Raw genomic sequence first — 72,089 nt, 5'->3', positions numbered from 1 at the left:
TGGTGTTCTTATCTTATTATAGATTACACAGTTCGCTAGTGAAAAATTCACAACTCGCCTATATTTGTTGTGGAAAAAATGTTGTGGCCCATATCAGATATACTTGAGGTAAGTTTAAAGTATGCATCTCAACTTACTCAAACAGACTGATGATGCCAGAAATATTGATTAATCTAGAGAGGTCTACATGTTACCATTTTTCAAGCTGACCTTGATATTACTGCTTTTTGTTTTTTCGTCCATACACAGACTAAGGCTAAGCTAATTTTGTGGACAGATATTCTTTGAATCCTAAGCAGACAACCTTCCTCCAGACTTCTACAGTTGTATTTCATCACTTCTCAATGTACTGTCTCTCTAGTGGCCCAATTCCCTTTAGACCAGCCACTCTCAGTAAGACACTGTTAAGTTTTTCTATCTCCTCTCAAGATCTGCACTCTTTCCCTGAAGGTTCCATGCATTTTCCCCCTCTTCTTCCCTCGGCGGGGGTGTGTGTGACAGGGTGGGACGGGCGCAGGGGTGGTGGTGGTGATTTATGACCTTCTTTTGTAATGCAACACCTTTCCCTGGATCATTCGCCCCAGATTTTATTTTATTTATTATATTTTATTTTTATTTTTTGCGGTATGCAGGCCTCTCACTGCTGTGGCCTCTCCCACTGCGGAGCACAGGCTCCGGACGCACAGGCTCAGCGGCCATGGCTCACGGGCCCAGTCGCTCCGCGGCATGTGGGGTCCTCCCGGACCGGGGCACAAACCCGTGTCCCCTGCGTCGGCAGGCGGACTCTCAACCACTGCGCCACCAGGGAAGCTCCCCCCCGACCCAGATTTTATTTTTAACCAGTGCTCCTAAAACTGATGTCAGTGCACTCAAATTCTCTGAGAATCTGCAAAAGTGGATTTTAATATTGATGATAATTGACAGAAATCAATACAAACATATTTCAACTCACTATGCCATCTCCCTGTGAAGTAAGTGATGTTACTAAAATTTTACAGATGAAAACAAAGTTAAGATTCAGGGAAATTAAGCAAATTTTATAAATTCACACGCTACTAGGTAGTAGAGCCAGATTCAAAACCCAGGTATTTTGGGTTTCTCAGAGAGAAGAAGCAGATTTGAAGACTGCAGTTGCCCTCCTACAGTGATGACCCTGGGGACAGCTAAGTTATACAGGGCTGTTTGTTTCTGTAACGAAGTGTTCCCCACATTGATAGCTTTTTGTGCATTTTATGTTGTCAGTTTGCCCATCCTGGAAACAATCTTGCCTCATGGTTCCTGAGACAGAAGGAAAACTGAAGAGTCCCAGACCAAATCAGATAGACGAGGCTGCTTAATTACTAAACCGAATTTTATTCTCAAGGTTAAGTCAATGGGTACTGGCCTGAGGCTGACTGCTCTTCACCTGGGAGAGTAAAAGGGAAGGGCTTTAGCACACTGATTCTGTAAGAGCTGCAGCATTGCTGCTTGGAATGGAACTTTCAACTGGTTTCTGAATCGTTAGGTTGGGCAAAATGAGTTGCAGTTGAGGGACAATGTAACGGAACACATAATTTGCACTGAGTTTTTCCAGGCTTGTTTATGTGCATACCTCTTAGTCATTACGAAACCTTAAGAGCCATCTGTCACTCTTGCAATAAGGATGTAAACTCTTCACATAATTACCATGGCACTCTTTATTTGAAGCAATCGTGTTTCTTCTTGTCTTCGTGGCACTTATTACTACTTGATTATTTTTCCTGTTTCCTTGATTATTATTTTCTCTCTCTCCTGGAATGTAAATTCCAATGAAGCAACTATAATCTGTTCTGTTCACCACAGTATCTTTAGGCCCACACCCATGTCTGAAACATAGTAGGTATACAGTAAATATTTGTGGAATAGATAAAGCATGTACTAGAGATGATTTGGATGGATGGACTAGATAGCGCAGATTCCTTCCGACCAAAGTGTTTATGATTTCATAATTTCAGTGTTTTAAGATGATTTTTTTGACATAAAATTAAAGGCCATTGGTAGAGGAGTTACATTTTAAAATCAGGGTTTTAAGAAGATCGATATGGCAGAATATGCTGTGTGGATGATGAAGGGAAGAAGCTGTAGAGAATTTTACTACTTAGAAGGAAAATAATCTAGTTGAGAATGATGAAGGTCTATACAAGGGTAATTGTAGGACAGATGAAGAAGAGAAAAATATGAGAAACATACATGTAGATATTGATTATAAAGCAAACCAATTTTTAACTAAATAAAATAGATATATGGTAAATCAATATAACTGGTTGGAGATTTTCATTTACCACCTCAGGGAAACTTCTAAACTGCCCATGGATTGTGGACTTGAGCTTACAAAATTGCATCACGAACGTGCAGATGAACGTTTATATTAACCCAATAAGTAAAAAGTCCTTATTTATTTATACCTTTTGAGTGATTGATGACATGTACATTTGAAGGTTGAATCTACTTAGCTGATTATAAAATAAGTATTTCAGAGGGTATATTCCGTGAATTAATGAGTCACCTCAACTCTTTTAGCTTAATAAATTCTAACTGGATTCCAGAGTGTTAAGTCATACCTTTTATTAAGGTTTTGATGGTTACTTTAGATGATGATTACTTTAGCAGTAGAAATGAACTTATTATCACTTATACCTAATGTATGAGGACTCAGCTTATTCTATAAAAGTAGATTTTCTTGATAAATTGAAAATTTATCTGAAAGATTTCTTGGGAAGACAAATGTTATTGATTTTTTTATTGTTTTTTTATTGACTTTTATAAAGGATAAAATATGTCAATAATAATTACAGAAGATGCTTTTCTTTTTCTGGATAGTTTCCAATATGTGATAGAAATACATCTTTATTAAAATAGTATGTCCTATAATTTGATTTTACTCTATTAATCTCAATAATATTCAAAGCAAACTAAAGCCCTGAGATGAGAGGCAGAAATGGATCAGCAATCACATTATGAAAAGAAGCAAAAGAGAGAGTTCTCCAGCAGGAAGAGAAGCTGTTGTCTGGTTTCGTTGTATCGTTCAGATACAGAAGGGGCTATCAAATCAGAAGTTTCAATTGTGGTTAATTTTTTTTTTAACCACTTACCCATGGACATTTATGTTATGAATCATACATTTTACAAAGTAATTATAGATAACTTGAGGAATGTGAGGTTTTATCTGTTGAAAGCCATGTTGCATTTTTTACAAAGAATTTGGGGGAAAAGTCCTTGTACTTTATAAAATCAGAACATTAAAATACACAAACAAGTCAGATGATCTCACCCTATGGGTGAAGGAGTAAGTCTTGTGACTGAATTAGGAAAACTTGGGATAACCTATGATATTACCTTTTTCCTCTAAAAGAACAGTTGAAAAGTCTGTAGGAGCAGATCATGAAGTTTGGAACCAGAAGTTTGGAGACTCAAGGAAGGCTTGGAACTGGGCTTCAAACTGGAAAAGTATTCTCTGCTGTTAAAATTTAAGATCACTTAAGGCCATTTGGCTACAGAGTGAGAAGTCCTATGTTTGTATTTCACACTTGCATGTGAACTTGCATCTGAGAACAAACTTGAACTGAGGGAGCCAAGAGTGAGTAGCAATGAGAGTGCTATTCTAGACATAGGTTGGAAAGCTTGCCCTACTCATGCTTCCCTCTGAGGGATAGGTCCAAACTCACAGGCTCTGATCTCCAAAATTCCAGCATTTGGTCACACATGACCTCACTTCTTCGTCCACCTCTGGTCATAATCAATCTGGATCTAGGAATAGCCAGCCTATGGTTTATCTGGAATTAAAATCTATGTCCTGGCTCTAAAGGTAGGATATAATCACAAAGTTTAGAGTTTTGTATAGATTGAAGTTGTGCAGGAACAGAAACAAATATTAAGTGAAGGAAGCTAGTAGACAGAGGGGAACGGAGTTCATATAAGGAAAAAGGAAAGACACCATTAAAGAGACACGGGAAGTATCTGGTGGCTGGCTGGATGTTAACTAGAATGATTATGAAGATCACTTTGCAATACATACAAATATCGAGTCATTATGTTGTACACCTGAAATGATATATTGTTACATATCAGTTATACCTCAATAAAAAACAAAAACAAAAAACTGACTGGTGGTGGTTCCTGTGAGGCTTTATTAAGCTTTCCCTGCATTCAATGCTAGTGTGTTCTCTCAATAAAGTCCTTTTTCTGGCATGATCTGGGTGGATAGGGTGACCAACCATCCCAGTTTTCATGGAAACTTCCTGGTCTTAGCAGAAAACATCTTGATTCCCAGTAAACTAGGACAGTTGGTCACCTTGTCAGAGTCTCTATTTCTTGCAACCAAAACAATCCTGACTAGAACAAATCTCACTTATAGAAGAAAGATAAAGGCAATAAATAGACTGATATAAATTAAAAGACAAGACTCGCAATGATATAGCTACAAATTTGTGAGTTTGAAAAAATTCTTAGAGAATAATTCGTTATAAAAACCACAAAAGTTAGAGGAACACCACATTTTCCAGTTCACCTAATTTTAAATTATAGCTTTTTTCCACATGAAAAAATGAGGTCCAGAAGGGTTGATTTGCTTCAGCTACGGCAAAGTTATACTAGAAACCAGGTCTTATATAGCTGAATTCCTCGATATTTTACTATTTCACACTGCCTTTAAAGTTTGTTGTTGCTACTTTTCAGACATTATTCTATTTTGTGTAATTTATCAGTTTTGTAAGGAAAATTAAATAAGCCAACTGGTAGTACAGTATTTTTAAGCTCTATTTTAATTTAATTAAATATGTTATTTATATAGTTTATATGTAATATATCTTAAACTACATTAGAGGTACTTTATTATATATTATACATATCATATACTGTGTGTGTGCATGAGTGCTTTAAGTCAGGGCCTCTCCCACTTTATTCTGCATATGAATCACTTCATCTGCGATCTTATTAAAATACAGATTCTGATTCAGTAGCTCCGGAGTGGGGCCTGAGATTCTGCATTTCTAACCAGCTCTCAGGAGATGCTTATGCTGTGAAGCTTTTTGTGAGATCATACTTGGTTTTCTAATTGTCCTCATCTGCACTAAATTTAACCTCCATATCTGAGCTACCGCCAGGTTTGAAGAGTAGAGAAACAGGGTCAGCCAAGTTGGGTTGGGATATGGGACAAGTCAGCAAGAAGGAAGCTAAACAAGCTAGTCAATGCTCCAGTTACATACAGGACAGATATAAAGCAAAGGTTACATACAGTTACATACAGGACAGATATAAAGCAAAGGTTCTAGGACCCTGAGAGTCAGGACGGTCAAAGTCTAATACAGGCACACCTTGGAGATACTGTGGGTTTTGTTCCAGACCACCATGATAAAGCAAACATTGCAATAAAGCGAGTCATGACTTTTTAGTTTCCCAGTACCTATAAAAGTTATGCTTGGGCTTCCCTGGTGGCGCAGTGGTTGGGAGTCCGCCTGCCGATGCAGGGGACACGGGTTCGTGCCCCGGTCTGGGAGGATCCCGCGTGCCGCAGAGTGGCTGGGCCCGTGGGCCATGGCCGCTGGGCCTGTGCGTCCGGAGCCTGTGCTCCGCAACGGGAGAGGCCACAGCAGTGAAACGCCCGCGTAACGCAAAAAAAAAAAAAAAAAAAAAAAAAAGGTTATGCTTGTACTATACCGTAGTCTGTTAAGTGTGCCATAGCATTATGTCTAAAAATTGTACACAGCTTAATTAACACTTTATTGTTAACAAAGTGATGCTCGTCACCTGAGCCTTCACTGAGTTGTAATCGTTTTGCTGCTGGACGGTCATGCCTCAGTGTTGACGGCTGCTGACTGATCGGGGTGGTAGTTTCTGAAAGCTGGGGTGGCCGTGGGAATTTCTTAAAATAAGGCAACAATGAAGTCTGCTGCATTGATTGACTCTTCCTGTAACAAACAATTTCTCTGTGGCATGTGATGCTGTTTGATAGCATTTTACCTGCAGTAGAACTCCTTTCAAAATTGGAGTCAATCCTCTCAAAAGCTGCCACTGCTTTATCACTAAGTTTATGTAATATTCTAAACCTTTTGTTGTCATTTCGATAATCACAGCAAAATTATAAAGGGCGAAGCCACCAAATTAAATAGTACCTGGTGCGACTGAGGTCCAGTAAGCAGATTGAATCAGAGTCCCTGGGGACAGGAATATGAGCTGAGATCCAGGACGTCTCAGAGTGCCCATGTACCAGGCTGTGTAGGTGAGCCTTGATATCCAAGGAATTGCATATGAGGCATAGGAATCATGCACCACGGGGAGTGTAACAATATCTTATGAGGCTAGGGACACAGGTACAGGACACAGGTACAGTTAGAGTAAGGGCAGGACTGGAGCCCAAGTCCAGGCAAATAAGTATGCCTGATGGGCAGAAACCAGGCACCATGCATGAACCAAACAGCAAGAACAATTCATTGATGTAAAACAAGAGAAATCATTAAATGCGGAAGAGCAGCTAATACAAGAAAAGGGCAAATCTAAAACAAGAAGCCAAGAGAAGTAAATCTCCTTGCTTTCTTCATTCCTCTCACAATCTACCCTCTAGACCACAACTCATGTTCCAGATTATAGCCAAAAGCAACATATATCATTGCTTCCTTGAGGAGATGGTGTTTAACTGGGAAAATGCGGCACTAAATATGTACCATCTGTATCAAGACACTCACAGCAGGATATGACCTTATCCTTCAAGGCAGTAATAAATGTAGAATATCAAGTTGCTTTATTTAATAATATTGTATATTTGTGTAGTACTTTTGAAGCTGAAAGTACTTTCACAAATACTATCTCATTTAATCTTCACAGCAACACCATAAAAATTATACAGCTGGCATACCCAAGTCATGAATAAGGAAACTAAACTATGGAGAGATTAATTTGCCAAAGACCAAGTAGCTTCTAAGTGGCTGCACTGAAGTTTCTGATTTCAGATCAGTGCTCCTCTAATTTGACAAAATGTAAAATATTTTGTCCAATTTCAGATTTCTTTGCACAGAAGTTCTTGTTTCTAAAACCGCAAGTGGGTGGGGCAGAGCCTGTAGCTAAAATATTTGGAGAATAGAATAGATGGTAAGGAAAATCAGAGCAGATATAAGAGGAAAACAAGTAGATTAGAATACACTTAATCAACATTACCATCATGAGTATCTTTGGGTATCAAAGAATACAAATAATTCTCAGGCAATTAAAAGCAAAGCTAACTGATTTACAATAGAATGAATGAAGCTTGGGATATGAATGACAAAAAAATGTAGCACATGACTTGTTCCAGAAGAGAGAAAAAAAGTCATTTCAAGACAGCTGGGGAAAGGGAGATAAGACTTAGCCCAAGTTTCAAGGGACAAGTGAGTGAAGCCCAAGTTTCAAGGGACAAGTGAGTGAATAAAGCTGACAGTAACTATCTTACCTGCAGTCAATAGGAACACATGACTCACTGCAAGAGGCTATTTTTCTCCTCAGGACCAGAACATAAGAACAGAGACAGCTCTCATGGGGCTGTCTCGTAGCACCATTTTATCATCAGAAGAACTCCACTGGTGGAGGAGAGACAGAAGTTAAAATTGAACCAAAGAACTAGAAAACATTGAAAGGAACGTAGCAAAGTTTGGCTCTAACCTTGATTTTTAATATGGATCCTAGATATGTTAGCAAGTGAAGCAGTAACTACCAAGAAACATTTCTTTACAAATCCACACACTGAAGAACAGGAGACGTAGACCAGAGATTGCAAATGTGCTATCATGTGCTGAAGATAGGCAGCAGACATATTCTGATGGCTTAAAATGTGTTTTACAAAGTCAGAAAATGTTGCCAATCCAGTAATTTCGTGTAAAAATGTAAGATAAATCTTCCCATAAAAAAATAAATTCAGGGCTTCCCTGGTGGCGCAGTGGTTGAGAGTCCACCTGCCGATGCAGGGGACACGGGATCGTGCCCTGGTCCGGGAAGATCCCACATGCCGCGGAGCGGCTGGGCCCGTGAGCCATGGCCGCTGAGCCTGCGCGTCCGGAGCCTGTGCTCTGCAACAGGAGAGGCCACAGCAGTGAGAGGCCCGCGAACCGCAATAAATAAATAAATAAATAAATAAATTCAGATCCGGCATTACCACAGGGCTACAATGAGCCAGACCGAATAGCCATCTTTTCTTAGGGCTCACCAGGCACCCCTCTGACCAGCGCTGCCTGACTCTTATAGAGATTTCAATTTGCTCCATGCCTCTCTCCTCCCCACCTTGGCAAGTATGCTTGTTCTAGGCTAGAATGACAGAAAGGAAGCTAGTGACCCAAGCTGTGAAGGCAAACCCTGTCTTTGATCTTGAATCCACTCAACATATATTAATTAAACAGCTAGGGTACGCCAGGGACTCTGCCAGGTCCTAGAGAGATAGACTAGAATAAGTTGTAGTCCTTGCTCTCGTGGGGCTTACAATCTAAAGGGAAGGACAGACATCATGTGAATAATGATAAACATGGTTAATATTAAGTTGGAGAAATGGCAAGTGCTTGGGGACTGTGAATACGGTGATCCAACCTGGTGGGGCATCATGGGAGATTCCTGAAGAAATGTAAGCTGAGCCTCCAGGTCTCCCCAGGATTGTCTAAGTTTGGCCTTGGACATGATTTAGGGCTAACAGTTAATCACAGAGTATTTATAAAACGGTTCATGCTACTGGGATGCTGCATAGCAAGAAGAATGTCCTGAAGAATTGGAACAACTAATTCTCTCTCAAAGTGTTAGTGATTTAGTCCTACCTCAGTGATGCTGCAAAATAGTTGTACAACCCACCATTCTTTTACCCAAGAGCAAGGACTCTGTTGGGCAGAACATAGCATTTATAAAATTAATATCTTTCCACTAAAAAGAATAAATTAAAAATTATTCTAATGGCTAAAACAGTTATCTAACAAGTTAGAAAGACAAAGAAAAATTTTTTGTTGTTGTAGGAATGACAAACATTCATGGGTAGCAACAATGGTATTGACTGAAACTAAATCTTGGAAAGAAACGCAGTCTGGAAAAGGAAGTCAATGTTATTTGATCTTTACTATCTCCATCAAAGGCTCTCGTAATTCAGTCTGACAGCATTTTCTGAGCAGCCTCAACCATTTTACAAGGCTGTAATTTACCTTAAGAAGAAAATGACAATTAACAAGGTGCATCACATAAAGATAATTGTGAACTGAAAGAAATGAAACAAAATGATGAAATCCTAAGACTGAGTTTTATAAGTCAAAATTTCAGTTTACAAATGGACACCGCTTTAATATTGGTTTTTGTTTGTTTTTGGTTCTTCAGAAAAGAGAGTAGTGTTTGAATGTATGGACACACATACAGACAAGCCAGGTGAAATATGCATGGCACATACTCTGTACCCAAACCTCTATAAACTGTTTTGCATGGTTTACTGTATAAGCACACACATAATAATGGTCAGATTAGGAGTTTAATTCCTGGCATAATCATTTACTCTAGTTTATAGAGACAAAGCTATTATTACCAACTAGGAGTCTTGCTTTGGTTGAGAGGAAAAATTCTGCTGAAAGTGGATTAGAACACACACTTTAAAATTTTAGACGAAGAAAAAATGAATGCCTAGAGATTTCTTGACCCAGAATGAGACAGGGCTTCATAGTATTAAAGCAAGTATTGCTCACAGAAGAATCATTTAACTTATGGTGATTCTGACCAGCTGTTTCCCTTCTTCATCTACTAAGCGGCCTCACTGAAAGCTCAACACTCCTTTGAAATGTTGTTTTATCCAAAAATTAATTTAAAATTTACAGTCATTCCATTATACATTGTGTTTATTTTAGTATAAAACGTAATGCTAGAATTCCTTGTAAAATGGGGTGGATGACTTAGCCCCATTTCCCTGTTTGGTAGTTCAGGGAAGCCCAGAGTCCTCTCCTGCAAATGATATATGTAAAGCACTTAGCATAGTGCCGAAGACTTTATTCAACAAATGTTAGCAGTTCACTAATTTAATAAAGTATGTAATTTTAATAAATTTGATTAGTGGTTCACTTCAAATGAAAGTACAATCAAAACTTCTTTCTTTTTTTTTTTTTTTTTCTGTTTCGGTACTTCATCTCTATGAATATTTAGCAAGGATTTCTACTCATGTTTATAGAATGGTAAAAAGGATACTATAAGTTTTAACAAAGAGACATCTACTTTAATTACTGTTTGTTACAACACTTCCAGTATAATTCATTGGGACAAATTTCAATTATACTAGAAAGCCAAAGCATAAACCAGTTTAGAGACACTTGCAAGTGACACTTGATCTTTATTTCAACCAGTTACAGTTTAAATAATTCATTTTATCATGTTGACCAAAGGGTCAGAACCACCAGTTATGCAAGAGGTGAGTTGTAGTTTAAATGAAACATTCATACAAAAATTCAAACAAATCTAATAAAGTTGTCCCTTGGTGTCCATGGAGGATTGGTTCCAGGAGCCCCGAAAATACCAAACTCTATGCTCAGATCCCTTATATGATATGGTGTAGTATTTTCACATAACCTACACACATCCTCCTGTATACTTCACTTCATCTCTAGATTACTTATATTACTCAACAGAACGTAAATGCTATGTAAATAGTTGCCAGCATGTGGCAAATTCAAGTTTTGCTTTTTGGAAATTTCTGGAATTTTTTTCCCAAATATTTTCGATCTGTGGTTGATTGAATCCACAGATGTGGAAGCCACCCATAAGGAGGGCCAACTATATTTATAATTTTCTATTACCTTGACTTCAGTAGGTTTTTAATGTCTGTTTATCTGTCTCTCAATTATCGATCTAGCTAGCTTCTTCCTAGGATTAAGTTGGCCATGTTTCTCATATTTATCCAAGAAAGTGTGGAAAGGTATATAGAACAGTATCTTTCATTCTGGGCCATCTCGCAAGAGAAACTTGATTCTTCAGTGAAATATAGGAAGGATCTGCTTGAAGAAGCATAATGATGTCTCACAAGCTGCAATAGCAACATTTAGTAGGGGAAGGGAAGAATTTATTTTTCAGTTGAAACTCTCTGGAGAATTTTTAGGTAGAAAAGGGAGGGTATAATTATGTGGTTTGGAATTTGGCCAGGGCACTGGAATTCATACCTCTTCACTTTCAAGATGTGTCACAGACCCTTTAATTACCCGAAGTGGATCTGGACCTCTGTTTTCTGTCTATCCCATCAAAAAGACAACACACTTTGTTACACATTTACCCAGTGTATCTTTGAATTTTAAATTTTATTGAGCAACACGCAGAAATAATCTTAATCTCTCCTATTGAAATATTTTGGGGTTTTTTTGGAAATCCTGACTTACACGGATGGCAAAGTAGAAGCCATTCATAAGAGGATAACCACAGGTGTCCATGGGGTTCTTAGGCAAAAGCCTGAGGCTACTACCTACTAGGAATCAGACTCCCTGGCTTAACATTGATCTTGGCTACTTACTACCTGTAAAATCTTGTATGTATTAGTTAACCTTTAGTTGAGCTTCAGTTTCCAAATCTATAAAGCAACCAATATTCTTTTTTTATATATATATAAGTAAGATAGTGTTCAAAAGTTCTTAACCTTAAGCTTGGAAATAGCAAACAGTAAGTAATAACGAATGTTAAGTATTATGATTATTATTTCCATGGCCTTCTCTATGTCTTAAATGCAGCACATAGTAAGCTATGCCTTGTGGAGAAGTGGTAAAGGCCCAGCTAAGAAATATAAATTACAGTCCGACTGTGAAGAGCTTTGAACATCAGGCTAAGAGGTTTAGATTATTATCCTTCAGGCAAAGGGAACCTTTGAAGGGTTCTAATCAGGGAAATGACAGGATGACATTTGTGTCTTAGAAATGGGGCTCTGGTTGCAGGGTGGAGGAGGGATTTGGGCTGGAAACAGTCTCAAACACATTGCAAACTCATCTGTGTCTTCAAAGAGAGAATGAACCTAATTTAATCTCAGTTATTGAATTGCCCTGCAATGCTTTGATGCCTTCATTGTCTTTTGAGAAACATAATAGATTATTTCATCTTCATATAAAATGACCCCCAACTTCTATCCACTTTTTTCTGCATCCCTTCCCCCAGGCCAGGCTGTTTCAGCTGCCTGCTTCCACATTTCAACATGCTTATTTGTTATACTGTTTCCACTTCCTATTTGTTACTTCTAAACTATTAATGAGGATTCAAATAGCCAAACTTGTTAGGACTGTGGCTAAAACAATATTCGCATGGCTAATAGAAATACAGTTTCAATATAGACGTATTTCTACTTACCAAAATTCAGTTTATACATTTTTATAGAGATAAAACAAAACAAGCTACAGATGAGGGCAAAAGTGTTCCAACTCTGGCCATCAGCAATAATGTACAAATAGTGATCTGTAATACTCTCTGTAATAGTGATCTGTAATACTCTCACAGGGATGTGGGGAAAGTGGAATAATGCTGCTCCCATTTCCATAAATTGTTGCCCTGCTCTGAAAAAGAGAATCAGGGATCAAGTCTTTGTCTTGCCTCTGAATCACATTTTTCTCCACTGTAAACCATTTCCTTTCTAGCAATGGCTCTTTGTACCTACATGCAGTATAGAAAGAGACAAAAAAATTTTTCAGACCCATCATTTGTTTATGGCAAAACACCATTGATTTCCTGGAAATAAGCATGATACTGTGTTGGAGGTCAGCACTGAAGCATTATCACATGAAAATATTAAAAATATCAGGTCATTGATTTAGCTGGCCTAATGTGAACTATGTGGATTAGAGGGCAAGGAGTCAACCCTAATAGTGCTAGTAACAGGGAAAATGGAATAGAAATGGAAGTTGTCAAGCCTGAGACAAGGCTCAGATACTGATAGCCAAGTGTAACTCCAGGGCTGAGATGTCAAGTCCAGATGTTGGCTTAAGGCCGTGGAACAGGAACCAAAAGACAAGAAAAGAAGAGACAAATGAAAATATCCAATGTGGCCAGAGATAAGGAAAGAGGACAGACAGGAAACAGAAGCCACAAACACTAGTGGCCCGAAGTTCAAGGGAACAGTAGAAACCTAGAGAAAATACAGGAGTAAAAAGAAGAAGGAAAACACACAGAGAACAAATTTGGGGTGCCAGGGCCTAGCTCCCAATAAGTAAGGCCCGTTTCTGTCTCATTCCTGTAATCTCTCTAAGCTTTACTGCTGTGGCAGGAACCAGCGAGATTGTGACCCTCCTGGACACTCTCTATCAGTGTCGCCAGTACATTTCACTGCAGAAGTCAAGAGTGGCCTGTAGCAACTACGGAAAACAGTATGGAGGTTACTCAAAAAACTAAAAATAGAGCTGCAACATGATCCAGCAATCCCACTCCTGGCCATATATCCAGACAAAACTAAAATTCAAAAAGATACATGCACCCCAATGTTCATTGCAGCACTATTCACAATAGCCAAGACATGGAAAACCTAAATGCTCATCAACAGATGAATGGATAAAGATGATGTGGTGTGTATGTGTGTGTGTGTGTGTGTATATATATGTGTGTGTGTGTGTGTATATATATATATATATATATAATGAAATATTACTCAGCAATAAAGAAGAATGACATAATGCCATTTGCAGCAACATGGATGGACCTAAAGATCATCATACTAAGTGAAGTAAGTCAGACAGAGGAATACAAGTATCATATGATATCACTTATATGTGGAATCTAAAATATGACACAAATGAACTTATCCACGAAACAGAAACATATTCACACACATAGAGAACAGACTTGTGGTTACCAAGCGGGAAAGGGGGTGGGGAAGGGATGGATTGGGAGTTTGGGATTAGCAGGTGCAAACTATTGACTTGGGAGAGATGCTAAAAGTCTGCCAAAGAAGGATGAAAATTACACTTCTTCACAATTTCTCCAATTCTAGAACTGTTAACTGGCTTATTACATCCCCCATTTTTAATTCTCTAATAAAAGAGTACACTCCCAAGACCCATAGATTTTCTCAAAAGACACCTTAAAAGTCTCAGTGATGAATGGAAGTGCCGTCAGTAATAACAGTGGTGCTCTGTTCTCTGAAGCCTATGCTTGGAAATAGACATTTGATGTTTTCAACAATCTTGTTTAGTTTCTCACAAGTCATGCATCAATAATGAATTAATAGAGCTTCAAAATAACTCCCAAATCTGTTACCATTAAAAACAGTGGCCTGTCTTGAATAAATGTCTAATATTGAAAGGAAATGCCTTCACTTTCAAATATGAGACAGCTGTAAAAAAATTATATGTATATATACATTTATGTACAGTACAGACTCTTCAAAAGAATTCTCAATGGAGAAGAAATATCAATCTATTCTTCAAAGATATCATACAATAGTTTGGCATCTATATATATATAATAATTCATCCACATAATTTATCTGATCATTTGTATTTTGAGAGTCTATTATATTCAATATAACCAGTATATCTAGTTCAAGAAACATGTTCCTATATATAAGAACGAAAGATGAATAACGGTACCTAGTTCTTCCATTTGAAACAATTTCAGTGCAGTTTAATGGAACTAATACCTAATATTTCAAAAAAGGAATTATCCTGCTGGCAAAATCATCCTATACATAACCAACTTCACCCCCTCCCTCCCTCCCTCTCTCCCTCCCACCCTCCCTTCCTCTCCTCTCCTCTCCTTGCCTCTCTCTCTCTCTTTCTCTCTCTTTTTCCTTTCTCCACTAGAAATGTTATTATCCAGCACAGAAACAATGGAGAACAAACAGCTAAAAATAATGACAGCTAGTTCTTGGATGCCTGATATGGCGCAAGGTGCTGTGTTAGGTGCAGATACAACTACGTCCTAGACACTGACCCCACTGTCATTGTTCACAGGCTAGTGTGGATCCAGAAAGGGAGAGAGGACATTTCAATACAGCATGCAGAGGCCCAAGAGACATGATGTGTTACCGGGAAACATAGGACAGTCACAGAATCTGTGCTTGGGGGTGACAAAGCTTTCTCGAGGAAGTGGCATCTTAGTGGAGACCTGTGAATAAACAGGAGTCACTGCTTTGTTTTGGAATGAGGGAGGGTGAAAGGGAAAAAATGTATTCTAAGCAGACTAAATATGCATAAAAACTCAGAAGCAAGAAAGAGCCTGAAGAATATTAAAGACTCGCAGAGTTGGGGGTTTGCAGGTGGGAGGTGTGGTCAGTGGGGACCGGAATGTGGCTCAGTGGTAAGGGATAAGGTGGAGAGGTTTCCTAATAAATGTTTTGGAGTTTGGACTTTAAGAAAAGTAAACAGAAATGCTCATGAGTACAAATATTCAATCATGTCCAGATTACCTAAATATCTAGAATGCTTCCTAACCTCTGCTTTTAAGCACATTCTTGTGAAAATCAAGACTAGCTCAGCAGCAGGGACCTAAGGAAGCATCTAGTTCATAGATGAAGAGCTATATCAGCCACAGATTATTATTTGTTTTTTTCTTACCAATGGCTAAAATAAGGTTACAGTACTCAAATGTAGACTCAGCAGATTTGAGAAATAGTTTGGAATCGTCATGTAAGCTGTTTTAACCCTGAATTACATAATATTTGAAATTACACGAATCTTCCCCAGGCAGGGGTTCTGGAAACCCTTAAGACCTCTGTGCACACTGCAGAGATTGCTGCCAAAGGAAACCCCCTGAATAGGGAGAGGCAGACCATGAGGAACAGGAAATGAAGAGCCCTGGAGGGAGGCATGCAAGTCTGCACAGACACATCTGCCCAGGTCCTATGAATATCTGGGATGATGCAAAGATTAAATAACGAGTTGGGTGTTTTTTTTTGTTTGTTTTTATGTCCTTTTGATTAAATTTCCACTGGAAAGTTTTTTTGAGCACTATCTAATGTAGTGACACTTGAATATCCCCAGATGAAGGGAGAATCATCCCCGTTGCTCTGTGGATATTACTGTTTAGATCAATTGTTCTTTGTCTATTTTGAGTGCATGGAACATTTTGAGAAATCATTGAATCTTGACCTTTGACCTCTAAATATGCAATATATATAAATGTAATCACACACAAAATTCTACCTAGAATTTCAGAAGGCTCACAGATTACCATGGTCTATCCATGGACCCAGGTAAATACTGTAATAATGGTAACATTGACCGAATTTGTATTATATGCCAAGCACTCAGCTGAACACTTTATATGCCTTATCTCATTCAATCCTCACAATAATTATCTGATACAGTTACTAGTATCCCCATCTTAAAGATAAGCAAACTGAGGCTTAGAGGGGTTAAATAATATGCCCAAGGTTGCTCACATAGAATGATAGAGCCATGATTAAAGTCTAGGTAGGCTGTCTCCAGAGTCCAAGCTCTTAATCACTGCCCAGATCCCTGATCACATTTGCAGTCAAATGATACAGAATGACATGGAAATAAGACCATACTCAGATCCAAGAGACACATTTCTCATTCTGGTTGGGTTCTTCAAAATCAAAACAAGATAAAATAAAAGCTTTAAAATCATTTTAAGGAATCAGAAAATTCATAGAAGGAAAATGATATCAACATCATCCATAATTGGTGACCCAGGGATATACATTAACATCGCGAAGTTTATTGAATAACTTCTATGTGCAGAAAATGAGACTTAAGGTTTCACAAGCATCATCTCACTTGATCCCCATGGTATTAACCTAGGGAAGTATCTAACTTTTATCCCTACTTTATAGAATAGGACACAGGCTTAGGGTGAACAAGTAACTGATTCAAAATTATATAGTCAATGATTATGTGGTAAATTCAGAAAATTATAATTCAGTTTATTTCACTGCAGATTCATGGTCTTAATCAATTTGCCATATTGACTCATCTCGCATTATACTTTTCCAAATATTTATTTCTAGGCATAAATATCTACACGTCAATGTATATTTTAAAAATAGATCATACTGAACACATACTTTTATAACAATATATTGAAAATTCCTATATCAATATATACATTAGTCACAAGTATATTTCTAAGGAAATGCTATTTAATCACTGTGTAGTATTCCAGTGAATGGATTATCTTGATTTGTGGACTACCTTACTTTTAAATATTCATATTGGTTTCAATTTTTCACCAATCACTTACTTCTATATAAAATTCTTATTCTATTCCTTCATCTTAATAGCATTGTTCTACCCATCATAGGGTTAGTATGAGGACTGAATCAAATAATAGTTAAGAGTAAGTCCAATAAGGGAAAGCAATGTATTATCATTTCTCCTTTGAGGAAAGAAATATGTCTAGGCAGTAGGAAAATGAAATGGTCACTTTGTGCACACAAATGAAATCATGACCTTGTGAAAATTCCCTACTGTTCTACTTTATCAACTGTGAGCTCTATGCTTTACTATCCAAGATAAAGATACGTAAGAAATTATCATTTTATTTGAGAATAAGACAGATCACCAAGAACACTGGCTGACTATATAGTTGGTTTACAAAAAAAACACACACAAAAAAACGGATAACCACAGATCGGGAAATTTTAACTACCATCCATGCAGTCTCAGAGCTGCTTAGGGTGGGAGGCAGGGAGGGAGAATAAGAGAGAGGAGATATCACTTTATTGTACAAATAGCAATGTAATCAGTAAATGGTTCTCCGAATATTTTGTTTAGACTTATATCTTAGTAGTAATATGAACTGCATGACCAAAACTGAATTTGTACTTGTCATCTGATTACACACTTTGGACTTCTTTAAAAATCGGACCCAAACATATAAATTACTAATCAACATGGAGGTACAATTGGGGATTCTCATTAGTAGACTCAGAGGGTAATGATTACATTTGTCTATAGAGTAACTGGCAGGTCAGCCTCATCCCTACTTGAACTAGTATGTTATTGGTGTGCTTGATCTTAGAGAGAAAAGCACAGGGAAAACCCAGGGCATCTCTCTCCTTTCTCCTGGTTACCACTCCCTGCCTGTCAAATCCTTCTCTCAGACTCTACTACTCTCAATGACATCTCCAATTTCACTGCTTTGCAAAGTGAAGTGTGCATAGAAGTTGCCCCTCAAATACTGATTCAAACTTAGAATCACAGATTTTATATCTGGAAGGGTCATCTAGCCATGACTGGGTTTGGCTGTCTCTCTGGTTATGTAAAGTGTTATAGATTATTTCCATTTTACAGCTAGACACATGGAGACTTGAAGGATTAAATGACTTGTCGAGTCCCCCAGGTAGGAGACCAGAAATCAAGTTTTCTGATTCCTTGGGCAATAAAAATGATATCGAAATTGATGAAGGTTTGAAAAATATATTTCAAAGCAAAGAATAAAAATGTTTGGCTGAGTATTTTTTTCCTACATAATTCTGCTTTGAGTATATTTTAAATGAGGACAACACTGGTGTTACGTCATTACATTCGTGGGAAAATAAGTTCTGCTACCTAAGTCAACAGTGTTTTCCAGATTTGTAAATTAACAAACCTGATGAGATGTGTCTGTTTTCAGACGTAGATGACAGAAGGAAGAATGAATCACAGGGTAGTTTATAAGTGCATGTAAGGGTCCCTAAAACAAAATGGAAGTAATGGAAAAGCAGGAAGCCAGGTGCCAAGAACAGGAGAAAGGGGCTGAGCTGTTCACATTAAAGTGAATCAATCATCAGCCTGGGGCTGCCAGGTTAAGGGAGAAAAAAAAGAAGATAATCAAAGGAGTAAGAAAGAAGAAAAATGAAATGTGAGAAAGGTCACAGAAAAAGAAAAAGAAGAAAAAAAAATATAGAGAGAGAGATCACAGCAACAAACAAAATGCAGAAGGGGAAATGGTATCAATTTTTAAAGTTCACATAAGAAACATGTGAGACCTTTAATCAGACCCTCTCCCTTTTCCTGCACAGCAATGTTGCTGTTTGGCTGGGACGCTCACTGATTGATTACATAGGCCACCTCCTCTGCAACTTTTAAAAAATTATCTCTGGTTTGAATATCTTTTGGAAACTTTAAGTAAATGAAAACATTGTTGTCCCTCCTTTAGAGTAACTTCTCCCACAACCTTAAAATTTAAAGATTTTTTCAAAACTCTTTTTAATTGCTAATAAATAGCCTATACGATCTATAAGTATTTTACAGCCATGAAATTTATTCAACAGAGATTGTCGACTGCATAGTGTTGGCCAGGCCCTGTTTTAGGTGCTGTGTTCTCGTCTGCTTTCAGTCAAATGGTTGTAAACACCTCTACATAAACTATCAAGGAGGGATTTCCCTGGAGGTCCAGTGGTTAAGACTTCACCTTCCAATACAGGGGGTACGGGTTCGATCCCTGGTTGGGGAGCTAAGATCCCACATGCTTTGCGGCCAAAAAACCAAAACAGAAGCAATATTGTAACAAATTCAATAAAGACTTTAAAAATGGTCCACATCAAAAAAAAATCTTTAAAAAAAAAAACTATCAAGGAGCATTCACTTTTTGAGAAACATGTAAATATACTCTACTTTACAATAGTTTTAGATCTACAGAAATGTTAAAAAGGCAATGTCCGTATATCCTTCACTAAGTTTCCCCTGTTGTTATCATCTTTTTTTTTTTAACATCTTAATTGGAGTATAATTGCTTTACAATGATGTGTTAGTTTCTGCTGTATAACAAAGTGAATCAGCTATATGTATACATATATCCCCATATCTCCTCCCTCTTGCATCTCCCTCCCACCCTCCTTATCCTACCCCTCTAGGTGGTCACAAAGCACCCAGCTGATCTCCCTGTGCTATGCAGCTGCTTTCTACTAGCTATCTATTTTACATTTGGTAGTGTATTTATGTCCATGACACTCTCACTTCGTCCCAGCTTACCCTTCCCCCTCCCTGTGTCCTCAAGTCCATTCTCTACGACTGTGTCTTTATTCCTGTCCTGTCCCTACGTTCTTCAGAAACATTTTTTTTTTTTTTAGATTCCACATATATGTGTTAGCATACGGTATTTGTTTTTCTCTTTCTGACTTACTTCACTCTGTATGACAGACTCTAGGTCTATCCACCTCACTACAAATAACTCAATTTCATTTCCTTGTATGGCTGAATAATATTCCATTGTATATATGTGCCACATCTTCTTTATCCATTCATCTGAAGATGGGCACTTAGGTTGCTTCCATATCCTCGTTATTGTAAATAGAGCTGCAATGAACATTGTGGTACATGACTCTTTTTGAATTATGGTTTTCCCAGGGTATATGCCCAGTAGTGGGAATTCTGGGTCATATAGTAGTTCTATTTTTAGTTTTTTAAGGAACCTCCATACTGTTCTCCATAGTGGCTGTATCAATTTACATTCCCACCAACAGTGCAAGAGGGTTCCCTTTTCTCCACACCCTCTCCAGCATTTATTGTTTGTAGATTTTTTGATGATGGCCATTCTGACCAGTGTGAGATGATATCTCATTGTAGTTTTGATTTGCAATTCCCTAATGATTAATGATGTTGAGCATTCTTTCATGTGCTTCTCGGCAGTCTGTATTTCTTCTTTGGAGAAATGTCTATTTAGGTCTTCTGCCCATTTTTGGATTGGGTTGTTTGTTTTTTTGACATTGAGCTGCATGAGCTGCTTGTAAATTTTGGAGATTAATCCTTTGTCAGTTGCTTCATTTACAAATATTTTCTCACATTCTGAGGGTTGTCTTTTCGTCTTGTTTATGGCTTCCTTTGCTGTGCAAAAGCTTTTAAGTTTCATCAAGTCCCATTTGTTTATTTTTGTTTGTTTGTTTCCATTTCTCTAGGAGGTGGGTCAAAAAGGATCTTGCTGTGATTTATGTCATAGAGTGTTCTGAATATGTTTTCCTCTAAGAGTTTGATAGAGTCTGGCCTTACATTTAAGTCTTTAATCCATTTTGAGTTTATTTTTGTGTATGGTGTTAGGGAGTATTCTAATTTCAATCTTTTACATGTAGCTGTCCAGTTTTCCCAGCACCACTTATTGAAGAGGCTGTCTTTTCTCCATTGTATATTGTTGCCTCCTTTATCAAAGATAAGGTGACCATATGTGTGTGGGTTTATCTCTGGGCTTTGTATCCTGTTCCATTGATCTATATTTCTGTTTTTGTGCCAGTACCATACTGTCTTGGTTACCGTAGTATAGTCTGAAGTCAGGGAGCCTGATTCCTCCAGCTCTGTTTTTCTTTCTCAAGATTGCTTTGGCTATTTGGGGTCTTTTGTGTTTCCATACAAATTGTGAAAGTTTTTGTTCTAGTTCTGTGAAAAATGCCAGTGGTAGTTTGATAGGGATTGCACTGAAGCTGTAAATTGCTTTGGGTAGTATAGTGATTTTCACAATGTTGATTCTTCCAATCCAAGAACATGGTATATCTCTCCATCTATTTGTATCATCTTTAATTTCTTTCTTCAGTGTCTTATAATTTTCTGCATACAGGTCTTTTGTCTCATTAGGTAGGTTTATTCCTAGATATTTTATTCTTTTTGTTGCAGTGGTAAATGGGAGTGTTTTCTTAATTTCACTGTCAGATTTTTCATCATTAGTGTATAGGAATGCAAGAGATTTCTGTGCATTAATTTTGTATCCTGCTACTTTACCAAATTCATTGATTAGCTCTACTAGTTTTCTGGTAGCATCTTTAGGATTCTCTATGTATAGTAACATGTCATCTGCAAACAGTGACATATTTACATCTCCTTTTCCAATTTGGATTCCTTTTATTTCTTTTTCTTCTCTGATTGCCGTGGCTAAAGCTTCCAAAACTATGTTGAATAATAGTGGTGAGAGTGGGCAACCTTGTCTTGTTCCTGATCTTAGTGGAAATGGTTTCAGTTTTTCACCATTGTGGACGATGTTGGCTGTGGGTTTGTCATATATGGCCTTTATTATGTTGAGGAAAGTTCCCTCTATGCCTACTTTCTGGAGGGTTTTTTTCATAAATGGGTGTTGAATTTTGTCAAAAGCTTTCTCTGCATCTATTGAGATGATCATATGGTTTTTCTCCTTCAATTTGTTACTATGGTATATCACATTGATTGATTTGCATATATTGAAGAAGCCTTGCATTCCTGAGATAAACCCCACTTGATCATGGTGTACGATCCTTTTAACGTGCTGTTGGATTCTGTTTTCTAGTAGTTTGTTTATGATTTTTGCATCTATGTTCATCAGTGATATTGGCCTGTAGTTTTCTTTCATTGTGACATCTGTGTCTGGTTTTGGTATCAGGGTGACGGTGGGCTTGTAGAATGATTTAGGGAGTGTTCCTCCCTCTGCTATATTTTGGAAGAGTTTGAGAAGGATAGGTGTTAGCTCTTCTCTAAACGTTTGATAGAATTCGCCTGTGAAGCCATCTGGTCCTGGGCTTTTGTTTGTTGGAAGATTTTTAATCACAGTTTCAATTTCAGTGCTTGTGATTGGTCCGTTCATATTTTCTATGTCTTCCTGGATCAGTCTTAGAAGATTGTGCATTTCTACGAATTTGTCCATTTCTTCCAGGTTGTCCATTATATTGGCTTATAGTTGCTTGTAATAATCTCTCCTGATCCTTTGTATTTCTGCAGTGTCAGTTGTTACTTCTCCTTTTTCATTTCTAATTCTATTGATTTGAGTCGTCTCCCTTTTTTTCTTGATGAGTCTGGCTAATGGTTTATCAATTTTATCTTCTCAAAGAACCAGCTTTTAGTTTTATTGATCTTTGCTATCATTTCCTTCATTTCTTTTTCATTTATTTCTGATCTGATCTTTACGATTTCTTTCCTTTGCTAACTTTGGGGTTTTTTTGTTCTTCTTTCTCTAATTGCTTTAGGTGTAAGGTTAGGTTGTTTATTTGAGATGTTTCTTTTTTCTTGAGGTAGGATTGTATTGCTATATACTTCCCTCTTAGAACTGCTTTTGCTGCATCCATAAGTTTTGGGTCGTCGTGTTTTCATTGTCATATGTTTCTAGGTATTTTTTTGTTTCCTCTTTGATTTCTTCAGTGATCTCTTAGTTATTAAGCAGTGTATTGTTTAGTCTCCACGTGCTTGTATTTTTTTACAGATGTTTTTCTGTAATTGATATCTAGTCTCATAGCGTTGTGGTCAGAAAAGATACTTGATATGATTTCAATTTTCTTAAATTTACCAAGGCTTGATTTGTGACCCAAGATATGATCTATCCCGGAGAATGTTCCATGAGCACTTGAGAAGAAAGTGTATTCTGTTGTTTTGGGATGGAATGTCCTTTAAATATCAATTAAGTCCATCTTGTTTAATGTATCACTTAATGGTTGGGTTTCCTTATTTGTTTTCATTTTGGATGATCTGTCCATTGGTGAAAGTGGGGTGTTAAAGTCCCCTATTATGATTGTGTTACTGTTGATTTCCCCTTTTATGGCTGTTAGTATTTGCCTTATGTATTGAGGTGCTCCTATGTTGGGTGCATAAATGTATACAATTGTTATATCTTCTTCTTGGATCGATCCCTTGATCATTATGTAGTGTCCTTCTTTGTGTCTTGTAATAGTCTTTATTTTAAAGTCTATTTTGTCTGATATGAGAATTGCTATTCCAGCTTTCTTTTGATTTTCATTTGCCTGGAATATCTTTTTCCATCTCCTCATTTTCAGTCTGTATGTATCTGTAGGTCTGAAGTGGGTCTCTTGTAGACAGCATATATCTGGATCTTGTTTTTATATCCATTCAGCCAGTCTATGTCTTTTGGTTGGAGCATTTAATCCATTTACATGTAAGGTAATTATCGATATGTAAGTTCCTATTACCATTTTCTTAATTGTTTTGGGTTTGTTATTGTACGTCTTTTCCTACTCTTGTGTTTCCTGCCTAGAGAATTTCTGTTAGCATTTGTTGTAAAGCTGGTTTGGTGGTGCTGAATTCTCTTAGCTTTTGCTTTTCTGTAAAGGTTTTAATTTCTCCATTGAATCTGAATGAAATCCTTGCTGGGTAGAGTAATCTTGGTTTTAGGTGTTTCCCTTCCATCCCTTTAAATATATCCTGCCACTCCCTTCTGGTTTGCAGAGTTTCTGCTGAAAGATCAGCTGTTATCCTTATGGGGATTCCCTTGTATGTTATTTGTTGCTTTTCCCTTGCTGCTTGTAATATTTGTATTTACTTTTTGATAGTTTGATTAATATGTGTCTTGGCGTGTTTCTTCTTGGATTTATCCTGTATGGGACTCTCTGCACTTCCTGGACTTGATTGCTTATTTCCTTTCCCTTATTAGGGAAGTTTTCAACTATAATCTCTTCAAATACTTTCTCAGTCCCTTTTTTTTCTCTTCTTCTTCTGGGACCCCTATAATTCGAATATTGGTGGGTTTAATATTGTCCCAGAAGTCTCTGAGACCATCTACAATTCTTTTCATTCTTTTTTCTTTATTCTGCTCTGTAGTAGTTATTTCCACTATTTTATCTTTCAGGTCACTTATCTGTTTTTCTGCCTCAGTTATTCTGCTATTGATTCCTTCTAGAGGGTTTTAAATTTCATTTATTGTGTTGTTCATCATTGTTTGTTTGCTCTTTAGTTCTTCTAGGTCCTTGTTAAACTTTTCTTGTATTACCTCTCTTCTATTTCCAAGATTTTGGATCCTCTTTAGTATCATTCCTCTGAATTCTTTTTCAGGTAGACTGCCTATTTCCTCTTCATTTGTTTGGTCTGTTGGGTTTTTACCTTGCTGCTTCATTTGCTGTGTATTTCTCTTTCATCTCATTTTGCTTAACTTACTGTGTTTGAGGTCTCCTTTTCCCAGGCTGCTGGTTTGTGTTCCTGTTGTTTTTGGTGTCTGCCCCCAGTGGGTAAGGTCGATTCAGTGGGTTATGTAGGCTTCCTGGTGGAGGAGAGTGGTGCCTGTGTTCTGGTGGATGAGTCTCGACCTTGTCTTTCTGGTGGGCAAGATCACGTCCGGTGTTGTGTTTTGGGGTGTCTGTGAACTTATTATGGTTTTAGGCAGCATCTCTGCTAATGGGTGGGGTTGTTTTCCTGTCTTGCTAGTCGTTTGGCATAGGGTGTCCAGCACTGTAGCTTGCTGATCATTGAGTGGAGCTGTGTCTCAGCATTGAGATGGAGATCTCTTGGAGAGCTTTCACTGTTCGATATTATGTGGGGCTAGGAGGTCTCTGATGGAGCAATGTCCTGAACTCGGCTGTCGTATGTTAGAAGCTCAGGCTTGACACCCGGCTGGAGTACCAAGACCCTGTCAGCCACACAGCCATGTACGTGGGGATTTTCTTGCTTTTGGTAAGTCTGAGGGCTTCTGCCAGCGTTCAGTAGGTGTTCTGTAGGAGTTGTTCCACATGTAGATGTAGTTTTGATGTATTTGTGGGGAGGAAGGTGATCTCCACTTCTTACTCCTCTGCCATCTTGAAGGTCTCCATTGCTATCGTCTTACATTACTGTGGCACATTTATTACAATTAAGGACCCAATATTCATATGTTACTATTAACTAAACTCCACACTTGATTTGATTTCACTTGTTTTTCCCTAATGTCCTTTTGACTATTTTAGGATCTCATCCAGGATACGTTACATTTAGTCCTCATGTCTCCTCAGGCTCCTCTTGGCTGTGACAGTTGCTCAGACTTTCCTTGTTTTTAATGACCTTGACATTTTTGAGCAGTACTGGGTAGGTGTTTTGTAGAATGTTCAAGGTTTGTTTGTCTGTTGTTTTGTCATAGTTAGACTGTGGTTATAGGTTTTGAGAAGAATATCATGGAAGTGAAATACCCTTCTCATAACATTTTATCAGAGAATGTATGACATCAAAGTGCCATATCACTGCTGATGATAACCTTGATCACTTGGTTAAGGCAGCGTTTGCCAGGTTTCTCCATTGCAAAGTTATTATTTTCCCCTTTCTATATTCTATTCAATTAGTGAGTCATTAAAGGCAGCCAACACTTGAGGGTAGGGTGGGAGTGGAGATGGAAGAAAATTAAACTCCATCTCCTGGAGGAGGGAACATCTACATATATTTTCCTGGAATCCTCCTGTAAGAAAAATGTATCTTTTCTGCCCCATTTATTTATTTAAATGGATTATATATATGCTAGTCTATATACTTTGGGTGGGTTATCTAATGCTATGTCTTTCGTTGCTCTCATTGTTATAGTTTTGGCCATTGGGAGCCCTTCCAAGTTGGCTTCTGTGTTCTTTGAAACGTCCTTAATTTTCATTGTTTGAGTACTTCCTTACTTTCTGGTACCACAAGATACTCTGGGCTCATCTTGTTTATTTCCTATCCCAGCCCCGGAACCAATTTTCTAATGAGTCCTGGTTCTTTTTATTGGAGAATGGTATTAGAAACCAGAAAAAGAGAAACATTCTTCATTATAACACTGTAAAGATTGTGCTTTTGTCTTTGGAGGATTTTTTTTCCTCAGGAAAGAAAAGCTTTTTCTACTCCCAAATGCTTTTAAGACAGCTAACGGACTGGTTTCTTTTTGAACAGTGGACAGAGTGCTAATGTGTGCTTGATCAGACATAAACGGGAATAATATTTAGTATTTGAACAATTTAAAAAGATTAATGGGAAAATCACTGTGAAAATATTCTTTTCCACAAGCAACCCTTGAAAACTCTAACCACAGAGGGACCTTCCAAACGAGTACAATCTCTACCATCATTCAGCCTTGCAGTTACTGAATGGAATAAAGAATAAAGTAAATGTGGAAAATAGACATCTAATATACGGTTTTCATTTATAAACCCATATTTCTTAGATGGATACATATTTTAATTATTGAAGTAATAAATACAGCTCCCACTTACTGCAGACTATTCACTAGCTAGCTGCTTTACACACATATTCTCATATGTGCACTAGAAGTAGGATTTGAGATGCAATATATTTATGAGCCCAGAGCCAAAATCATGTGCAGAAAACAAAACAAACAACAAAAGAATCTCCTCACTTCTGCCTCATCCTAAATAACCAAAGGCAAAAGGTAGATATTAGGTTTTAATCTTTTTAAAGAAGTAAATTAAGAAAAAATATAAGCAAGTGAAAGCTTTTAACAAAGTACAATTCTAGCATAAAACTTAGAAAGAGTCAAGTCACACTCTTTAACCTTTTGATAAAGAAACTAGAGTTCGCAAGACTTGGCAGCATTCCCACCCAGCTGGTTAATGGCAGAAGTGAGACTGCAGCTCAAGGCTTTTGGTTCCCAGTTCCATGAACTTTCCTCTAATCCTTTCAACATATGTGTATGGCCCCCCCGACACAGACCGACAAACAATGCTCTGGACAGTTGCTGGGTGTCCTGCAATCCAACCCAATTCTGACCCGATCTACCCAGAGACGGTGTCAGATTCCACAAGGTAAGAGTTCTGTTCTACAAGATTGGACCTCCTCCCCACTTCAGACACCAGTCAAAGCCCAGATTGTCACCTGTGTTTCTCATCCACCGGCCATACACTGGGGCCCCAATGACCCCCTCCTTGGCCTTCAGACCCCAATCACAAGTCCAGGTTGTTACTTGTACTCCTGACCAACCAGCTATAAACCAAGTTCCCACCACCCCCTCCTTTCTTGGGTTGGATTAATTTGCTAGAGTGGCTCACAGAACTCAGAAAACATGTTATGTACTAGATCACTGGTCTGTTATAAAAGGATATAACTCAGGAATAGCCAGGTGAGAGAGATGGGCAAGGTATGTGGGAAGGGGTACAGAGCTTCCATGTCCTTTCCAGGTACCACCCTCCCCAAATCTCCACATGTTCACCAACCCAAAAGCTCTCTGAACCCAGTCCCTCTGTTTTTTTAGGGAGGCTTCATTACATAGGTACCATTGATCAAATTATTGGCCATTGGCTATTGAACTCAATCTCCAGTCCCTCTCCCTTCCCCAAGGTCAGGGGGTAAGACTGAGAACTCCAATTCTCTAATCACAGGGCTGGCCCCACTGACAACCAGCCCCCATTCTTGGTGCAGGCCAAAAGTCACCTCATTAAGATAACAAAAGACACCTTTATTAGTCTCAACATCTTGACGATTCCAAGAGTTTTGGGAGCTGTGAGCCAGGAATCGTAGACAAAACCAAATATATATGAAATATATTTAGGTCATCTGAATGACCAAATATATATTTTTTGTATAAATCACAATATCGCAGCACCATATTGGGGTATAACTGGTAACATTGCTAGAAATCAAATGCAGAGCAAGGGAACATATAAACCCTAAAAATGCTGTATACAGATTGATGCAACTTTCGCCTGGCATGAAATAAAAAGCTTATAACATTAAATTAATGCTTTGGGACAGTTTCTGTGAAATGACTGTCTTCAGCCCTTCTGTCCTCTTCTTTTTTTCTCTCCTTCCTTGCTTTCTTTTCTTCTCTCTTTTTCTTTTTTTTCTTTCTTCTTTCTTTTTTCCCTCCTACCTTCTCTCCTACCTGCTTCTCCTTTTCTCTGATGTCCTATAAATCTGGGACATCTGACATCAGGGTTAGAGCTGGGAGAAGTTAGAATAAAGTGTCCTTCATGCTTCTGTGAGGTCAAAGAGCTGCTGGATTGAGCTGACTATTAAAAAGCAATAGATAATCCTACTGGGAAGAGTGCCATAGGGAGATGGTACTTAACTGTGCAGTCTTTTCCATTACTAGAGGCAAATTTCCCTCGGAAAATAATCAGGTAACTTGTCTAGTCATAGGCAGGATAATTATTCCTTTTTGCTTTTATTGGGAGTCAGGGACAGAGCCAGAGTTACCAACCACCTTTGAAAATTCAGTCTTGTCCCCTAGCGTCCCCACAGTTGCTCCTCCTATTGTGTGTGTGTGCGTGTGTGTGCGTGTGTGTGTGTTTGCGTGAAAGAGAGAGAGTGATACACACACAGGCACAAAGGGAGAAAAAGAGCAAACTGAGGTAAAGGGCCAGTGTATTTTGGTATTTTTAACATCTACTCCATTATGGATTGCATTGTTTCAAACGTAAAGCAATTGAATTTCATTACTAGAAAAATGAAGAAACACGAAAAATAAGACATAGAAAATACAATCCTCAATGTGTTTATTATTAGATTCAACAGATATAAATTACCCTGGGAACTTGCTATAAACATTTCTGAACACTTAGTCCTGACTTCTGTATTTACCTTATTGTACAAACAAACAACAATCAAAATCAGTCCACAGACTGGCTTTGAGTAGCATTGCTAGACCAATTAAATCAGACTCTTTAGGAGTAGTGTCTAAATCTCTCTGTCTCTTTTTAAATGGGATTTCTACATAATTCTAATGTGCAGCTTTTAAAAGAAATGCCGTTGCTAGGTTGGGTCATCTGAAAAGTGGCCCTTATAGGCTCCTGTACTTAAAAAAGCCCTTCGGGGCTTAGAGATAAATGTTGGGGTGAAGCAGGGTCTTCTTACTCCTTTCCTTTCTTAAATTCTCACCAAACCTACGACCATTTTTTTTCCTAAAGGAACTTATTGAAAGTAGGTATTAGGGTATTGTGTGACAGCAGGGTAAATAGAGAGGTGTGTTATGAAAAGGATGACCCTTTTAAAAACTAGCTTTTATTATTATTATGTTTGGATCACACACTTTCAGAAAATAATAAACACATTTGAATCTCCTTTGATGTTAAACAGGAATGAGGTCTAATTCCCATAATTGAAAACTCATTCTTTTTTTTTTTTTTTTTTTGCGGTAGGCGGGCCTGTCACTGTTGTGGCCTCTCCCGTTGTGCAGCACAGGGTCCGACGCGCAGGCTCAGCGGCCATGGCTCACGGGCCCAGCCGCTCAGTGGCATGTGGGATCTTCCCGGGCCGGGGCACGAACCCGTGTCCTCTACATTCGCAGGCGGACTCTCAACCAGTGCGCCACCAGGGAAGCCCCAAAACTCATTCTTTTATGCACTCAACAGAAGCAGTTGTGCAGGCACTAGGGATACATTAGGGTGTTAGACGGAGCTCCTGCCCTCATGGGCTGAATGACCACTTTTATTTTAGAGAGAGGAGTTACTGACTTTCTCTCTAAGAAGTAATTCAATCTGGTTGAAGTTGATCCATTAATCTTACTTAGGCCCTGTAGATGCTAATGAGTTAGGACCACGTAAGGATTAAGTCCATTGAAAAATCAGAATTTAATTTATCCAGTACTAATTGCCTACAGGCTTACCTCCTGGAAAGCCACATGAAAGCAGCTATAGCTGAGTGACTCAGGCCATGGATCTTGATAGAGGGCTGAAGGGGTGACAAATGTCACCCATCCAGCACATCATGTAATCTGCGACTCAATCCCATGGATTATGCCAGGAGAGGGGCTGGTGCTACCCCAGACATGACTGCAGATGTACAAGCCATGCAACCAGCCAGCCATATTACAGCCACACAGCTTGGACCCCAAAACGTTTGCTTCCGTAACCGTTGAGCGCTTGGCTGATGAGCCAGGGCCCGAGCTGAGATTCCACCCATCATATTGCTGGTGTATCTCAGTCCATGACTGTGCCAGAGGAGGAGCTGGTATTTCCCAGTCACTCAGTTCAAAGGTCTGAGGTTCCTCTTCTGGAGACTGACACCCAGACCTCTGGAGTTCCCATGTAATGCTCCAGGGTGCAGCAGGCAGTGGGAGAAGGGCACATCTACTATTGCCCCCAGCTCTGAGAATTTCTCTATAATAAATCCTGCTCTGGTGGTCTTGGTAGATCTGCTTCGCTGTTGGCTAGATTTCTGTGGGATCTACCAAACATAAGAGGCATGGAGAGGTCACAAGTCAGGGCAAACTTTGCCAGAGGAAAGAAGACCTTGGGAGATGTGAATCCAAGGAGTATTAAATAGACTAGATGGAATCTCCGGTAGGGTAGTAGAGGAGCCCAGGGAAGCACTCCACAGCAAAAACAGGGGCAGAGCAGTCTACCCACCTTCAGAGCAGTGGAATCCGCAGGTATAACCCAAACCCATAGGTATATGATTTGGAAAGCTGCCAGCACAGAATGAGTACTGCTTTCACTGACACATTCTTATGGGAAAAAATGATTGAGAGATAACTGCATGCCAGACTGTAATAGGTAAGTAGTAGGGACACAAAGATAAAGAGAGAATCTCTGTTGTCAAGTAACTATGGCTAGTCACGGAGACCAAGTCTAAAGTGATAAATCTTATAATAGGTTATACATACAATGCTATGGAGGCACAGAAGAAGAAACAGCAAACACTATTTGAGAAAAATCAGAGAGGACTTCACAGAAGAGGTGACATTTGAGCTGTGCCTCAAAGGGTGGGTCTACAACCCATTCGAGGAAATCTCACATAGGACCCTACAAGCTGCATTCAGTTAAGACATATCTGTCTCTAGTTGATGCACAGAGCTTTTCCTGGAGACCTGGGATCTACATATTGTAAGGCCAACTGGCCCGAGGCAGGGGAACACAATCAGACTCACAGGTTGCATCAGACCAAAACTTTCCGGACCACCCAGTTCCAGAAACTGCCCTGGAGACATTCCGGACCACCCAGTTCCAGGAACTGACCTGGGGACTTTCCACCCGGCCCAGCCTTCCCGCCTTTCGAGGGGCGGGATTAACGGTCCCAAGACTGACGCGACGGGCACCAGATATCGCCACGATACCCGAAAAGACCACCAAATAAGGAATACCCTGCGCCCTCCCGGATTCACCACACCCCTTTCCCTTCTTCCCCTATAAATTCAGCCCAAACCCTCACCCGGGCGCGGCTTCTCTGGCCCCTTTCTCTCGGACCAGTGAACCTCGCCCGGAAGCGTTCCCAAATAAAGTTTGTTTAAGCTCTCCTCCGTTTCTTGGTGCCGTTCCTTACACATATATGGTACACCCTTGACATCGGTAAAGGAAACATTTTGAGATGTTCTAGAATCCCTAACTTCACATATACTAATCAAGATATAGAGGATGAATAATCGGTCAGTCTTACTCACCAGCTAAGTACTTGCTTTTACATTTGAGCCATGTGGCAGCGTGCATAGATGTAGCCAAACTCTTAAAGGCTGAAAGTGTAACCATGAGTCCAGCATGCTTTAGAGAAGGATTTTCCAGGATTGTCCCAGTGCTGCAGAGAGGCAGTGATGCTGCTGGACAGAGACTGAGAGTCCTCGGCTCCCAGGAAGAACATTAAGGCACATCTGGTTACCTGGAAGACACAGCAGAGGTGACACTGAAGGAGGCGATTGGTATCTGGGGTCACGTTACATGACCTAATGAGTCATAATGGGCCCAAATGGATTCCTTTCAGCTGGAAGGAATTTAAGCATGTATCATCTACTGAATCCACTCACCACATTCCTGGCACAGTGCTAAGCGCAGCACAAACACATTAGTATTTACTTGTCACCAAAATCCTGTAAGTTAGAAGCCATTATGTCCCTATCTCTGAGATGAGGAAACTGAGCTTGGAGAAGTTAATGAACTCAAGGGCATACAAACTGGGAAGTGACAGAATTGAGGGTTAATAAGGATTATCTATCACCCGAAACTTCTGCTCTCAGCATTTTGACCCTTCTTCATCCTCAGTTAAAGATCAAGGACTACTGGTGAAGTTTGTGCAGAGAGGAAAAAGGCTGATACACTTGGGACCTTGAGGCTGGCTGGGGACACGTTCCTCTAGCAGAGAATCATGCATATTTCCTGAGCGGCCCAGGGAATTAAGACGGGCTCCCATGCCAAGCATTGTCAGGAATCTGGTTTTTGTCTTTCTCAGGTTGATGTGGCCCATGACAGGAATTATACATGTCTGGGCCGAATATATGTTACTAGAAATAGATTACTTCAGGAAGTCAGATTTATACAGTTTAAATAGAAGTAAAGGAAACTGGAAGTAAGATACAGCAGCCTAATCTGTGGTTGAATCATGCACCATAATTAAGCCTTCTTATTTCCTGCTCTTCATTTTGCAAATGTCTCCATCTGTGACTCATCTTTTTTTGCAGCAACATTACTCCCTCATATTTCTTTTTCTTGCCTTGCTATATTCTCCATCGACCCTGTCTTTTAACTTTTCTAGGAAGATCCTATTGATTTTTAAAATTATCAAAGAGAAAGGTGGAAGAGACAGTTCCTGGAGAAACATTAAAAATTCATATTATATAAGTCAGGGTCCTCAGTAAAGCCAGAGGTTAGAACTTAGTAACTGATGTTACTGAGAACATTATATACATAAATTAGTACAACATATTACTTTAAGAGCCTAATTTTTGGCTGGAGCTATTCTAGGTATTGGGAATATGAAAATAAATCAGACACAAAACTTTTTGGGTGTTACGGACCGAATGTTTGTGTCATTCCCAAATTCATATGTTGGAGATGGGGCCTTTGGGTAATAATTAGGTCATGATGTAAAGCCCTCATGAATGGGATTAGTGCCCTTACAAGAACAGCATGAGAAAGATGGTCTACCTCTGACATGTGAGGATATAAGGAGAAGATGGCCATCTGCAAACCATAGAGAGAGCTTTCATCAGGAACCTAATTGGCTGGCACCTTGACATTGGACTTCCCAGCCTCCAGAACTGTGAGAAATAAATTTTTGTTTTTGAAGTCACCCAGTCTATGGTAATTTGTCAAAGCAGCCTAAGCTAAGACAATGGGTAAAACCAATACATAAAAAGATAATGTCAATAAAACATGATACGTGTTGTGATAGAGATGTATACAAGTCGCTACAGCAGCTCTTCATCCAACCAAGGGGTTCCAGGAAAGTTTCTGAAGAAAAAGATAACATCTGAGCTCATTCATTAAGCATGAATTAGAATTAATTAGGGGCAGGCAGAGGAGTAAGGGATGGGGAAAAGGGTATTTCAGGCCCAGAAAATCCAGTAGATAAGCAAAGGCACAAAGGAATGGAACCACCAGGTATGTTTGGAGAATTACACGCAGTGCAATGTTGCTAAAAGGCAAAGTTGCAGGTGGTGAGAGGCAAGAGCCTGGGGACATAGCCACATTAGAGGGGGCTTTTAAAGAGCATGCAGTTCATCCCTTAGGTGATGGGCTGATGGAGTGGTCCAGAAGGATTTTAAGAAAGAGAATCGACATAATCACACAGCATTCTAGAGTGATCACCTGGATGTTAAAAAAGAAGATCTGAAGGGTGAAACACTAGAACCTGGGACACCAGTCAAGGGTGGAGATGACGGGGCCTTGGGCCCTTGTGGTGTGAATGGAGGAGACATAACGCTGTCAGTACTTGGATATAGGGATTGTATGAAGTGCAGGGAGGATTACAAATCTTTTCTGAGGCTTTTTTCTTTTTCTTTTTTTTTTTTGGTTGCGATATGCGAGCCTCTCACTGTTGTGGCCTCTCCCATTGCGGAGCACAGGCTCTGGACGCGCAGGCTCAGTGGCCATGGCTCACGGGCCCAGCCGCTCCGCGGCATGTGGGATCTTCCCGGACCGGGGCACGAACCCGTGTCCCCTGCATCGGCAGGCGGACTCTCAACCACTGCGCCACCAGGGAAGCCCCTCTGAGGTTCTTCTTGAATTGCTGTTTATGAATAGCAAAGGTTACCCTAATCAGAATGTCAAAACCCTACGGAGGTCTTTCTGCTGTTCGTTTTCCTAGACCAATGTTGGATCCCAGTGCAGCTCTTTCTTCCTGTGCCTCGGGTGGAGGGATTTCCCCTCCTTCAGTAACTTCTAGCATTCTGTTGGTTCTTTGGAGGACTTTTTCCTCTAGGCCAGAAGTGGTAAGGGTCCCAGGCTTCTCAAATATCTTCTTTGATTGCTATCCAAAAAAAACCCCAAAAAAACAAATACGCCTTTCCTTCATAACACTTATTGTGTTTGCAATTAATGAGTAATGCCAACACTATTTAATGTTTCCTCTTTTGCAAGTATCTATTCTTGGTGGCAACCATCAGACACTAACTCTGTTCAACTGGGCACTAAAAGATATAGGAGAGAGGTTGACGAGATTACTGAAAACTCAGGGAAGGAAAATTGGCAGGGAGCCCAAGTCTGGGCAGCTGAAAGGTGAGCCGGATCACACCAGGCTGTCTGTTTAGAACCTCACCACTGAGCCTGCTGCTACACCGCTGGACTCAGAACTCTGTTGGCACTACATTCTTGAAGAATTTCTAGCTGTTCTGAGCCATTGTCATGTGCCCTCAAAGCTGAAATTCCTAGGAGAGAGCACGTCTGGTCCTGGCTGCTGGGAGATGGGAAAGGAATGAGGGCTTCCTATTAACTTCTACAGTGGGAAAGTGGGAAGCGAGGTGCACTCTTCCCTCGACAACTCTCTAGGATTTCCTGCTCAAAAGGGTGAATTCTGAGTTGTATATCTCCCTATCTCTATATCTAGACACACACACACACACACACACACATGCACATTTACACACCTGCTGGACTGGAAGTTTCATGAAGGTAGAGTGTGTCATTCTCATTGACTGTCACATCCCCAGTGCCCCGCAGAGTTAATTGCAGACAAGGGCAGATAGTAAATACTCAGCACATAATTCTTAGATGAATGGAAGAATAGATGAATAAATATGCCTTTTAAAAAAGGCATTTTACTTCTAATCACTCCAGGATTTTGATAAATCTCTACTACTTGGTCCTCATCGGTAGCTTCTAACTGCCTTCTGAGAAAGTAACTGGAACTGCTCCCACCCTCTGCTTGTTTCATGGGGTTTATCATGCCCACCTCATCCCCACTTCTGAACCTCAGACTTTAGCAAAGGTACTGTGGACCTTTAGTCCATGCTTATCCTGTTTGCCAGCTGGAAACTGATCAAAGCGATGCTATCAGCATTCCTAAAGGCAGCTAAGCTGTTTACCTTTCCTTGGATCTCCAGACTTGATAAGACCCAGCTCTGGAGACCTCTGGCTAGGGGAGAAAGCCTGCAGGTCCTTTCCTCCCAGAAGTCAGGGAAGAAGGACAGCTCCCTTGGCCCTGTTTACATGCTAGTTGACAATGGATATGGTTTAAATTTAAAACCATTTGGGATTCAAACTAGTTGTTGTCTCAGAACCAACAGAAATATTAAAATTCTGGGGAAATACAACAACGTTTTGACGTGGATTATCTATTTTTGACTCTCTGATTGCCTTAAAAGAGTGAGCTAGTTAGTCAAAGTCATGTGACAAAGATATAAAAAATATAACCCTTTTAGGACTTTGTAAACATAAAAATAGTCATAAAATCTTATCCAAGACTCAAACACTATTATTCAGTTGATGACGCTGCAAGTTAGAAGATTTTATCAACATAAACTAAGCAGTTTAATGCTAATGATCTATCTTCAGAAATAATTCTCCTTCTGTAGGATTTCTTAATCTAAAGGATTTTGAAAACACACACTTCAAAGATTCTGTTATTGCCATCAGTTTCTTGATTAACATTGTCTCAGAACATGTGCTTGCTACGTTTCACTACATAGGCTATATTTTAAAATTTCTTTAACTTTGGTTATTGGTAGTTGCTTGCCTTAACTGGGATTCATAATTCTCCCTGCTGAGAATAAAATTTGTTGTCAGAATAAAGCACATTTGACTCTTTCTCAGCTGCCAAAATGTGAAGTCTTGTGGTTGGGTATTTTGGAAAACTGGCAGGTTTTGTTTACATATTGTGGTCTTTCTCCAAATTTATCCCACATCCCACACCCCACAAGTCTAGGACCCTTTCCAATGTAATTGCTATGGACAAGTGCGAGGCGAAAATGGCTTCCGCAGTCACCAAAGCCCTTCCATCTCTGAATCACACGCAGCAAACGCCAGAAGAGCTTCCCTGGCCTTAAAAAACAGGAATTGCTGACCTACAGAAATACCTGATTCTAATTTGCTGTACAAATGGAAACCTTTTCTTCTCTAGATTGGATGCAGAGGACTTTTTTTTTTTTCAATGTTTATAATTTAACAATTGCTTAGAGCCTTTCATCTGAAAGCAATTTACGCATGTTGGGCCCAATTATCCTAACATGTTTAAAACTCACCAGTATTTTTCCTCTTTCACCTTGGTGCATTAGTCTCATTGCACAGCAAATCTAAATTTAATCATGGAAGTGCTTTATGGATTAAAATGCTAGAAAACCCTTCTTGCCTAGGAAAGAATAATATCGGGGAAAATGATACATTCTTCTCACAGAGATTAAAACTTTTGGTTTGGAACTGGATCAGCCATGTCGTGTAATATTCAGTCAGAAGAGATGTTGAGTCATGAACCCACACTCACTTTCTGTTTCCATGGTGCTGGAAGAAAGCCATGCAGCAAATATGTTACCTTAATCTGCTGCCATCCAGCAGTCTAGAGCCATCTGCTTTGGCCATTTGTTAGGATGGCTTATTCAGTCGGTTCATTCAAGAAATGTTTATTGAGTGCTTACTCTGTGCCAGGGACTATGCAGGAAACTGGAAAGAAAAGGGTGAAAAAGCGAGATGTAAGTGTGCCCAGGAGTTTACACTCTGAGGGAGATAATCTGTACACAAATAGTTCATTGTAATACTGTAAAAAAAAAACATTGCTGAAAGGAGAACTTGGCCCCAGATGACCAAGAATTTGGCTTCATCGCCTGACTAAGATGGAGGATGTGAGGTAAGGCTTCCAAAAGAAGTGAGAGTTAAGATGAGGCAGGAATGGGTGTCTGATGAATAGGAGGGAGCAAGAGAATGCTGGGAGAGACAGGAGGAGTATGTGTGAGAACCCAGAAGTCACGTGCTTGCGAAACTGGAAAAGTTTCATTCAGCTGAAGGGTAGAGCTTAGGGTTGTGTGTCGTAAAAAATGTTGCTGAGAGATAAGGAGAATCCAGTTCATTAGGACCTTGTAAACCCTAAGAGGGAATTTAGACATTTTCCCAAAGGAAATGGGGATCCACTAGAGGACTTTATACAGAGGAATGGCAGGAGTTGATTGCACTTTGGAACGAATATTTTGGCTGCAGTGTGTGGAGTAGATTGGATGGGGATTGAAGCTGGACCTTTGCTATCATAAAGGAGAAGGATGTTGGCTGTTCTGAATTATGGTGGCGACCGAGAAAATAAATAGAAGTTGAACCACTCAAGTGAAAGTCAGTGGGTGACTGACTAGATGTGGGAGAGATTGGAGTCAAAGTTAAGGTTTGGGTTTTTGCTTAGTGATTTCCCTACTGCCAATAATATAACACCATTGGCCAAGCGTTCATGAATTCTCCTAAGTAAGTAATTTCATGGAACGTTATTGCATGACATCTTCACCCCCAGCACTCTTGAGAGACACCTAGATATTGTTACATTGTTAAGAAGTAAATTAACAGGAAGCTAAAATACAACAAATGAAGTTTAGGAAACATTAAGTAAGTAAATAGCATAAGCACTGAAAAATTCTAGGTGACTGATTCTGTGACTATATTCAACTTCATGTGCAAACATAGACTTTCGAGCTAGTAAATGACAGAGAAGTCCGAAGCAAGGTCTTCTGGATTCAGCATCCATGTTTGTGTCATCACTCCAGGGTTTTCAAGCGGTCCAAGTCCTAGGATCCTGTGAAGGTATCTGCCACGCACCCCTCCCCACTCCAACCCACACTCACACCCATCTCCATTCCAATCACAGCATCCCAGTGGTTCCTGTTTTATACGGTGGGGGTCTGCGTGATATTGTACTTGACAAAAATAACAAAAAGTCACAGGAAAAAGTTTGAAAGTTACTACTCTTCACACCTGCCTTCCTCAAGCCCCCAGAGTTACTAGCCACGGCAAGTCAATGCATCTCTTGATCTCCAGTCTCCTCATTCACAAAATAAGATCACAATTTTCTCCACTATGTCACAGGATTACGGAGGTGATCCAATGGGGTTATTTTTGTTGCAGTGCATTTAAAAAATTAACTTTACTGAGGTACAATTTATGTCCAATAAACTGGATCCATTTAAGGTATGCAGTTTGACCAGTTTTGACAACATATACACCTGTGAAATCATTGCCACGATCAAATTATACAATGTTTTCATCACTCTGAAAGAGCCCCCTTATCCCTTTGCAATCCATCCTCCTTCTGCTTCTCCTTCCCTACTCCCTACCCTGCCCTGAAACCACCCATCTGCTTTCTTGTGACTACAGATTAGTTTGTATTTTCTAGTAATTTAGGGAAATGAAATCATATGGCCCGTACTATTTGCATCTGGCTCCTTTCATGCAGCAGTGTGACAATTCTGAGATTCATTTATTGTTTTGTAACGTGATTCCCTTCTTTTTATTGCTGAGTAGTATTCCATTGTATGATTGTACATTTTATCTATTCACCTGTTGATGGACATTTAGATCATTTCCTGTTTGCTACTGTAAATATACTTGCTATGAATATTCATGTACAAGTTCTTCCTGGACTTAAAGTGCTATTTGAACTGCAAGATGGCATTTAATATAAACTATAATTATTTAGATGTTAAAATAGTTTTGACTCTTATTGGAAGCGTCTGTCTCATGTAAGAGCAGTTTCTGTTTATTGATTTCTTGAGAACAGATATGGGGATGAAGCATGTAGCATTTCTATGAATGCTGTCAATCCAGAGCTTCGTTTCAAAAGAATTTGCAACACTTATTATAGACATGTGAGAATAAAGCTTTTAATTTGAAATATAAAATTGTAAAGAGATACAGTATTTTTTTAAATGGCAGAGTCCTTCATGAAAAATAGGTTTTGATTAATATATGTTCACACTCCAGGCTATGATACTCCCTTGACGCATGCCCTGAAGTCCCTTTGACTTCAGGGAATCTGTGCCCATAAATTGAGAAAAGAATATATGCAGGGATTGTGTTAATTACAATAGAGTTATTGTTCAGATCAAAAAGCATCTCCCTGAGGCCTTGCCTTCTGGGTCAGCACTGACATCCTATTTGCCCTTTGACTACTGAGCTTAAAGGAATATCCATTTGTTTCTAACTTTATATTTTGGCATCTTCTTAAGTTAAGTTGCACTCTTGCTCCCCAGGAAGTAGATATGAACTGAAATATATATTGATTTTCCGAGGGTCAAATGAAACCTGGTTCTCACCTCCTCCTTGAAGCTCTTCCAGATTTCCTCGAAATGTATAATTTCAGTCTCTCTCCTTCTCTCATGTGAAAACAATGCTTTCCTTGCTCAACAATGTTATGTGCAATTCTCTGGTATGTATTTTTATTTCCTATTCCAAAATTCCTGGCTCTCATCTTTGTTAGAAAAGCAGAGTACTTCCTCACGATTCTGAGAGCCGCTCTGGGGCAGCCTTTCTCAAACTATTTGTTCCTAGGGGCCCTTTACACGCTTAAAAATTATTGAGCACCCCAAATCACTTTTGATGTTAGAGTTATAGCTACCAATATTTAACCCATTAGAAATGGAAGCTGAGAAAAAAATTTTAAGTATTCATTTGTTAATTCATTAAAAAATAAATATATTACCTATTCAAATCAATAATGAATTTCCAGGAAAATAATCATATTTTCTAAAGCAAAAATGCAGTGAGAAAATATAGTGGTATTGTTTTACATTTTTGAAAAATCTCTTTAATGTCAATCTAATAGTCAGTGTCTTGTATGTGTTTCTGCATTCAGTCTGCTGAACTATCCCATCTCATGTAGCCTCTGGGAAACCTCTCTCAATGTTAATGAGAGAAGGATAGTGAAAACATAAAAAAAGTCTTACTATAATTATGAAAATAGTTTTGACCCTGCAAACCTCCTGAAACATATTGAGAGATTCCCGCCCCTGCCCAGAGAGTTTCCTGGATAAACTTTGAAAACTGCTGTTTTAGTCATTGCTGCAGTATGATGTATGTTTTATTAGCGAATACATATGTCCAATATAAATATAATTAATGGAAAGTCGCATATTTGGACTTTTTTCCTTTATCAAGTTTTTATAATCAATTATAACTAATATAGCTAATTTATTGGTGACTGAATTTTTAATTGGCTCTACTGTTGGATACCTGGGTAAGTGAGACTATAGGGATATAGATATAGATATAGCTATAGATCTGGATATAGCTATAGATAGATATATTCAATGAGGTGAGAAAACCTCTCTGTGCAAATTCCTATCATAGAAATTAACATCGTATATTGTAATAGATGTTTTTATTGTCTTACTGGATTACGGTCTCTTTGAGGGCAGCTGCCATGTCTGTTCATAAATGCAATCTCATTGCCCAATGCCATTCCTGGATCCCTGTTTATTAAAACATGTGTTGAATAAGATAGACCAAGGATGCTCCCACAGACTTATTGGTGATGAATCTAACTACATGATATGACTAATATTTTACTGACAAAATTATTTCCAAACTTAGAGTTGACAACTTAAAAATTGAAGTGCACAGGCATCCAAGTACACAGTGCTACCTGTCTCCATCTTGGCACTGAAGCACAAGTGGGAAGACAGCACTGCCTGGGCTGGCAGGACCACTCCTCAGGTGCCCTTGGGAGCACTTTTTAAGAGAACAGTTTCAGAGCACAGCCACTGGTCAGTTTCAGCAAGGTCCTCCAAATGCAGCAAACCAGACAAAAGCAGACCTGGATGAGCTGAAACGGAAGTCAAGAAATGGCTACTTTGGAAAGGAATAGGGAAAAAGGGGAGGCCAAAATATAGATCAGGGCATGTAAGGAGGGATGTGGTCAGAAACGGTGTATGAAGACATGGGAGTGAAGATGTGTTTTCCCTAGTGTTAGTCATCCACTGTGGTGTGCTTTTATGTATGAGGTAAGTGGCCCTGCCTTTAGAGGGTCTCAAATGGCTGGCATCTTATGATGGAATTATTGATGATTTGTGAATCTTTAACTTAATGACATTTGATGCCATATTATTACAGAACTATCCACTGTTCCTAGAGACTCAGTTGGCTTTTTTGATTCTTCTTTCTTGGTTTCTCCCTCCCTCCCTCCCTCCTTCCCTCCCTCCCTCCCTCCTTGCTTCCTTCCTCCTTTCTTCCTTCTTCTCAGTCTCTCTCCCTTCCCCGCCCGCCTCTCTTTCTTTCTCTTTTTAGCTGCCTCTTATTCTATCCTGTACAAGTTTCACACCAGCCCTTACATCTGTATGGCCCCTGAAATCTAGCCTCACATATGGGGTTTCCTACAGCAAGTCCCTAGAGGACTCCAGATTTCTTCAGGCCTATTGTTAGCATAGCATAGTTCTGACTCTACAAAGTGCATCATAACTCGTCCTGTCTTTTCCTAGGTGTGCACTTTCAAAGCAGAGGCATACGTGCATGGAATTTCCTGAACGACTCTCAAGGGCTTACAATGACTGCAGCCAAATGTTGAGTTGGGACAGTTTCCCAGAACAATATGAGAATATCTGTAGTACAAACTGATGCAGAGCACAAAATGCTCATTTTTATTAGTCATATGCCATAGTGACTGCACCTCCCTCGCTGAAAGAGACCTCAAACTTAAGTTCAAAACAAAACTTGTCATTTTTCCTCACACATGTTCTTCTTTCTGTGTTTCCACCTTCCAGTTAATTTCAGCACCAAACCCCCCGTCATAGAGATTAGCTCATCTGATTCACTCCATCCTCTCCCTTGTTCTCAGATACAATGAGTGGCTACATCTGCTTCTCCCACATCTGCCCTCTTCCTCCCAAGTGAAGCCCTCATCCCCTCCAATGTGGACTCTTGCAGTGTTACGAACCCTGCTCAACTTCAGCTCCGCGAAGGAGCAAACACTTGCACCGCTGTCAGGGTAATCTTCCAAAACATGTTTCAGATTATGCTGTTCTCTTATTTACAATATTTTCATAGCTTTGCACTGTTTAAAGAAATAAATTCCTGATATCTGGTTTCAACGTACCTTTCAGTCCTTTCTCTGGTAAAACTTCCTGCGGCACCTTCCCCAGTCCTGCCCAATCCCCATTTTCTCCTTCTTACAAATGAATACACTTTCATGACACATGAATGCCAAGCTAACCACTACATTTCCAGCCTCCCTTGCAGCTACAAATGGTCATCTGACTAGGTATTAGCCACTAATTTGGTAACAGAATGGATGGGTATCCTTCATGGATTTACCCTTAAAATAAATGATGTGTGCTCCTCTAGGCTCTTCTCCCTTTCTGGGTGCCTGGGAAATGGTGCACCTAGAATGCAATCTCAGGTCTACAGGTGAGGGCTTATAGAAGACAGCAGAGATATCGACCAGCCTTAGAATAGCCCTTAACTCTAGACTGTTAAACCACTATAGTTTGGGCTTCCCTGGTGGCGCAGTGGTTGAGAGTCCGCCTGCCGATGCAGGATACACGGGTTCGTGCCCCAGTCTGGGAAGATCCCACATCTTGCAGAGCGGCTGGGCCCGTGAGCCATGGCCGCCGAGCCTGCGCGTCCGGAGCCTGTGCTCCACAACGGGAGAGACTACAACAGTGAGAGGCCCGCATACCGCAAAAAAAAACCCCAAAATCCCCACTATAGTTCAAGAGCGTTACATTATAGCACCTTAGACTGTACCCTAACTAATACATTCTCCTTTTTCCTTAAAAAATAATCATTTTTGTTCAAGATGATCATGTACTCAATTAAAATTCATTACCTCCTCAGACTTCCCTGCAATTAAAATTGACCATAAGATACATTTTGGGACATGAGATATGACAGGAATACTTCTGGGAGGAGCTTCCAGGAAATGTTATTTTCCTGATAAGAAGAAATAGACTAGACTAGCATATGTCATTTCCCCCTCTTTCTTTTCGATAATTTTTTTCTTGCCCCAGAACCATTTATGATGCTGTTTTTGTTTCCAATTCCCTATTGAAAATTCATATCCCTCCTCTCACAATGGCTAAAATACTATTAGATTTTGCATTTCCTACCTAGGACTTTCAAGTTATCAATCTAATAAATGGGTGCACACTTAACTAAAACACTGATTCATAAATTTGAATTAGACAAGGCTTTGCTTTTTAAAACAATCCTGGATGGACTACCTTGGGATTTCTAATCATTTAAGGAAAAGTAACACAAACAAATAAACTTGTAGTTGGATTTCTCTTACTTCCAGATGAACTATTCCTAAGTAGTTCAATGGAAAAAAAAGATTTGGGAAATTGCATTAATAATTGGCTCAAAATGAGACAGCTATATAATGGGGTTACTGAAGAAAATAAATATAAATTTAGGATACACAAACAGAAGTATATTCTCCAAACCAAAGGAGGCTAATTTCTATTGTACTTTCTTCAGGGCAAGGCACAAGTCATTATTGCAAAGATTACATTATGTTAACAATGTTCAAATTAATTTCAATTTCATTATCAATAAATCATCCAAGATTAGTAAATATGAATCAAACAAATAAGGAAGTGTTTTACAACAGCAGCCCCCAACCTTTTTGGCACCAGGGACTGGTTTTGTGGAAGTCAATTTTTCCATGGACTGGTTGGGGGGGTGATGGTTTTGGGATGATTCAAGCACATTACATTTATTGTGCACTTTATTTCTATTATTATTACATTGTACTATATAGTGAAATAATTATACAACTCACCATAATGCAGAATCAGTGGGAGCCCTGAGCTTGTTTTCACTTTCCACTCACTGTTAGGGTTTTGATATGAGTCTGCAAACAATTGATTTATCATGGTCTCTGTGCAGTCAAACCTCTCTGCTAATGATAATCTGTATTTGCAGCCGCTCCCCAGCGCTAGCATCACCACCTCAGCTCCACCCCAGATCATCAGGCATTAGATTCTCCTAAGGAGCTCGCAGCCTAGATCCCTGGCACACGGTTCACTGTAGGGTTTGCGCACCTATGAGAAACTAATGCCGCCGCTGATCTGACAGGAGGCAGAGCTCAGGAGGTAATGCGAGCGATGGGGAGTGGCTGTAAATACAGATGAAGCTTTGCCTGCTAGCCGGCTACTCACCTGCTATACTGCCCGGTTCCTAATAGGCCATGGACCTTTACCAGGCCATGGCCCAGGGGTTGGGGACCCCTGTTTTATAAGACCTTTTCAGGCCATAACTGTTCCCTGTCACACCAGTACAAAAATAAATGAAAATTGTAGTCCTCTTTTGAGAAATAAAGCAAAAGTAAAACTAAAACATTATACTGCTGACCCAGCACTCCTTACTTTCCTTCTTTCCCTTCAGTAGCTTCTGACGGGTCTAATTTCAAAATGTACCTCTTGAATTGGCCCACTTCACTCCATCTTCATGTCTACTCCGGAAACCAGTGTGCATCACTGCTTATCAAGACACCTGCAACAACCTCCTTGCTGGCCGCCCAGCTTCTATACTTGAGCCCTATGTTCTATTATGCCCATGGTACCAGAGTCATTGTTTTAGAAGTGTAAGTCACGTCATATCTCTATTAGTTGGGTTATGTGATTTGTTATAGCAAATAAATCCAACGATTTTGATGGTTTAAAGCAAGACGTTTATTTTTTGCTCATGTAAATGTCTAGCACCTGTGTTCCTGGTTGATGAGAAGCTTTCTTTTGGGCTAATTTCATCTTGTAGATCTGACATGCTTAGGGCTTCAGAGTCCTTTATTTCCAGCATGAGAGGGAAGACAGAGAGGGTGGAGAAGGCACGCTTTTTTACTACTTTGGCCTGGAAGTGACACAGAGCATGTCTGTCCGCATGCCACTTGTGAGAACTGGTCACCAGGACCCACCCAGATGCTATAGAGCATAGCACTCAAGTCTTGCAGAAAGCATATGGTTTCTGTTACAACTAGAAAACCTAATTTAATCATGGCCTATAAACCTTTCATGATTTCAGTTCTACTTCTGTCTTCAACATCATTTTACATTACACTTCTCTGAGCACAATGACCTCAATCCTCATTGACTTTCTTTCTGTACTTCGAACATTTTCTACCGCAGGACCTTTACAGTTGCTAATCCTTATGCATACAGCACTCTCTCACCCATGTTTGCAAGGCTCTCTCACATTCAGATCTCAGCTCAAATGCCACTTCATTATGGAAGGCTTTCCTCATCAATTCATCTAGAGTAGCCACTCACCTAATCACCTTCAATGATATTATCCTGTTATATTTTTATCTTCATAGCATTTATCATTATAGGAATTTATCTTATTTACTTACTTGTTTATTTTCCCTTCCCTTTATGTGCTAGGAGTGCAGGGACATTTTATTCCTTGTACTCTACTGTATCTCCACTGCTGGTACACTATAAATGGCAAATCAAATCTGCTGAATGAATAAATAAATTAATAAAGAGAATTAGTTATGGAATATTTTCATTTTTCAACTCTTTAAGGAAATAATTGTTATGAATTAACATAATTGGGAACTGTTTTATGGTCGATGGATCAAATCCTTTAATGCTTATTCCATGATATAATTAAAATATATCTGGAGTTTCTATGTAAAAAAAAATTCTATTAAGCAACACATGGTGCACAGAGATAAGTAAATTCATCAGCAAGCATGTACTCTATTTAGGCAAGAATTACAATGACTATAATATAAAGAAATGTAAAGGTTTAAGTAAGTTACCATAAACCCATTAAAATGAAATGCTATGGAGAAAAAAGGAAGAAGGACCATAAATGATTGAGGGAATGTGACAGGGCTTTGGCATGGTCATCAAGGATGGTTAGATTTTTTTTTTTGTCTTATCATCTGTCTTTTCTGTTACAAGTAACAGAGAGTTCAGAGAATTATTTTAATCACAAGTTCTCCACACTCTATATGCAAGTCTGTATGTTCATCAGACCTCATCCTGATCCTATGAAAAGTCAGCATACTGCCTGGAAAGAAAGTGTATCTCTTTGACAGAAACTTCCCAGACTGGCCAGTTACAATTAAACTAAATACAACCCAAACTGGTGGATCCCGGAGACCCAGGCCAGCTCCTTGTGACTGTGCACTCGGTATTTCCACAACTGTAAAATGAGAATGACTACAAATCTTGCTCCTTCCCGAAAAGGTCCTTTATGAAATATCAGGGGAAAATATTGACAAAACATTTTGAATTTGTGGTTAAAATATTCCTGGAATATCTCAGTGAATGTAGAATTTGGGGTTTAAAGATCAAAGAATGGAGTCTGATAAATGATGTATTTCAGTTTTTGGCATCTTTCATTCAGCCTCCACGATTCCTGGAATTATTCTGCATATTCAATTTTTCTTTTAAACTATTTCATGGTATTTTTCTTGAGAAACCATATTACTGGTCTCTTAAATATCCTGTAAACTCTAATCTGTCTTCTGGTAAATCTGTCTTCAGTGGTGATTGGATTAGATCTGTATTTAACATCAGCTTACCCTTTATCAGTGGCAGCACAATGCAAGACAAGACAGAAGAGAGCCCTTATCACTGACTGCACAGCCAGGCCTTCTGCCTGGTACCACTGCACATCACTTCCGGAACACTGACCTGCTCCAGGGCACCCTTACCTGACTTTCGCCCTCCTCCAACTCATAGTACTGACATCCTGCCTGAAATATTCTTCTACTTCTACCTGCCTTCTCTTATCTCATATTCTAGCCTCTGATTTGTCAACAATTTACTCAACCCTCCCTCCCAACAAAAGCAAACATCTGTCATTCTATGGTTTATAATTGTTGATATGAACAAAAATGAAGTTAGAAACCTGAATGAAACAGAAACAACACATGCTTGGCCATCTCAGTCTCAGTATAATACTAGCTATTATATCTTAAAATTTAGAGGATCAGTGTATGGTTTCTTCCATCTGAATAACCTTCAGGGAACGACATAGGCTCCAATCGTTTAGGCAAAGTCATTGTTCTACTAATAATGTTCAATCATTATTAAATGCCTAATAGGTTTTTAAGCATTGTTCTAGCCTCGCTGTTCAGTGAAGAATAAAAGGCTTGTGGCTGTGCTGAAAGGACAGCACAGGCCAGCGGAGGGAGGAGAAGGCACATCACGTTACATGAAGTTAGAGGTATGAATGTGATCAACTGCTGGCACGGCCATTAAGTATCTGGTGTGTGTGTGGGAGGGGGGGTTGGCTGAGAAAAGATTCCCAGGGAAAGTGATATCTGAAGTGGGTTTCATAAGGTGAATATGATTTTGAGAAACCAGGAGGCTTGGGGCATAGAGCAGTTCAGGCAGGGACCAGCAAAAGCATGGACTTTGAATGTATTTGCTGACTTTCGAGGAGTGGTTTTGGACTGAAATTGTTTCTATCCTAGAGAAGACAGGAAGAGGAGAAACTTAATTGCCTTCTGACTGGCTTGTACCTATTTTGATTAAGGTGTCTTGTCTTTCTCTACAGCGAAGCCAAGTATGCCATAGCTATATAATATAAACTTATATATCTTCATCCCGTTTTATAGTTATTCAAGTGCTTTTGAAAAATTGCTCATGTCTGAGCAATTTTTACAACAAGCCTGTGAGTGAGGCAGAGGTGGTATTATGTATCACAGTCATTAAGAGCCTGGACACTGAAGTCCAACAGACCAGCCTCAGATTCTCCCAATGCTGGGCCAGTTACTTCATTTCTCTGAGACACATTTTCTTCTATTGGCCTTTCACACATGCCTATAATGTCACACTTCCCTTGACTGATCAGATTTCCTTAGTATGGCTGACTTTCCATTTGACTGTAGGAAATCCAACCATTGCCAATTTTAGAAGCAGCAGAGAATGGAGATGAAAATGAAGGCCTTTGGAGTCCTATTGCCTGGCTTCAAATGGCAGCTCTGTTCCTCTCCACATGGAAGGACCACAGCTCTTCTTTGGAAGGTAACATCTCACTGTCTTGAGACTGAGTGTCCCTCACGCCCCTGCTCTTTTTCCCTGGACCATATTCCCCAAGCATGGGCAGAGGGTCCTTCCAGAATTCACTGTAGCAGAGCTGAGGCATTCCTATAATATTAACAAGATCATGAAAGGCATGAGAAACTGAAAGGGACCCTAAAACTGATATCAGCTTCAGTTGCTGTTAGAATCCACAATCCTTGGCCCCCAGAGAGGTACTTCTGGTGTTCTTCTCCATCTTCCACTGTGTGGAAGGGTCAGCTTACTGCCTGAGGAACCTGGCTCTGTAGCCAAGAAGCCCGCTCCCTGAGAGCGATGGGAGAGGGGAGGAAGTTTTTCCTCTCACACCAGAATAACACATACTCTTAGGGGTTCCCCTCCCCCTCAGGAATTCAGTCTTTCCAAGATGATTGGCAGAGGACATTTTAATTTCTTTCAGGCTGGAAAACTTTATGCCTCCCAAAGCTCAGTGAAGCCAGGTAGGACCCCGGCAAGCTAAAATTTTGACTAGTCTTCCAATTGATATTTTTAATTGTCCATTTATTTAGTGGGGCAAACATTGTCTTCTGTTAATAAAAACGGTAAATATCTTTTTAAGTTCAAAAGAAGAGATGACATAATTTGCATATAAAATAACATTTTTACATATTTGCCATCATAGGCAAGAAACTTAAAATATGTTTCCCTCAAAGATGATATCTATTTTGTCAGGAGTGAGAATATCCACTGCACCGGTCCTATTAGCCCAATTTCCTAAATCTGGAACTACATTCACCTTCGGGACCTGAACTTTAGCTCATAAAATATAAATATAAATATATAAATATATATATATATATATATAAAATCTGAGTGTATGATTTTTTAAAAGTCTGGCTTATTTAGTTTTCAATAATGTTGTACATGGGGCATTAAATGTCCAATCCAGGCTGGTTTTCAGTTAGGACTGGGATCTCAACTCCAGAGGTGTCTGCTTGAGTTGAAGACACCATCTCCATATTGACTTTTTAAAAATATATATTTATTTATTTTTATTTTTTGGCTGCTTCGGGTCTTAGTTGCAGCACACGGGATCTTTGTTGAGGCACATGGGATCTTTCGTTGCAGCTTGCGGGTTCTTCATTGCGGCATGCAAGCTCAGTAGTTGTGGTGCGTGGGCTTAGTTGCCCCATGGCATGTGGGATCTTAGTTCCCCAACCAGGGATCAAACCCATGTCCCCTGCATTGGTAGGTGGATTCTTAACCACTGGACCACCGGGGGGAAGTCCTTCCATATTGACGTTTATAATCTTCTGAGTCTGTGCCCCTAACCTCTTGCAGGGAATAGTTTAATGAGAATACTATACACACACACACACATACACACACACACACACACACACACAACATATACACACACCCATTCTGCCAAGATAAACACTAATTTTTTAAAGTATGTTGTAGTCTAAGTCTGTATTTAGAAAAGAGAATTTTCTACAGAGAAAAAAATTCCTTCCAAAATGATTATACTTTTTACATTATAATTCAGAACAAGTCAGTTTTTTGAGACATCTCAGCCCTTACCTCCTCTCCTTCCTCAGAGATAGCTACTGTCCTCACTGTTGATCATCATTCCCTTCCCTTTCTCTATAATTTACCCCCAGGGCAGGTACCCTGAGAATGCATCTTATTCATCTTCAATTCCTTACAAAGGTCGTTGTACTTACTTCATTTACTCAACATTTGTATTTTGTTTGTTTTCAACATTTCTGGAAATGTTTTCCTTTTAGGTGTATCTCTTGAGTTTTGTTTTATGATCCAACAGTAAAGCCTTGAAAAAACTTTAATGTTACTTTATGCCATAGAAATGTGTTTGGATTTGATTTGGCATAATTTTATGCCATATTCTCTGTTTTATCACCTTTAAAAATTGTTTAAACTTGAGTTTTTGTCTTTTCCCTGCTTTTCTGGGGTATATAATTTTCTCACGTATTTTTAGCCATTATACATTTTTTTGCAGTAGCTAACTTTATATTTATTACTATATATTATACCCTTAGACCTTTATTTCAGTAGACAATATTAATTACTTTCCTACTATAGATGGTGAGGAAAATAATATATTTTATCTTCTTCCTCTTCCTCCCTTTCTCTTCCACCACCCAATTTTAATCCATTACATGTATTTTCTTAGTGTTTGCCTTTCTTTATTAATAGGATTATACTGTTGTTACTTGGTTTGTTAGCTTTAAATAGTATTCTTTTAATCCTGATTGATACAGATGAGAAATTAGCATTCTCCACCGTCTGCTTTCTTTCCCTCTTTCTCTCCGTATTTTTACTAGTCATACAACACACACACACACACACACACACACACACACACACACACAATTTACCCCTCTTCCATCCCACCCTAATGTCTACATTTGTTTTATTCTTAGTTGTACAGGTAAATATAGTCAATTCTTACTATCACCATCAGTTCTTTTTTCATAGTCCTCTTTGGTCTTCTGGAGATTCTATTAGATCTATAATATTGTCTGAGTTATTGTATGAGAAAAACAATTTGTTAGCTTCATACATAAATAGCAATGTAGCTGGGTATAGAATCCTTATGTTGAACTTTTTTTCCTTAAAGATGTTTTGTTAGGCTTACTCTTATGATACTGAATTAGGTATTGTGGAGAAGTCTGTACTCAGCCTTATATTTTTCCCCTTTGTAAGTAATCTTATTTGTTTGCCTGTTATCCAGGGAAGGCTTTATATTAAAAATTTATTAATATATGAGAATATGTCTCACTGTTGACAACACTAAGTAAATTTTCCCTGGCATATACTGCATGTTTTCTTATGTTAGATTCAAATCACTTTTTATTTCAGAAATTAAATTTTGATATGTTTATTCTGTTGTGTTGTTTTAGTTTTATGCTTTGATTAAAGGACTCCAGTGTCCACACTGCATTTCTTTTTAATGTTTTTGCTCATTTTAATCTTATTTTGTCACTTTAATCATTTCTACACTTTGTATGTCTACTGTATTTTTGGCACTATTTTCCCTGGTAATCTGTCTAATGTTGCCTTTATTTTTGAGATTTTTTTTTTCCCTGTCCTTTTCCTGAGCAATACCAGTTCATTTTTTATTTCTTCCTCATATCTCAACATTATTTCCCTTAATTTTTGTATTTCTGCTTTGTGGTCTTGCTTCAGAGTGGCAATTACACCATTAAATTATTTTTTTAAATCAAGGTAAATTTACATGTATTTCATAGTATCATTTTTTAAAAATTAACATCTATGTTCAACTTATTCTGTCATCATTACTCTTCTAAGCATTTTATAAATGTTAGTTCATTTAATCATCACAATAACCCCATGCAGTATGTATTAACTTAAACTCCATTTTACAAACTGAGGAAAATGAGGCACTAAGGTATGAATTAACTTACTCCAGAGATTTGTATTGGTAAATATGCAGTCTGTTTCCAGACTCCACTGTGTTAATGACTATGCTATGCTGCCTCCCAGATGAGTATTCTTTTTTTTTTTTTTTTTGCGGTACGCAGGCCTCTCACTGTTGTGGCCTCTCCCGTTGCGGAGCACAGGTTCTGGACGCGCAGGCTCAGCGGCCATGGCTCACGGGCCCAGCCGCTCCACGGCATGTGGGATCTTCCCGGACTGGGGCACGAACCTGTGTCCCCTGCATCGGCAGGCGGACTCTCAACCACTGCGCCACCAGGGAAGCCCCCAGATGAGTATTCTTGGTTATTTTTTATTCTTTCTTTCTTTCGTTCTTTCTTTCTTTCTTCTTTCTCTCTTTTTTTCTTCTTTCTTTCTTCTTATAGTATCTCATTTTTGTTTTTGCTTTTGTAATCATAACTGAAAAAGGTGCATTTTTCTGGACCAACTATTGCAGGAGTTTCAAATGTGGAGGAGGACCCAGTTCCAGGCTGCGGCATTTTGCGCATTGGTTCATGTAGCTACTGCTTCTCACCAGTCCATGGATATAGGCATGTGCGAGACAGTGCAAAGACTATCTTGAACCTGGTTGTCACAAGACAAACTGCTTCCCTATACATATGGCAGTTTTATGAGTGATTCTTTATTTAGACCTCCTTTTTCTGTGCCTCAAAATCAACGCAGGTCTGACATTGCTTCTTCTGCCAGCCGGTGCACCCCAATTCTGTGTTGCAAAGAGCAGTCTAGTTTTAACAACTAGACTGCACCCACCACATCTGAGGGTTGTCATTTTGCTTCTTTCTGATATCTGCAGAAGCTGACCCCTTGCCTGCTGCCAGGCACTTCACTCTGTGGCATTTTCTCTCGGTTTCCTCCCACACGGCCCCTGCTCTGCCCTGCTCGGTCTCCACTGCTTTTGGCAGCCCTTACACCTATTTTGGGCTCTGGAGATTTGAGCTGTCTCTTACTTTTGCAGAAAATGAAGTTTGTATTTTTGTTTCCCATTCCCCTTGTTGCTTTTGGATGTCCTCCAGTAGGAAAAGGGGGCTATGCTAACTGCACGGACCACATTCAGACCACTAGTGCCCCCTTTATATTTTTATACTTCCATTTCTTCCACAGTCAAAGACCCTGAAATTAAAGTTACTAGACCTCTGACGGGAATGGCTAATAAAATGATTATAAAGTTTTTCATGAATGATCTGTTATTAGTGAGAGAATGGGAGAGAGTATGAACACTGTTGGCCTCATTTGATTAGGCTCACGTAGCCAGACTCTATTGAAATCACTTTTTACCCTATTCTCACTGATGAATGTTACTAGCATGCTGTTTACTTCCTTTACTGGATTACAAATGAATGCAATTAGAATTCTAAAGTAAAAAACCAAACCCTCTTGCCCTCATTTAATGCACACCTAAAAGGTCTAGATTCATAAACAGTATCTATTTATCATGTACAATGATATAAAATAAAAATGCTATTCAGCTTAAAGGTTCTTTTGTGGTTATGACTGAATTACTGAAGGAAGAGTATGGTTCTCCCATGTCATTTTAATAAAATATGTAACAAAATGGAAAGTAATACAATATGCTCCCTATCAATAATCAGCTAAGGAAACATTTATTTTAAAGTCATTCAATCCATTCTCAAGATATTCTAGTAAAGTGAGATTTTTAAAGGTATAGCTTTACTATATGCTTGGATTAAAAATCAGTGTCATTTTCTACTCCAGATTTTAAAACTATCCAAAGTAAAACACTGTTCAGAGCAAAGACAGCCTCAGAAGTTTTCTTGCAGCACTCAAGCTGTAAAGGAGGAGAAAGAAACGTGTGCGTTTACTGTTCTCTTAGATTTGAAGCCTCCTTCCTAATTTCCAGGCAAAAATATTATCCATGTTTGCATATGAACATTATTTAAAACTTGTGTAAGTTTCTTCCCATGTTTAATCCCATTTGATTTATATATGTAGTTTCTAATATTCCATTTCCCTTTTCATTAAATATTTACTTCAGAAACTGAAAGAATTTGTAGCAGGAAAGAGCAATTTTAACAATGTTAAATGAAATTGATATTTAAGTTGAAACATGGCCTTCTTCACCTCTCAATTCCCCATAATTCCTCTTATGCCTTAATTATGGTTTGTCAGGCCTATGATTTGGCTATAATTTGCTCCTCTGAAAAAAGTTTAAGAAATGAATCATTTGTTTTTAATCCTTATTAGTGAGATTTTTTTTTCCTCTCAATTTTCTCACCTTCTAATTTTCAATACAAATGATGAATCATGAAGTCACTGGGATTTTCCTAAGCATGTTTGGCAACCTCTTTGAATTTCTTGCCTATAAAGAAGTCTAATTTGGGATTTTTATGACAGGAAGACATCATTTATTGCCTGAATAAAACATGTGTTAGTGAAACTAATTAAGTGAAGAACTGCTATATGATGTAAGTTGAAAAGTTTATACTGTTACATTGCTTTTTTAAAATTTCGAGTAATATCCTATTATTTTATGTTGGTATTTACTGAAGCCTGTTCATGTTAAAGTTGTCCAAATTTTAAAAGTTAATAAAGTAAAAATAGTGCCTTTTACAATTAGTTTTAAAATTACATGTTATATGATCATCAGATATAGCAGAGCACTGTAAATGTTTCATTTTAATTTGAAACTTTGAGTGTTGATTCAATGTCAGTAGGTACTCAATGTTAAACGAACAGTTGGATGAATGAATGAATGAGATCTAGTAAAAGAAGGGCGACCAACTCATCCCAGTTTTCCCAGGATTGTCCTGCTTTTCAAACTGACAGTCCCTTGTTCTGGAAAACTTTCAGTCTCTGGCAACATTAATGGTAGCTCACCCTAGAGAATGTAAGTTTACTTCACATACCTTCTGCTTCGTTTTAGAACAGGGGTCAGCAAACCATGGCCCTTGGGCCAAAGCCAGCCTGCAACTTGTTTCAGGAGAAAAAGTTCTGCTGGAATATAGCAATACCCGTTCACTTAGGTATTGTCTGGGGCTGCTTTCCCACTACAATGATTAGTTGCAACAGACTGTATGGCTGCAAAGCTGAAAAATTTACTACTGTTTTCTTTACAGAAAACATATCTATATTCATACATTCCATATTTTAATTTACCTATTTTACACAATTAAAAGAGCATCATATAGAAAATAACTTTTGAAAATGTGTGATTACATTTGATTAAAGATATTATTTATGATTTGGGGGTAAAATAAAATATATTCACTTACTTTAACCTCCCACTCTATGCCAGCTACCGTGCTAAGTTTTAGAAATAAATGTGAAAATAAAGAAGATACTTCTGTCCCCTTGGGGAACTCATTCTATAGTCAAGGAAAAAGGCAGGTAATGTTGATAAAATGTAAGTAAATATAAGTGAATGCAAATGCGTTCAGATGAAATATTTTAGATCAGGTGGAATAATGTTTTAAGATAGTGGTCATTGTTAAAAATGTTTAACTTTTTTTTTTTCTCCACTAAATCTATCCTTTATTCACCACCCTCGGTGTAAAGATCAAGAAGAAAAGAGAAAAAAGCAGGCATCTTGGCTCCTTAATTTCTTGATTGAAGATTGTGACTTACACCTGCCACTTAACACTGCAGTGACTACACTTTCAGATTAAAGTTTTCTTCAGCATTCTCAAGGGTTTTTAAGTTAGTGCTAGCATGATAAAAATGGAACAAGCAGGACCATTTAGGGGAAAGTTGAGATTTAAACCAAACTCAGAAAAGATGACACTTGTGAGTCAAAGTTGCTAAGATCTTACAGGACTTTCTTAGCAAAAACACAGATGCAGAAGGAAAAAAAGAGAGTCAGAAAGAGGGAGGAAAAATAAATTAATCCTGACTAGAGAAATAAGGAATGAAAAAAATCTTCAAGTAAGGATAATAGGAGCTTATTAAAATCTTATCATATGGTAGTGTTAGAATCCTGGATTCAGCTCTGCCTGAATTCCACCCCTGTACATTTTAGCAATGGGAACTATTAAATCCCATTTTTCACTTTTCCCTGATTCAGCTGATGTTTCTATCACTTATAATTGGTAAAATCACAGCTAATGCATAGTGATTCTTAAAATTTTCCTCTGAAATAGCAGAGGAAAATAAAAATGAATATGTGACAACTTGAAAGCATAGCCCAGAGAAGTCTAGAGTATGTATAAAACATCCATCTTTCAAATCTCACATTTTACCTTAAAATTCATGAGAATTTTGTGTCATTCCTCATAATATGGCTTTTTAAATAATAAAAAAGAATGTATGCTTCAGAAAGAAAGAAAAATAATAAAATCTTTCATGTGCCCTGCACTGGCCTAAGTGACCTACAAACCTCATTACGTAAAATTTCACAAAAACAATTGGTATTATTATTCCTATTTTACATATGAGAAACCTGAAGCTCAGTGAGATTAAGTTCCTCAAGGTCACAGAGCTATAGACTGAAAAGTCAGTATTTAAATCCAGACCCAGTTTAATACCAAACCTTAGCTATTGTCCTGAGACTCTACAGAATCACAGACCAGAAAGGACACAGAGCTGAGGGGCATCAGAATCAAGATGTGCTAAGAGATGTGTCAAGTTCACCTCAAGGACATGGAATATATGCTTAGGTATAAGAATAACAACAAAAACAACCTTTTCAATGTGAGTATCTCATACGCATCAGGCACTGGGAACTAAAAGGCAACTGGAAGACCTTGGAAGGAACTACCAAGCTAGCAGAGTAATATGACCTTGTGCAGGAAATTAACTTCAGCTGTGCGCGTGTGTGGCGATCCAATGGGTCTTGACATTTTAGTAAGCATTGTTGTGCCACTGAACTGATGTGGTATGTTGAGCTACAGAAACAAAACGGTGGAATGGGTAACACAAAAGAACTGCCAAAGGTATACTGTGAAGAAAAGGGCGTCATCTTGGGAGAGTAGATCACCCTCCCCTCCCCTTCGGCACAGGTGGGCAATGGACCCTCAGTGCCAGAGTGCCCGACTAGCAGGAGAGCTTTTTGTTTATCTCACGGCTATTTCAATCTTGATTAGTCTTCTATCCTGGAACCTGTGACTCACAGGCTGAGGATAAGTAATAGCAATTATCAGGTATGGTTTGTTTTTTTTTTTTTGCGGTAAGAGGGCCTCTCACTGTTGTGGCCTCTCCCGTTGCGGAGCACAGGCTCCGGACGCGCAGGCTCAGCGACCATGGCTCACGGGCCCAGCCGCTCCGCGGCATGTGGGATCTTCCCAGACCGGGGCGTGAACCCGCGTCCCCTGCATCGGCAGGCAGTCTCTCAACCACTGCGCCACCAGGGAAGCCCCAGATATGTTTTTAATTAACATAGAAATATATTTTAAAAACTACCTTGAAAATCAATTTATTACATAAGGATGGCACACAGTTTTTGACAGTTTCATCTAAGATAATATATTAGTATATTATGCACATACACACATATAAATGCCTTCTTATACACTGTTTTTCTTTTCTTTTTTTAAAGAATAAAATACTTTGTGTATCTACATGGCAAAAAGACACATGACAGGTGAATTATCACCCAGTTAATGATCCAGAATTGATGAAAGCTAGAAAACACACATTCTAAAGCAGATTTTTTTTTTCTACTTTGTGGAGGGGGAAAAGATAAGCAGAGTTTTGTTTTGTTTATTCAGGTTACAACAGACACTTGCCTAGTGCTCTGCAGTTTCTAAAACTTTTACCCAAGTCACCCCATTTAATTCTCAGAACAACCCTTAAGGTAGATGGGATCATACTCCTTTTAGAGAAAAGGAAATCAAGACCCCAGAATTTAAGTGACCTACCGGAGGTCACATTGCCAGTAAAGGCTGGAGTTACAACTAAAGCCTAGGTGTCTGAACCCAATTCCATTCCTTCTCCAGCTCCAGCCCATCATCACTTCACTTCACTTGATACAATGTAAAGTCTGCATGGAAGGAATTTCTAAATAAACAAACCAACAAAACCCCAAAATGTTGCAATGAACTTGGGAGTGCAGATATCTCTTTGAGGGCCTGAATTCAATCCTTCTGGATAAATACCCAGAAATGGGATTACTGAATCATAGTAGTTCCATTTTTAAATTTTTTAAACGGTTCTCTACAGTCGCTGCACCATTTTACAGTCCCACTAACAATGTAATAGTGGTCCAATTTCTCTACATCCTCACCAACACTTTTTATTATCATTTGTTGTTGTTGTTTTATAATGACCATCCTGACAGGTATGAGGTGGTATTTCATCTCGACTTTGAACTGCATTTTCCTGATGATTAGGGATGTTGAGCATCCTTTCCTACACTGTGGGCCATTTGTAAGTCTTCTTTGGAGAAATGTCTATTTAAGACCTTTGCCCATTTTTAAAATCAGGTTAGTTGTGTTTTTTTGCTATTGACTTGTAGGAGTTCCCTGTATATTTTGGATATTAACCCCTTATCAGATTTATGATATTTGCACTCCCATGTCCATTGCAGCATTATTCAAAATAGGCAAAACAGTCTAAATATCATAGACAGATGAATGGATAAATAAAATGTGAGCTATAATAGATACAACTGATATATATATGCATATATATATAATATATATATTATATATATAATAAAATATTATTCAGCCATAAAAAGAAGGAAATTCTGTCATATGCCACAACATGGAAGAACTGCAGGACATTAGGCTAAGTGAAATAAACCAGCCACAGAAGGACAAATACTGCATGATTCCACTTATATGAGGTACCAAGAACTGTCAGCTTCATTGAAGCAGAAAGTAGAAGGATGGTTGGCAGGGGCTGGCGGAGGGGAAGAGGGAGTTGCCTGCTGTTCAAGGGGTACAAAGTTTCAGTCATCACGAGAGATCTGCTGTACAGCATGGTGCTTATAGTTAACAGTACTGTACTGTATACTTAAAAATTTGTTAAGAGGGTAGCTCTCATGTGATTTTTACCACCGTAAAATAACAAACAAAAACAGGGTGAAGGAAAAGATGGGAGCACTAAAATATAAAAATCTATTCAACACAGTAGTTGACTGTTTCTGAATACAAATCCACTGCTGGGGACAATTCAGACCATCACTCAGGGCCAGTCTTTGTTCCACTGATAGGCAGTTGGGGCAGTGACACCAGGAGGCCACCTGCTGAGAACTGGGCCAAAGAGTGACCAGAGGTGGGATCCATCAATTAACCTTTGACCCCCCCGCCTTGCCATTCACCACCACGGTGGTGCAGATCTGGCTGGTTCTCTTCATGTTCACCTTGCTTCACCCTCAGAGCGTAGCTGCCCTCGATTCAGCTCCTTTCTTGAGGGGTGGGTACGTAAGGGTGTTCACCATCTGACCTTCTGGAAATGAGTTAAGAGGTGAACTCTTTTCTTCTTTCTTTTTCTTTTCTGGTTGACAGTCAAGGAGATCTCTGGTTTATGAGAGTAAACTCAGATTTTTGGCTACAAATGACTGGCTCTCTGAGGAAATACAGATGGACAGTTCTTGGAGTCGAGAAGTGTGGAAAATCTGATGAGGAAGGTGTGGGCCCGGCCAATGGAAAGCGTTTTGGTGGGTCTAATGATTTTGGGAAAATCTCTGCAAGGCTGGAACATTTTGCCACACATAAGTGGTTATTTCCTTAGCCTCTTCTACCTTCACTGAGGGCTCTGTGTAGCAGATCGGAGAGCGAGAAAACTGAAAAACAGCCTCAATGTGGGGAGAGAGATTTCAATTTAGGTTTTTCAAGTGTATTGCATGTAACAAAGCCTGTATTTCTTTTTCGTTTCAAATGAAATCTGCCTCATTCTGGTTCATTTAACTCTTGGAAACATAGTTTAATATGTTCCGAAAGCCCTTTGAGCCCTTTGAAGGAGGACTGTGAAGGCTTTCACCACCGTCTCCCTTCTGTAGAAGCAGGAAATCAAGTTTTGCCAAATGCAAATGAGCTCAGACTCCAAAAGGCCAAGTTTCAAAATGCAGAATGCTGTGGGATTTCAGACAGCACGCCCTGCACACATGATATTTGGAGGGTCTAAGAAATGACAGAAGGTTATCACGACATACTTAAAATTTGTGACTTCAGAAAGGCTAACCTGCACAGGATGTCTTAGACTTCCGTTAGTGAGTTAGAATACCTTTCCTTCCTTTTCACGGTCGCCTTGGAAGCCCCTGCCCCTGAGAATTCTGTAGAACCCCCTGTTTCTACAGTTGTCTGTGTTCTGGTTTGGAAAAGAAAGGCCTCTCTTTGATCCCCATGTCATAGTGGATGCACACTGACTGCCTGAAAAATGGCATTGGCTTTGGTGGAAGCAAATAGAAGCTGGTCCAATAAAACCCCCTGCTGTCCCTCAAAGGGTTAATAGAGTCAGTTCCAAAGGAGTTAAGCAACCACTGAAATAGGATAATAAATGTGACACTCTCAGACTATCAGTAGCAAATATTTGAGCTTATCAAATAACGGAGGAAGTAGTTTAGTTACAAATCAACCAATCTCTCATAAAACAAGTTTTCACACAGGGTCATTTCATTGAGCTGGAGACAGCTAGAGGCCACTCGCAGGCAGAACTCCCACTCTGTGTGTACTGGGTACAGGCCCTGGTGATTAATGGACAGCCAGGGGGGAGGCTGCCCCCGCCGCTCTGCTGAGAAACCGAGCCGGGCAGCCTATCAGCAGCACAGCCGTAAACAGCATCTCAGGATTATTGCGAGGAAGTGACTCATCTTCTGGGAACATAGCTGGGTTTGTCCTCCCTCTCTTTCACCACCCGCCTTCTTTCTCTCCCTTTTTCCCCCTGTATAGCAGAGACCATCGTGTCCTAGAAACTATAGTAGATGTCACTGCTTGGCACTTGCTGTGCAAAGAGAGGACAAGTATGTGGGTGTGAGGGGGAGGTGGAATTCTACTCTTAAAGTAACAGTGACTGTGATGCCCAAAGGCTCTATGGAGGCTGTTGTTCTACCGCCTTTGAAATTAGTTTGTTGAAGGCATCTAATTTGGATTCCAGAAAAAGCACAAACGCTGTGTTAGGGTGGAGGGGGAAAAAATTAGAGCTCCTTGTTTCAAAGTAAAATTCTCATTGAGATTTTAGAAAAAAACACATCTTGGCATGATTTGATTAATTTAGCAAGTGAAAAGAAAAAGATGGAGTGCTGCTAGAACCTTGGGATGTGAATGTCACCTCTAACGAAACAGAAATATGCATATGATATTTCTATATTATGATATCATAGAACGTTTGTTTTCTCCCCCCAAGGATTGTAAAAATAAAACATGTAGATTATACGAAATACAGAAATAGAAATATAAAGTTGAAAAAATTCAACCGTGGTACCACCATTTGAAGGCAACCATTATGAACACTTTGTATGTTTTCTTCCAGCGTCTTTAAAAATAGATTGTTGAGACCTTAACCATATGTAGAATTTTCTTTCTTTCTATTTTCAGCCAACGTGTTAGCATAATGATGTCCCCATCATGTTATTCAGTCTCTCCTTATACATAATTTTAAAGCTGCAAACTACGTATTTTTGCAACTTTAATTAACATAGGGCAGTTTTGGAATAGGCATAAGTTCATGCTGAAAGCAATATTTGCTCTATTTTTGAGGCGTATTTACTTGAGCTGTTTCTAATAAAAATGCAAGAGAAAATTCTATGCTATTATTCTCATGGTTAACGCATTAACTTTTGCATTTAAAATAAATATTCTGGCAATTGAATTTTCCACAGAACTAGAAGAGAATCAGTCTTGATCTCCTAGCCTTATAATGTACTTAACCCGCTAATGCCCTTTCTAAATGCACGAGCCCTTATTGACCAACCACCTTTAGATGTCAAGATGAATTAAAAAGTGAAGGCATGACTTTCACATTCACCCCCTTTCCCCACCCCCCAGTACCTGCATTTAGATGCATTTTGTTTATGTGGGACATCTGGAATTACTTTTGATGACTATTATCTTTTCTGGGTCCCGGAACTGGACACATTTTCTTCTAATCAGCCCCGGAGCCATTATACATTCTGAACAGTAACTCCACTGTGTCTCACCAACAATGCCTCTGCCTTTCTCTTACTTAATCTGGAATAAAAGTTATGTTGTGAGTGTTTGCATAGAAATATGGCACTGAATTCACTTAAAATATTCAGTGTGCCTTCTGGTATAAGGTATGTGCTTTCCCTGTTCCCAGGACAAAATTCTCACTAAGGGTTAAAATGCTGTGGTAGCCCCATCCATGGGGGCGGAAGAGACGACTGCCTCTTTCCAAAACATGGGATTCAGCTCGTTTCCAAATAGAGTTCCTCTTAATTGACTTTAGTATTGATTCCTATGAGATTTAAGTTAAAGGACAGAAAATAGCTTCCTTTTAGAATAAAATTCAGGCTTACCTAGATTTTTTTTCTTGCCCCAGAATAGATATAATTTAGAAGGAGAATTTAGAAGATAGTTTTGAAAGCTGTTTCTCTTTGCAGAATCCAAACTTTAATAGCCTTCCATACATTTAGTTAGTCAGAACTTACTGAGAGAGAAAATCTCAAATACTGTGACAGATTATACTTGCAAAATACTAAATTTTAGCATCGTGTCTCTCTTAGAGTTTTTCTTTTAAGTTAATGGCAGTTCTCAGTTATAGGGATGTCTGCAAGATAAACCAACAATTTGGACTATGGATTTGAAGAAATATTAATACATCTCTACCTTTTTTTCTTCGAATCATTTGCAGTTAGTAAAAACACTGTATGAAGATGGAAGTGAATGAACTTTTATTTAGCACATACTAAATATGTTCCAAGTGCATGTTCCAAGCTTTATATACACTTAGATATTTAAGTAAACCTTACAACAATTTTGGGTTGTAAGTACTGTTATCCTAATTTTATCAAGTAACAAACCAAACATGTGTAATTAGTAAAATGTGGAAGGTCAGTTATCTCAAATTTGACAGTCACAAAGGAAAGTTATCACTTTTTAACAGACAAAGATGCTTCCAGTAGCATATCATACAATATTGAAACATAAAACTAGGAAGTAAAATCCAATCAGAGGGAGAATTCTAATAGAAATTCTAAAGGTAAACTTCTCTAAAGATACAATATTGTTTTTCACTCCTGAAAATTCAAAATTGGAACTTCTTAAGAACTATGAAATGTTCTACCATAGAGTGAGCAGGGAATACATGAAGATATTGTTTTAGTACTCTAATCTGCGGTTCCCATCAACCCTCTTATTTTCCTTCTCCTAATGAATGAATATTCACTTTCCAGTTTCCCCAGTTACTGTTCTCATTCTTTCTGGGTCATTTGACCCAGTCCTATTTCTGCATGGTCAAACCCCACTTCTGTTATCGGAGCAGAGGACCCGAGGAGCCTTGGAAGGGAGGTAAAGGAAGTAGAACCTGTGGGCAAGAGAAGAATGCAGTGAGGGTCACAAGAGCAGCCACTATTTTTTGAAGGCTGTCTCTGTGGCCGAGTTTGTGCCAGGTGCCCTGCCTGTGATTCTCACAGCAATGCTGGGTGGTAGGTGTCCAATTCTTCTTATTTCCTGTTGAATAACTTGAGGTTCAGAGATGTTAAAGAATTTGCCAAAGATAACAGCTAGAAAGTGCCAGAATCATTACTGAAACTTAGATCTGTCTGACTCCAAAATGTTGTTTCTTTTTATTAATCGATTGCATTTTTCTCTCGCAGGTATAGTGATTTGCTAGTACTCTCATTTTTCACAGCTCACAGGCAGATATTGACAAATAAAAAATTAAAAGGACCCAGACACATCATGTCTAAAAGTCAGTCAAGAGACTGGGTTCTCAGAGGAGGATGTATGTTCCTTATTCTCTAGAGTTTGAGAATAAGCTGAGACAATCATTTTTCTCTTCCTGATTTATGAGAACTACATCAAAGGTATGGACCAACACTTTCTCGGGTCTCATTGGTCTCTGCAATTCTGTGTTCTGTGTTGACTGCCTCTTCTAACCAAACCTTCCATGATACGTAACTAGACTGGCATAGTTACTTGAAGGAATAAAAGTTCCTGATGACTTTTCAGGATAGATCTCGGATAGAACATGTGATAGAATTCTTCACACCATCCCATTCTTTTCAAGTTCCTGATGAGAGTTGCCTTAAAACTAGCAGAGGCTATAATGGGAACAGAGTCAGCTGGCCCTGAGAGAACTTTCGTACTCATTGGTTTGATTCTTGGCTTTCTCAAATCTTAGCGTATCCTGAGATGACCGGACAGACTTGACACGGCGTCCTAAACGAAGGGCTACACTCTCTGGGGTTGTGAGGAGACAGCAATATTTCTGACTCAGTATTGTTTCATATCAGATTTGTATATGTTACACTTTGCACTTGGTATAGATCTCCCTTCAAATAAAATAGCGATTATTAAATACTCTGGTGCTTTCCGGAATTAATATTGAACAACTATGCTTGCCTACAGTTCTTGAGTTTGACCGACTCAACTTCAGTGTATGTACATGTTTTTATTACAGGAATAATATTTTTGCAAATATTAAACCAGTTCATTTAAATTGTTTCCCTCAAGTAAAATTTCCTTTGTGTAGTTTCAAGCTTAGCACTTCAGGATAGGACAGAACAGGGACCTGATCCTATGACAAAGTAATGGGCTTGAAAGGCAGCCTCTAGGGAGAGCAGCGCTGGGAATGTTTAAATCCCTACTTCACCTGCTTCCTTCTACAGCACCCCTCCCTGCACATGGGCACATACTAGTCTTAACATTTCAGCAATAGCACCAGGAAGACCTCCATCATGGGGTCCTCCAAATTTATAGAAACAATCTCCACGTTTACTTGTTAAGGCTTAGCCTAGAGGCTGGCATTTGGAAGGAGGAAAATAGCGTAAAGGGGAAAAAAACATTCTTTCCATTCCAGGGGATTATGGGAAGAGAAAGAGAAGAAACATTAGCCTTTGGAAATATATTTGCGGTCCCTCGTATTTTGGTTGTAAATAGCATCCCATCCTCACTGTTGAGAATGTATTATTTGAGATAGCACCTAAGAGGCAAGAGCCGAGCTAGTTCCGCCTGTACTTCATGCGGCACAAAAAGCGCAACGCGAAGAAAGGATAAACACACGTGGAAAGTTACACCAGTGTACTCATCTCGCACTCATAGGCTGTGTTGCTTTTAGATTTGGAGAGTTTAGATTCTCTCTGGGCGTCCTGCAGATGGACCTTAGCAGGTACTGATAGACCTTAGGGAAATCTTGGGGTTCACTCTTTAACCCCCGCCATCTAGAGAAAACAGATAAGGTTAGAACACCAAGCAAACTCCTGAAACTTTTATTTACCTAGCTCATTTCCAATGAGCTGGACCCTCCAATGAATTTCTGGACTTGTTGCCATGGTGGCGGTGCCCACAGCTAGCATCAATGGCTCCCATCTCAGGCTGTGCATTACAATAACCTGGCAAGCTCCAAAAGCCACCACAGCCCGGGCCCAAACTGAGACCCATGAAACCAGCATCTGCTGGGGGCGGGGCCCTGGCACCAGGCCTTCTAAAAATCTCTCCAGGTAATTATAACATGCAACCTGGGCCAAGGATGACTTAGTTAGCTGCAAATTGCTATTGTCCAACAGCGGCAAGCAATTTTCATTCATGGGCCTCTTCCTGGGCCATACGTAATTTTATTTGTTATCACTCAGGAAGATTTAAGCACAGAAGTATATTTCCTTTACAGAAGGATATATTGTCCATTTTAGTTTTTGTTAAAGGAGCAAAATTATGACAAGAGCACTTATTGTGGCAAAATAAATGCTGCTCTCAGTTGACACGCATGCTCTGATGTATAAGCTGGAATTAAAACAGGGCTACCCAATCTTGGCACTGCTGATGTGCTGGGCCAGATAATTTTGTGTGTGGGGGAGGGACTTTCCTATACACTGTAAGATGTTTAGTATTATTCCTGACTTTCACTCACTAGATGCCTGTAGCACCCCCCTCCCAGTTGTGACAAACAAAAATGTCTCCAGACAATAGAACAACATCACAGGGATCCAGACATTTGCTCAAAAGAGAGGGAGGTAGAAGGAGGTGAAAGTAGGCAAACACTAATCCTGGAGGTTAATCCATTACAGTCAAAACTGCTGTCAAGATAAGTAAAATTTCCAGTCTAGCCATCCTTGACAGCTACTTCCTCCTGAGAACCTTTTCTCTTTCATTGTGACAGTCACTGCTCTTAAGGAATGCAATTGTCTGTAACTCAAGAAAAGGAGGTGTCAGATTGGGGGCTGTTTAGCACTTCAGGTATGGCCTGGAAAGAAGACTTTAAAATGCACTGAAATTAACAATAGCCTTGGGTTTTCATAATTTCTCATGCCTTCTTTTCTCTCTCCCTTCAACCACTCTCTTTATTTAATTAATTTATTTATTTTTTATTTTTTTGTGGTACGCGGGCCTCTCACTGTTGTGGCCTCTCCCGTTGCGGAGCACAGGCTCCGGATGCGCAGGCTCAGCGGCCATGGCTCACGGGCCCAGCCGCTCCGCGGCACGTGGGATCTTCCCAGACCGGGGCATGAACCCGCGTCCCCTGCATTGGCAGGCGGACTCTCAACCACTGCGCCACCAGGGAAGCCCAACCACTCTCTTTTTAGATGACAATCATGTGCATAATTAAAACCAATCGGGCTCTAGTCAATTCTGTGACGCTACAAAACATATTTCATCATTAGTGGTGTTAATATTGGTTAAGCTCAGTTTATGTGAAATGCATCAGAAGGATGATAGGAATGTTGTGATAAAAAATTTATATGAATATGATGTATGTGAAGACAAGCAATCCTTTTTCTATCTTGAGATATTAAAATTCCAAATTGAAAATATAGTGGGGCAGTCTTTTAAAAAACATTCTATAGAGTAGCTGCTATGTAATATCACAAGGAAACACAGATGGGTTAGGGGAGACTTTAAGAGGTCAACTAATCCAAATTCAGTTCAAACAAGATCTAAATAATGATCTGAGATTCTCATTGTTATTTTCAAAATCACTCTCTACTTTTGGGAGCATATGGGATGCCCTCCGCTGGCTGAAAAAAACTCAAGTAAGCTTTGCAGCTATGTGAAAAGAAGAAGCCATTAGTGTATAACTTGATTTTGCATGTCCCAAAGCTTCAGGGATAAACAAACAAACCACCCCTAACAACAAAAACCTACTCTTTTCCAGTAGCCTGAACAAATCTCCAGGCTTTCTCCAACTGGAAAGCTCAGCAGAAGCTGTCCTACTTTGACAAATAATTTAAATTTACTTCTCAGGTCTTGAGCCTACCTTTATTATTCCTCTTCTTTCTTCAAATAATATGAAGACACTTGCATTTTCTCTATGTTTCTACCTCCTTCCAACTCCATAAAGATGGACATCTATCCAGGCTCTTGATGAACTATTATACCCATAAATTGGTTTATTTGGCACTTTCACAGTGTGAGGCAAAAAATAGCCTAAGTTCTTTTTAGGGAAGAGGGTGAGAGATCCCTCCTTTTTTTCCCCTGACTCATGGGGACACTTAGTTTAGGCAAGTATGTCCTACAAATATGTTTGTTTTTTTTTTTCACTTTCCAAATTCAATATGTTGACATTTGCAGATGTTTGAAAGTTATTATTTTTCATGAGAAACTGACATTTCTCAGTTTACAGATTTGTTACTTGTTGTATTAAAAAGCATGGTGTAAGTGTCCCTTTGTAACATTAGTCTAGAGCCTCAACATAAAGCCATAAAATTACTGAGTACAATGAAACAGTATGTTAACAAAGAAATCCATCCTAATATAAGTTTATCATGTCTCCAAAATTAAATTTTACATATTTAGTCTTAGAAAGATACTTGGATCTGATTTTTATATCATTTACTTTTTTTCTTTTTTAGTAAAACACTTCAAAGGTAAAATGAGTTAAAAAATGAGTGTGTCTTAAGGCATTTTGGGTTTTCCACATAGAAAGTTTTCCAAACTCTCAGTTAAAAGCTGTGGGTCTCAAATGGGAGGAGGGCACTCCAGAGAGACAGCATTCAAAGCTTGACTAATTGACTAATCAGATAAACCTTAGTGAGACTCTGGACATTCCAGGAATATGTCTGGAAACTATCTCAATTACCAAATTCCCAAGTACTGAAATGTGTGGGCATGCTCCATCCTGGATTTCTGCTGACTCACATTTTTATTCCCAGCAACACTTTTCTTCTGTCTCCCCTCACACCCCAATTGCAGCCTCCCTCCTAGCCTTCATCCAGTCGTGCCTGAGCTGATGGTCATTGCACAAAGGAAAAAAGGCTGTACAGGAATGAGATCTGGGGGATCCAAGAGCTGCTGTGAGGTAGAAACGAGGGGAGACTGCCATTGTCACTCGCTTGCTGCGTCCTGCCAGCACTGCCACAGCACACGACTCAGGTGGGTCTAGGTCATTGCCGATGGTGGATTTTCAGTGTTGTTTGCAAAGAGCTAGGCTGCTTTACTGCTAAATCCGTGACTGTAAAGGAACTTCCGGGAAAAAAAAATTGTTTCAGGAGAGTTTTTCCTCTCCCTTTTCACCTTCCTCCCTTCCCCCCTCCCCTTTCCTTTTCAAAGAGGGAGGCGGTATAGATGGTGAGTAAGAACTTGGACTTTGGAGCCGAGCTGCCTGACTCAAAACTCACTCTACCACTTACCAGCTGTTCATCTTAGGCAACCTATTTCACTTCTCTGTGACTCATTTTGTTCATCTGTAAAACCTCTCTCTCAGGGGTTGTAACAATTAAATGAGTTAGTATGTACAAAACTAGCAGTATCTAGCACCTAGTAAGTACTCACTGAAAAAGAAAAAGGGAGTTCCCACTGCATAGCAGGTGGATCACGCGGGATAGTCTATGTACAGGGACAACACAAAACCCACCTTAGTAGACCCAAGTCCAAGCCCCACTAGAGATAGATGAGCACTTCTGATTCCTAGGCTCAATTTCACAGAAGAAAAAATATAATTGGCACCAACTTGTATTGGGAATCCACCACAAATCTGAGCCTCTGTAACCATGAGGCCAAGATCCTTCAGTACATATGTAGGTTTAGGGATCCACTCTGTTTAGGGATAGTTCTTAGCAAAAGGGGAGGCACGAATTGAACAAACTCCTCAAAAAGCGCCTGCTACATTATTGTATGAGTCTTCTAGGGCTCCCATAACAAAATTGTACAGAATGAGTGGCTTAAACAACAGCAATCTATTTTCACACAGTTCTGGAGGCTAGAAACCCAAGAAAAAGTGCCGGCAGAGTAGGTTTCTCCTGACTTGCAAATGGCCGCTTTCCTGCAATGTCTTCATGGGGCCTTTTCTCTGGGCTTGAGCATCCCTGGGGTCTCTTTCTCTTCTTACAAGGACACCAGTCCTACTGGATTAGGGCTTCTCCCTTATGACCTCCTTGAACCTTAATTACTTCCTAAAGGCCCTATCTCTAAATGTAGTTACATTGGAGATTAGGGTTTCAACCTATGAATATTGCGGGGGGACACAGTTTAGACCATAACATTTATCTTAGATAACTTCTATGAGGTTCCTGTCTTAGAAACTAGTGAAGAACATGTTTGTCTGTTTTCTAGTTAAGCCTTAACCTTAAATCCTTAAATGTCTGATATACTAGGAGGTGGTGGGGCAGTGAATAAAAATTACTCTCTTCACGTTCTTTATCAAAGGTGACCTAGAGTTTTGACAGCATGCAGGACTTCTAATAACTATATCATAAAATTGTTGCTGAGAGCGTACTTGTTTGGTAGAGGGCATTGATTGGATATTGTTTAAATATGTACATGATTAAATTAGTGATAAAATTATATGTCTCTATATTTCATATGATTAATTTGTGGAAATTCAAAAATGTTTATGTGCTTTAGTTCTTGATCCAAGCTGCAGAGCAGATGCAATTATAGAAATGCATTCCACAAAGGTATATCCCTCTCCCAGACTTTTATCTTACTGCTTAAAACTCTTCTTATAATTTTTCATTTACCTGAAATAAAAAGTTATATGTCATTATTATGTTAGGAATGATGCCTACTTTCCAGGTCATTATACTAAAATTAGAAGGCTTTTCTTCAAATAGAACAAAATCTCAATTAAGCAACAAATAAGAAAAGACAAATGTCATTAATTTAGGTAGAAAGTCATACAGAAAGAGACCAAATGAGTAAATTCTAAATCCCCATAAAAGTTCTTTCTAATTTGGAAATATTTTTTTCCTCAAACCATAATTGATACTGTCTCCTTGGAAACAATCCTAAGAGACTAGCTGGGTTACTGGAAACCATGTCGTTTAAACCTAAATTATAGTAATGTGTTGCCTCTTCCTATTAATGCCAGTCTTACTAGTAAAGACAATTTGTGTACCTTTCTATCATGTTATAGGCTAAATATGATGAAAAAGTGCTCTGAGTCAGAATGTGAGCTGAGAGGGGTGAGTGCATATTTTTCAGTGCAAAGTAATACACTGACATTTTGATTTTACTCATTGGTTTCTTGGGCTACATTAATGCGGCTGTGTGCCCACAAGACAAAGTCAGCTTCCTGAGCTTTCAGAACTGTGTGGGACATTCACTAATCTCATACGGTGAGTTTTGGAGGCAGGGGTGGAGGAACCAACTATTCTCCCACAAGACATTGGCAGCTACTTAAAACACAGTTAATAGCAACTTAGTTGAATTTAACAAGCACCTCCCTCTCCTGTTAATTACAGTATGTAAGGCACTGTCCTAGGAATCTTGGGGATGAGAAAGCGAAATAGACTTGGCCCTGGAGAAAGACAGTTCAGTAAAGGGAATCCAACTGACTTTAGGACTCAGTGAAGTGTAATACATTATACTGGAGACACAGTTACCATCTGGAAACGCAGAAAAGACAACCGTGTAGAGAGAGAGATATGCAGGGACAGCACACCCACTGTTGGGTGTCCACTGCTGCATGTCCACTGCTGCGTGTCCGTGGCTCTTCCCAACACAGGAACCTTACCAGCAGGGAACAGGGCAGGTGACTTTCCGCCAAAGCCCATGAGTGACTTTGAGATGCACAAGTGTGAGGAAAGGGAGAAAGACCTTCAGTCATATCTCCAGAAGTCAGTATTAACTGTGCTATTAATATAAAGATTTATTTTCTTTTATTCTTTATCCTCTGCTACCTAGAGGCCAATATTCTTGGAAGCAAAGAGACTTGGCTTCCATTTGTGTTTTAGGATGGGAGCTTAAACCTGTGGAATGCGATAACATTCTGGTCAACATTCTGGTCAATGAAATACTTGATGTTAAAGTAAATTTATTAAATGCGAGTTCCCCTGTTTCTCAAATAATTAAATCATTACTTATGGCAAACAAGCTTATTTATTAGCATGTATTTACTTTGTGACATTGTGTTTTGTGTATATTATAATTGAATATGCAAGGCTGAACTGTTTCTTTGGCATAGCCACTAGAAATTTAGAGTTTAGATGCTCCTGTTTCTACTACCAAAGCCTAGGCTTGGAGCTATTGTTTTCTGTGGAGCATGCTTTATTTAAAGTTGGAATTTAGATATAAAGTCTTCATCAATCTAATACTAATTTTATTTTTTTGGCAAGTGCCTCTGATGTAGCAAATTCACTGGTCACTATGATTTGATTTGGGAACCTGGGAAGTAGAGGTGATACCTTTACAAAGTCATGGTAGGAGAATAACAGCTGGCTAAGCCTGGCTCTAATACTTGATGATCACTTATTATTTCTTGAAATATGCTGAAGAGTGTGAAATTGAAATGGCCTGGATGATGACAATTATTTATTACATGAATATTCGGTGGTAGGACTCTCTGGAATATATTTATTCAGAAACTAAAGGAAGATAGATTCAACATTGCAGCTTCGTCAAATTACTATGCCAGCTTGAGCAGCTTGAACCAGACAGCATGTGAAGAGACTCTAAGACCCCCTTTTTCTGAGCTGTCTTCTCAATCTATTCACTAACTGAAATTCTGGTCTTCTCATCATCTTCAGAATCGACCTCCAGGTTTTATTCTTCCATTTCCTTTCTTTGTCA

The sequence above is a fragment of the Globicephala melas genome, chromosome 18 (assembly GCF_963455315.2).
Source record: "Globicephala melas chromosome 18, mGloMel1.2, whole genome shotgun sequence".
Taxonomy (NCBI): Eukaryota; Metazoa; Chordata; class Mammalia; order Artiodactyla; family Delphinidae; genus Globicephala; species Globicephala melas.
This window is presented reverse-complemented; position numbering follows the sequence as displayed.